At 34.4% G+C, this 60,948-nt stretch overlaps 5 protein-coding genes, 1 long non-coding RNA gene and 1 pseudogene across 6 annotated transcripts; 2 read left to right on the top strand and 5 right to left on the bottom strand.

The window, feature by feature from the left end:
- Nucleotides 1-901: 901 nt before the first annotated feature.
- On the bottom strand, nucleotides 902-1,930 carry LOC145964318 (uncharacterized). The gene is made up of 2 exons (XM_083086942.1): nucleotides 1,798-1,930; nucleotides 902-1,716 (listed from the first exon to the last, which is right to left on the bottom strand). The coding sequence occupies exons 1-2, from the start codon at nucleotides 1,902-1,904 to the stop codon at nucleotides 1,155-1,157; spliced, it is 669 nt and encodes a 222-aa protein (XP_082943068.1). The 5' UTR covers nucleotides 1,905-1,930; the 3' UTR covers nucleotides 902-1,154.
- A 3,448-nt stretch (nucleotides 1,931-5,378) lies between these two features.
- Nucleotides 5,379-6,005, bottom strand: LOC145964319 (uncharacterized). Its single transcript, XM_083086943.1, has one exon. The coding sequence runs from the start codon at nucleotides 6,003-6,005 to the stop codon at nucleotides 5,379-5,381; it is 627 nt and encodes a 208-aa protein (XP_082943069.1).
- A 1,057-nt stretch (nucleotides 6,006-7,062) lies between these two features.
- On the top strand, nucleotides 7,063-8,173 carry LOC145964316 (uncharacterized; annotated as a pseudogene).
- LOC145964314 (uncharacterized) lies at nucleotides 7,657-11,605 on the bottom strand. The gene has a single exon (XM_083086938.1). The coding sequence runs from the start codon at nucleotides 11,478-11,480 to the stop codon at nucleotides 10,086-10,088; it is 1,395 nt and encodes a 464-aa protein (XP_082943064.1). The 5' UTR covers nucleotides 11,481-11,605; the 3' UTR covers nucleotides 7,657-10,085.
- Nucleotides 11,606-12,628: 1,023 nt separating this feature from the next.
- Nucleotides 12,629-15,793, bottom strand: LOC145964315 (uncharacterized). The gene has a single exon (XM_083086939.1). The coding sequence runs from the start codon at nucleotides 13,850-13,852 to the stop codon at nucleotides 12,719-12,721; it is 1,134 nt and encodes a 377-aa protein (XP_082943065.1). The 5' UTR covers nucleotides 13,853-15,793; the 3' UTR covers nucleotides 12,629-12,718.
- Nucleotides 15,794-16,245: 452 nt separating this feature from the next.
- Nucleotides 16,246-17,913, bottom strand: LOC145964317 (putative cytochrome P450 6a21). The gene is made up of 4 exons (XM_083086941.1): nucleotides 17,823-17,913; nucleotides 17,386-17,479; nucleotides 17,102-17,232; nucleotides 16,246-16,860 (listed from the first exon to the last, which is right to left on the bottom strand). The coding sequence occupies exons 2-4, from the start codon at nucleotides 17,429-17,431 to the stop codon at nucleotides 16,327-16,329; spliced, it is 711 nt and encodes a 236-aa protein (XP_082943067.1). The 5' UTR covers nucleotides 17,432-17,479; nucleotides 17,823-17,913; the 3' UTR covers nucleotides 16,246-16,326.
- A 7,892-nt stretch (nucleotides 17,914-25,805) lies between these two features.
- On the top strand, nucleotides 25,806-27,868 carry LOC145964326 (uncharacterized). Its single transcript, XR_014436416.1, has 3 exons — nucleotides 25,806-26,046; nucleotides 26,883-27,127; nucleotides 27,759-27,868. It is a non-coding gene; the product is annotated as an uncharacterized LOC145964326 (long non-coding RNA).
- The last annotated feature ends 33,080 nt before the right edge of the window (nucleotides 27,869-60,948 follow it).

The raw sequence follows: 60,948 nt of genomic DNA, 5'->3' as shown, positions 1-60,948 counted from the left end.
GGGAAGCCGTTTCTGAAAACAGAAGAAAACATACGCATTTCATTAGTTTAAATTATTTTAATAATTTATTTTAAAATACTTTTGATATATAATAAATTAAGATACTTACAATGTTATCCATCATCTATTTTAATTTGTGCAAATAGGGCACATGTTGCAGGCCAATATTTGATTCAAAGATCTTCTGCACTCTTTGCATGACATATTTTCCAAATGTTCATAATATGTGCATCTATGTTCCCGAACAATACCAGCTTCTAAGAACAGGAATGATAATCTGTAGAAGCACTCGGTACAATATTTGGACTCATCTTTTACATAGTAGTAAGATATACAACATATCTTCGTGTGATCCAATGCCATTATTTCAGTCAAGTCTAAATTTCGATGTTTAGTGTGTATTAGTTCATCACTACTATCACTCTCATAATCACTGTCTGCTATGGGTTCTATTTCTATTTCCTCGTCTGATTCATAGAGATTATCATCTTCCATCTCTCTCCTCTCTCTCTCCTCTCTCTCTATCTCCATCCTCTCCGCCACAACTGGATCCATCCAATCGTAATCATCATCATCAGTATCGTCGTCGATGATAATTATGTTTTCTTCAGCCATTGCACAAAACCACCGAAACACAGAAGAGCAACGAAAGAAATGATACTCTAGTGCAGCAGACTACCGAAACACAGAAGAGCAACGAAAGAAATGATACTCTAGTGCAGCAGAGTCCTCTTCATTATATTTTTTTTTTAACATACACAATATAAATAGAAGTATTCTTTGGAGAATTGGGCGGATGGAAGTACGTAGATAACAACACATTTTTTGAAATATTTCGGGGTCCGACGTTTTCGAGCAATCTATGAATCATAGCGAGATAACAACACATTTTCAACCCTAGGTTCAGTTACAAAAGAATTTTTCTTTTGTGCCTCCAACAATCTCTGAATATCCCTCTCTCTTTCTCTCTTTATCCCTTTTATCTCTCTCTGTCATCTCTGTATTATCGCAAGTATACAATATTACCAGTTAACAAACAATATAAATAGAAATATTCTTTGAAGGATTGGGTGGATGGAAATGCGTGCGAAGAAATTACGTCATGATTTTGACTTAAAACTCTTTATTTATATTTTATATATTTTTCTTACGTACTATGGACTAAAAACTAAAGCTGCCAGTTCGCAATCGACGAGTTGATGCTTGTTGAAAGCAGCACTCGCGCGTATTACATTTGATATTTCTTTCGGATTTATTACAGTGGACGCGATATTGGAGAATTGCGTAAACTTGACATCAACTGTTTGGATAATTTTATCCAATCGATCAAAAGTTACATCTATGCAGTGATCGAGATCGAACATGCGATGTAACGTCGATTCGACCATCATCAAGCATACGTTTGAAGATTCGAGACTTATGAGTTTGACGTCGTTAATCGTACGAACTCTCACTGTTAGCGGTCCAACGCTTATGAAATTGAAGTCATCTTTAGAGTCGTTCCGAAGGAAATTTTGAATATTACGACGTTGCTCGTAGAGTCCCTTCCACGTTTCGAGAGATAATATCAGTTCCTTTCCTCGATGATCTCCTATGGCAATCTCCACGTAACTCGGTGGACCCACGTTGATACCAATGTCGAGGAATTTGAATCCCGTAGCTGTCAATGCGTATCGTCTACCTAGTATACGAACCGCACGACGTTCCAACGAAATGCTACAGAAAAATTAAAATTAAATAATAGTAATACAATTTGTAAAAATATAAAAATAGAAAGAAGTTAAACGAAAAACTTACTCGTCACATTTGTTCTCAAACGATCGAGTTTTATCACGACTCGATACGTAATTATTCACGCGTCTTCCGACGCCGCTGCCGCTGCTGCTTCTTTCGACGTAGTACATTTCTCTGGGAGTTATGAAAAGTGAACCACGAGAACGGTGTTAACGCGACACTGATCGTATAAGAAATAACCGAGTATGGATGACGCTCATCTTCCAAAAGTATAATGTGGTGGAGGGATTAATACTTCTAACGTTTTGAGTTTTAGGAGAAGGGGAGATAACGCTCAGACAAAAAATTCTTAGAAACGCATGGAAAGGTTTAGGGAGGGGAAATAAGAGATAAAACATATTAATGTTTACATATTTTATTTTCTTGCAATTCTTTCAGGCGTTGCGACCACCAGTTAAATATTTTAAATACATTTTGTAATGCACAATTCTTAACATGTTTTCCACATCGCATACTATTGGTAATATCTAATTTATTTAGAGAATCAATATCTTCATAGTCAGCATCTAAAGTTTCAATAATATAGCCGTTTCCCACATCGCCTAGTATATCGGTCAACCATTTTCGCTTTTCAAGTCCTTTAACGTACACGACAGACGATTCTTCTTCTTCTTCTTCGTGTATCATACCAACGATAGCTGTTGTAATTACACGCTGAGCCAAGCCATACGGAACGTTTCCGTCTTCCCATTGTAATCCGTGATGATTTCTAATCACCCATGAGACTTGACATCGCTCAGATTTTGTTAGCACGCTCCACGGTACAGGACTTGCGAAAAAATAATGCGAGAGAACATATCCCTTCCTCAGGACTGCCGCTTCTTTCACGACAAAATTTCTCCCGACAATAAATCCTTGCAGATCCACAAACGTTGGTATAGACATGACGAGATCTCTCTCTTTCTCTCTTCGATACGTCAGTCGAGAGGAATGGCAAACTCTAAAATCATCTCGCAGCACTTTGATTTATATCCTCCTCCTCCTCCTCCTCCTCCCCTCTCTTGTGTCGATGTTATCGCTTAGGTGATTTTGCGTACAACGTTGGTCAACGGATTGTACTGGATCACACGATCGTGTATGATGAGACAGTACGCAGTAGTATTCGCCGGTACGTTCTCCTTACATTCGAATTCCAATCTCACATCCACCGTTGCGCTCTTGACCGATTCGTTTTGTCGAGAACAATCGATAATCACGAACGGACCGAGTTCTTGAAACGTATAGACGGAGAGACTCGGCTCGAGATACTCGTATCCGTAATAGTTCTTGCAGAAGCGCGCGTACGTGTCGTACAGAATGGACCATCTGTTTTTATCGAAATCCAGGTTCATATCGTCGTACGGATAACATTCCGAGTTCAGATAGAGTTTCACATTGATCAATTTGCAGTCGTCGAATTGAGATACATTCTTAGACAAGGCATTCTTCCGGCCTGTTTGCAGGGCGAAGACAACGTAGCGTGGTTTCTCCAGCTGAGTCGAGGTCTTAATGGCCCACGAATGCTTCGTTGTAAGCTGCAATAGCGGATACTCGTACAGATCCCACGAGCGAAAACCCATGCTGAGATATCGTCCGCTTTCCAGAGCACGCAGCATCGACAGTTTTTCGATCTCGCTCAACAGCACGTGAGGCATTCGCCATTGTATCTTGAATATGGTCATCACAGGCTCCAGCGTTGAACTTCCAACCAGACAATTATTATCGTTGCGCGATCGTATTAAGATCAATTCGTGACGAGCGTTAATCACCACTCGTTTATAATCCTCGCAAAATCCCAATAACATGTGGAGCGGTACGCAAAAATTGAAATGACCATGCGAATAGGTCGGCGGCTCCCAGCCGGCGTTTTTCATAATCACAATTCTATCGGATGATACCGTTACATAGTTTTTGAGCGTAGTAGTTATTCCTACGTTTCTATTGCGATCAATCTCAACGCCATCGAGTTCGTATCGAATCTCATCGAACATGAATGCGACGCAATTATGTCCCAGTATCACATCACTTTCTCCTTCAACTGTTGTTCTGTTTTTCGTTAGTTGTCCCTCGATGTATAGGAAACTCTCGTACGGCAGCGTATACAGATCCTGTTGTTGTATGGGTATTCTTATCTCGTCACTGTGTCCGAACGTTGTATTGGCGAACGGGTTATACGTGTGAGTCTCGATCTTGACGATACGGTTGTCAAAGATCGGTTCATCACCGATGTTGAGAATGTCGGTCATCGTTCAGCTGTTTCGCACCGCAAATCCCAAAGATTGTAAAAACGCAACGTTCGATGCGCTGAGTTTCTTTTTCTTGGATGATTTGATATTAGCAAACGTCGACGTTGTTGTTGTTGTTGTTGTTGGTGGTGGTGTTGCTGGTCTCGTAAAGATTGCGTTATCTCTCACGTCTTTCGATCCGTTCAATACGAGCATCTCATACGTCGCATACGTACATGCAATCTTACGGTGATCTCTTCTCCTCGAAAATCGAGCAATCGTCCGTTCTGGTCGACAACGCGTAACGTTAAATCCGTAATGCTCCGCGCGATGATCGGCAGGTAAATGATCTGTGCAGGCGTTTCCGATATCTTATATCCCGGTGGTACCCTCGGTGAAAATTCATGTATCGTATGAACGAGTATGCCGTTGTTGTACGCACCCGCGGTCACGTTACACTCTATACGGATAATATTCACGTTGAGAATGTTAATCGGCAGGTTTGATTCGTACCATTTTCGCGGCTCGAGAATACGATTCGAGAATCCTAGCAGCGATCCAATGTTGACGGGTTTGGTAAAGTTTATTCTGTAGGCACATTTGATCTCGCTCCTCATTGTATTGTAATTAGCGCGGAGCACTATCGGATATTCATCATCATCTTCATAGTCATCGCCGTCAATGTGTTTCTCATCGCGATGTTTCCGTGAAATTGCATGTTTCAAAAATTCATGTATATTTTGCAACTCATACGATCCCTCGGGAATCGTAATTTCTTCGTCGTCTTTGCCAAAGTAAAATTTATTATTCGAGGAATTCACATTCGGTATCGTGTGATAAGTCTCAAAATCCGTTAGACCGAGCTCGTATTCGCCGTCGCTCAAATCTACGGTGGGAAAGAAGTTTGCCGTGAGAACGCTACTCTTCCCAGTCAACGTGAATGTCATAGACATGTCGACGAAACTGTTTAACGAATACTGAGTTAAATAGCGCAATATCTGTCTTTAAATTCACATGCATCGACCGTTCGAAGAAACTGCAAGCACAATTGTCCGCAGATGCTCTGATCGTAAGTTTGAACAGGTGTGTAATTGTACTGTATCTTCGTTACGTTTCGTCCGAGATATCGCACCAATTCATTCGGCGGTCGAAGATTGCCGAAACTGTCGAAATATATAGCGCGATTCCCCCTCTTTGCATACGCTACCCAATGAGTACCTGGTCCTTCGACGCTATCCAAATTTACGATGCCGCTCTCGTTTCGATATATACCACCGATCGGTAAAGAGTCGCGCATGAAAACACCTCTAAAATATGGAATGCGCATACGTTTTGCCAATTGTAGCAATTGTACGTTGGTAGTTGCGCCCTGCGGCATTTTTAGCGTCTCTTTGACGTTTTTTTTTTTCTCCTTGTTGAGGCTCCTCGTCCGTATTTGTAAGGAGCGAGATATAATCCGTGACCTTCCATGGCGCGATTGTGACGTAGCATCTCTTGCAACTGACGTTGCGCGGCTTTTCCGTCGTTCACCACTTTCGCTACACCAGCCGCTCCACCGATCAGGGATCCGAGCGCACCCAACATTGGTAGAATCGGCAATACACCGCCGCATTTCGCTACCGGAAGTATCCGTTTCTTCACCGTTCTTTTCTTCGTCTTCGTCTTCAGACCCATACCGAGCTTCGTCTTGGCTTTCATCGCTGCCCAGACAGTTGTGGCGGCGGCTCTCTCACCGAGAGTCGAATCTTTCGCAACGATGCGATTCCGCGCTTTCTCAGCGAGTATCCTATCCGCCGCGTGTCTCTCGGTGAGATCGTTGCTCCGAGAGTATGCTATATCGTGTTCGCGACACGCCGCGTCCAATGGGTTGACACCTCGATCGCCTCTGACTAATCGCTTTTGCAACCGCGTGCCTGGTCCGCAAAACTGATAGCCGGGAATATGGAATTCGATCGGAAGTGCGTTTATCGCGTGATTTAATAGGCCTCTACCTATTTTCGTTGACATTCGCCGCAATTCTTTATCAACGGCGCCGGACCGTCGATGTGCGTTTCCTGACACGGCTGATTGTAGTGTTCGTAACAGCGACGATACGTCTGAACCTCCGGATCCGCTTTTATGTGTTCCGGAAGTTTGTCCCACACGTAGTGGACGTAATCACCGCACGTTCTCAATAGAACTGCTTTCGACACAAATTGTAGCTGTTCGACGCTCAAATCGCGAATATCGGAAGGATTTGTTAGCAGGATGAACATTTTTTCTCTACTGAGCGACTCGTGATTTCGCGCACCTATAAATAGGCAGGCGTTCGATCCAATCAGCAGTGTTGAAAAAATGAGATTCGTACGACAACCTTTGACGATATGCGTGACAAATTGCGACGACAGATTACGATCAATGGAGGACAACGCGGAGATGCGCAGGCATGGTACGATGCTACCGACTACTATACGCGCGATCGTTTGCGGCCCCTCGAATTGTGGTAAAACCAACGTTCTGATAAGTCTACTGGAAAGTCCGCATGGTGTACGTTTCGAGAACGTGTACGTGTACTCGAAGTCGCTGCAACAGCCGAAATATCGATATCTGGAGAATTTGTTGACGCCGATTGACGAAATCGGTTATTTTACGTTCTCCAATAACAGTGACGTCATTCCACCGAGCGAGGCACGTCCAAACTCGATTTTCGTCTTCGATGACGTGGCGTGCGACAAGCAAAATACGATAAGAGAGTACTTCTCAATGGGTCGTCACTCGAACGTCGACTGCTTCTATCTCTGTCAGACGTACGCGAGAATACCAAAACATCTTATACGCGACAACGCGAACCTGCTGATCTTGTTTAAACAGGACGGTACCAACTTGAAACACGTGTACAACGATCACGTGAATACCGACATGTCGTACGGGGATTTCAGTGAATTATGTCGTACTTGTTGGCAACAAAAGTATGGATTCCTAGTGATAGATAAGGACAGCTCATTTACGAACGGGCGATACAGAAAAGGATTTAACGTGTTCGCGATACCGCAAAACGATTAGTCGCTGCCGACACACTCTGTCGACATGGCTGAAAACAATAATATTCGCGAGCGTGAAAAGATTGCGAGGGAGATTGAGAAAACGAGCGAATCGATCCGCAAGAAACATCGCGCTTTGAAGACCGGTAAGATCGACGACGATATCGCGGTCAAGACCCATTTTAGGCCTATTATCGAGCCACTACAAAAAATCGTCGACAACTCTAGCTTAATCGCGGTGAAAAACGAGCCGGAGAGTAACGCTGACGCTATAATTAAAACGTTACCCATCAAGCGGTACAAGGAGGAAGAGGAAGAGGAGGAGGAGGAGGAGGATACGACACCGAAAAAGAGACAACGATTGAAGGCGAATCGTTTATCGACACCGCATACATCGGATGAACCGCTGATAACCTCCACACCGTCCGCGACAACGAGAATCGTACAACCCACGATACCCGAATCACTCGCAATCGAAAATGTTTTCGAAACCACGGGCAACCCGCTCGAATCACCATCTGTTCGAAACATGTTACAAACGTTGGAAGGTCAAAAAATGTTACGAGAGCACTTCGGGCCACTGGCACAAAAGTACATGGGCGCTCTCCTTAGTGGCGATAAAAAAACCAGATCGATCACGTGTACGGTGTCTATTTCGACGAGAATGAAATGTGGCTCGGTAACAAACGATTCGACATCGGCGCAGATGACTCTATAATCATAGACAAAGTGAGGTACATTGGTACACCTGGATTATACGAGTTGATCTTCAAGAGAATTCCCGATGATGACATATACACTGAGGACGATATGCAAAAATATAAGAGCATATTAATGGCGACGAGTGCGCATAAACGTCAATATGATGCGCAAGGTCAATTAAAGAGCAACAGGGGATACAAGTATAAACACATAATTGCACCGTTGATGTCGATCGAATTGAAAAAGAAAAAATGCGGTACGGGAGTATTCATGCCTCGCGCGATGACGCTAACCGACAATAAGATCGATTACGTGCACTGGGACGATCCCAACGAGCTAGTGGATCGTCTACGATTGCTCGACGCTTCGCGCCGAGCTGGCCACAACGCTCACGACAACGAGATCCTGTCGATTATAGAGGAACTTCGCGAAGTCGGCCTTATTATAAATTAAACGGTGTCTCGACGAAACTAATCAGTCGATCGACGTCACTCGCATCGAGAAAAAAATGCCCATCAACAAATTTGGATTATTCGAACAGAGAAATGAAGCAATTAGAACTAGCGATCATTGGGGTAAATCGGTGACAAGTTACTTGCGTCAAAACGCTCTGTGTCGCGTCGCTACGTACTATGACGCGAGGTCGCGCAAGATTCGCCGTGTAGCGCAACCTGAGGCTGATACCGATGCAGTCAACAAACTGTACGTGGAACAATGCGTTAAAACGTTGAAGAATCAGCAGAAAGAATCAGACGAGAAGCTGACTGCGTTCGAGAAGGATGTGCGAGCTTTGCAGACTGCGATAAACGAGCTTCGGCGTGCGATTAACACTAATTCAGAAACGGCTATCAACCTGTAATGAGCGGCTGTAGTGAACGGTTTAGGAACGGCTATTGTACAATTATTAAACATCTACAAAGGTTTATCGAACGGGTTGGGAACGGCTATCGAACAGCTAGAACGGTTATCGAACAGCTATGAGCATCTACAAAGGTTTATCGAACGGGTTGGGAACGGCTATCGAACAGCTATGAATGGCTATCGAACGGCTATGAACGGCTATCGAACAGCTTTGAACGGCTATCGAACGGGCCAGGAACGTCTAGCAACGAATGATAAAACGCACGGTGATACTCGAGGCACACATCGTTTGATCGACGAATCGAAACAACGATGGATCGGCGATCGGGAATAACCGAGGAAGTGAAGAAACAACATAGTTTAGAGAAACGGCAGTTGGTGAACGAATTGCACGCGCCGGCGAGAAAAAATTTTCCCCGAAGACACGTCATAGTGCGGGGATACGATGACCTGTGGCAAGCTGACATTGTCGAGATGCGTCCGTACTCTCGTTTCAACAGAGGTTACCACTACATACTCACAGTCATAGATGCGTTGAGCAAGCACGCGTGGGCCATACCACTCAAGAGTAAAGGTGGAAGCGAGACAGCTGACGCTATCGCCGAGATAATTCGAGATAGCAAAAGATGTCCGAAAAACTTACAGACTGATATGGGGAAGGAATTTTATAACGCTGACGTGCAACGGCTCATGCGGAAACATGACATCAATCACTATTCTACATATTCGGTATTGAAGGCATCGATCGTTGAGCGATTCAATCGCACGCTGAAAAACGACATGTGGAAGATGTTTACGCTGAACGGATCTTACAAGTGGATCAGCGCGTTGCCGCGACTCGTATCGGATTACAACGCGCGCAAGCATCGAACAATCGGTATGCGACCCGTCGACGTTACTCCCGCGATCGCTGAAAGACTCTTGGCTACTGTGTACAACCATGTAAATATCGTGGGTCCGGCGAAATTCAAAGTAGGTGACTCGGTACGCGTTAGCAAGTACAAGACAGTTTTCGAGAAAGGTTACACGCCAAATTGGACAACCGAAGTGTTTAAAATTGCAAAAGTACAACATACTAATCCCGTAAGCTATCTACTGGAGGATTATCGCAAAAAATCTATTGCTGGAGCGTTCTACGAGTACGAGTTGCATCGCGCGAATTATCCGGACGTGTATCTCGTGGAGAAAATACTGCGTAGGAGGGGTAACGAGGTTTACGTGAAATGGTTGGGATTTGACAATTCGCACAATTCTTGGATACATAAGGACAATGTGATTTAATTCATACAAATTGTATTTATTTTTAAATTTAAGAAAAAATATGTACAACATATAAAAAATATACATGAAATATATAAAAATACAAAAATCTTTATTAATACATCCTTTCCAATAATCGTATATAATACAATATATGAAATACATATACATATGAGATACATATACAAAAATAATATCTGACATTATATCACATACTATATTACATTACATTATATATATTATATTATAAGGGTATCCTATAATGTCCCCATGGTAATGTGTCGGTCGAATCAGGTACGATATACCGCTTGTCATCGTACGGACTCAGAGCAATTTTCGTCTCGCGGACGGTATACACTTTGTGCAATTTCGATCTTATGCAAGATTGCTGTCGTGTCATTTCTATTTCGTCATTCAGACACCGCGTGTAATCGTCGAATGTTATCGTTCTCGCAACAACGTTACTTTTGACACCTTTAACCTTCTTCGTATCCTTTTTCCCGTCCACTCTCATCGCATACATTTTTGCTCTAAGCCCGACGAATTCGGTCATTATCGCGCCGTTATTTTCATCTTTCATTAAACCCGGTACTTTTTTATTCACGAGCGGTATACCGTACGCGTTATCAATTGGATAATCGCTCGTATCGAAACTAGCGATATCATGTTTCATATTTTCATAGACATCTTCGCACTCAATGTGGTATATAAGACTGTCTGTGTCGGTGTACATTACCCGGCATTTATCACGATATAGCGGTGACATGTACTCATGATGAAATTCGTACAAGCACGTTTTAGAAATGTCGAGTATGCACATGCCGACATAGATTGGTTTATAAAATTTCACTTCAAGTTTGCGTAATTCTATGGCAACCAAATTTTCCGAAAAGACGCTTCTACTATGAAAATTTGGTTTCGCTATCATTGCTTCTGCTCCGTATCGTCCGTCCCACTTTGTTAATAATTTTACATCGACACGATTACGCACATTTTCCATCGTCTTACCAAATACCGCGTTATTCATCAGTTTATATAAATTTTTTTCAAAATCATTTTTCGCGAGTGTTCTAAACTGTGTATTTAATTCGATATAACTGCGAAGCCACGGAGATTGTGTAAATTGTAATATGCGATGTATTTTTGTAACGCGAAGGTCGTGTCGCGTACATTGCTGTAGGTTACGGTAGTGTATCACGTAACGCTTCTTATCGTATAGCGTTGCGAGGAGTTTGTCTTGCCGCTTGCCGGGCGGCTTGTCGCGTGTCGGGCAAAACGGTAGGTCAATGTGCGTATCGTGAAGATGTTGCGGATACTCGAGATCGACTTCGAGGATATAACCCGTAGGCGAATCTAACGCGATCGATGCTACGTCAAAATTCGACACGTCGTCGACCCATCGAAAATCGGCATAGGGCAACGGTTGACACATTGCCCATCCGTACAAATTATTTACATCGAAATACATCAAGTACGACGATGGTTTCGATGGATCGTACGATTGTTGCATGTACTTGTTATTAGCGCGCGCGTATCTGTTGGAACACTGACTCAGACCACCGCGTATACCGCGTTCGATAAACATGACCATGTCGATGTCGGTAAGCAATTCGAATGTAATCTTTGTATGCTTTAACATGGCATCCCACGTGTATCCGGGAAGAGTATAATAATACGCGGGGTCGAGTCCGTAACTTTTGATGCAACTATCGCGAAAGTTTTCAAAAATATCGGCTAATAACAAGACGTCGATTTTCAGATACAAATCGCTATACTCGTCTAGCGTTCGAATGGAGAATCGCGTCCAGATGTTCTCGGCGTGCGCGTAATCGCTCTCGGATATAGTTTCACCGGTCAAAGAACTGTAAAACGATTCGCGCGGTGGTAAACACGTATCTTGCAACCTATCTACAGAGTCGACGTATTCGTACGGAAAGACGCCTTTCCGTGTTAATAAACTGAAATTTTCTGCAGATAAATTTTGAAATTCTGATTTTAAAATTTTGAATTTGTCTTTGTCTAGATAAGATGCCAATTTGTCGAGACTTGCCGTAAGAAATTTGTACGAATCGATAAAACTTAATTTTATATAATTTTTCCAATTGTCTTGTGCAACTTTAACAGTTTTTGTAAACGATATATATTTTTCCTTGGTTATTGGAAGTAATTCGATTTCCCCTTCGAACGCTGTGGCTATATCCTCGATAATGAAATGCGCGTCGTAACCTGATAAATTGTGGAAGACTATCGGAATATATAATGATTCTTTGTAATTTAGATTGCAATTTGAGTGCGCGGGACCCCTATATCGTCCGGTCAAATGACAATGATCGCGTACGCGTGTATCGTCTTCTTGCGTAAACGGTTTTTCGCAAATATGGCAATGCGTTGCGCTGTGAAATTTTTCCCACTCGTCCGATGTTAAATTTACCATGGAGACATTTGTAGTCATTAAAATAGTCTTTACACGTAACGCTAAATTTTTAAGTTCTTCGGCGAACCACGCGATACAATCAATACTGCGGCGAGAATGGTACGCGGATAACGAGTCGTCGAACGAACAATGCATATAATACGCTATACTAAATACCTTATGATGCTGATAATTTTTTTCTTCGTCAGTCTTTGTCAACGCACATTCCAAATCGGCATAGATCACAAATGGAAGCCGCTCTTTCCTCGTGTAGTTGTTGAACTCGAGCCACTTGTCCTTATCGCTCGGCAATCGGATAGCGCAGTCGTTTATTTTTCCGCAGTCTACCGTATGTGACTGCAACTTGTCCTCCGATCCGAAATAGTGCAAGCATCTGTAAAAGAATATTTAAATTAAAGATTTATGCAATGCATTATATTTTATAATTACATAAATTATTCAAATTATACATACCGATCACAGATATATCTTCGGCCGTTGTGTTTGCTCAGTTGCGAGCTCACGAGCCGGGATAAGTTCTTGATCCATGCGAAATGTCCGACGCTGTTACCGTCTTCCACATACAACAAGTTGACGTGTTTATCCCGTTTCTGCTCCGAAAGACGTATCGGGACAATGCTGTTTTCTTTCTCGATGCTGTACACGTTGATGGAGATATTGTTTATATGTTCAAACTTTTTTAGTTGGTTCAACGTCATCGGAAACTCAATATTTTGTACATTTAACACCGTCGTATAGTGGGGATATGAAGATTCCCGATTTGTGTCTCTTTCAGCGGGGTATAGAGCGGCCACCACTGCCCACGCGAAACACGCATTGTCTCTAGATTGTACATTAATTACAGCTCTCTTCATCATAATTTCTCGCGGCAATTTAATATAACATCCCGCGCGCATAGGATTATACTTATTTATATTTACAGTTAAATTCTGTATTCGCGACAATGCCCAGCCACTATCGCGTTCCTGAAAGTCTTCTAGCAATGCTAGAGTGGGCTCGATAACGCTGCGCTCGTACCACTCGTGTAAATCAGACGTGCGAAAGAGTTCACAGTTTCTCGTATTGATACTTTTATTCGCACGCTTATCACCCGACACAAATTCACCGTTGAATATAGTGTTCAATTTTACACTGTTGTATCTTCTTATAACGTCTTGCACTTGCTCGAGCACGATGTCTTTGGCGTCCTCGAGAAATTGACGAGGTTCGATATGGTTTGCGTTAATCACAGCACCGGTTAGAATACGGTTATCGAACGCGGTATCAATCTCGCGCCACACAAGTTCATTTTGATGCGCGCTACATCCGGCACCCGCGTTATTGTCGCCACTGTAATTACCACCACTGGGCATAAACTGTCTCTGCAATCGAGTCTTTGCACCTTCGAGTCGCGCGATTCGAGCAATCAGCGATTGTCGATTCCCGATCGATAATCGCGGTCGTTTGATCCGACTTTGCTCTTCCAGCGACTCGATGTACTCGTTGCATCGTTGTAGCCATGCAAAATATTCGCCCAAGGTGGCAATTTGGCGGGACCGCTCCACCAGGTCGCATTCAGTCTGCTCGACGTTTTCCATTTCTTCACAGAGTGCAAATTGGGCACATATTGCACGGAAATCTTATATACAACGGCTCGCTACAACTTGAACAGAATCGGCCATCCATCGCATCAAGTGTCTCAATTTTATGCTTTCGAACAGCATACATCATTTGGCTATCCACGCCTTGCAATGCAATCATACACGAAGGACATACAGCTAAAGCACCACCCGTGGAATAATAAAAGTATATGATACAAAATTTTGTACTACGTGCGTTTAAAGCATTAATTTCCGCAACAGACACTATTTTCTCTCTGAATTCCGTGGAGTTCTCACTGCAGTCACTAATGCAATCACTGTCAGATGACAACGCGTGATCTTCGTCTTCCATTTTTATATTATCACACAACACTGACAGAACATTACTTTCTGACAGAACACTATAATTTTTGACTATACTTTTGCTATACCGTCGTGTCGATGCGCTTTCAAATCACGTACTATGATCTGATGCGCTTCGATCCTTCTTATATTCAACCAACAAACTTTCAGAGATTGTTGAAGGCACAAAAGAAAAAAAATTTTGTAACTGAACCTAGGGTTGAAAATGTGTTGTTATCTCGCTATGATTCACAGATTGCTCGAAAACGTCGGACCCCGAAATATCTCAAAAATGTGTTGTTATCTACGTATTTCCATCCGCCCAATCCTTCAAAGAATACTTCTATTTATATTGTGTATGTTAAAAAAATATAATGAAGAGGACTCTGCTGCACTAGAGTATCATTTCTTTCGTTGCTCTTCTGTGTTTCGGTGGTCTGCTGCACTAGAGTATCATTTCTTTCGTTGCTCTTCTGTGTTTCGTTAGTCTTGTGCAATGGCTGAAGAAAACGTAATTATCATCGACGACGATACGGATGATGATTACGATTATTGGATGGATCCAGTTGTGGCGGAGCGGATGGAGATAGAGAGAGAGGAGAGAGAGAGGAGAGAGATGGAAGATGATGGATCTGATATAGAACCCTTGGCGAAGGACAGTGATTATGATAGTGACAATAGTGTCGATATTCTTGATGAACGGTTACAAAAGAAACAGCGAGATTTAAGCATATCTGAAATAATGACATACAATCAAGCAACAAAGATATGTTGCATTTCATATTACTACATGGAAAATGGATTAAAATTTTGTATCGAATGCTTTCTAGAAGCACCGGATCAGTATGAAGAAACTAGTGCTGTTCGAGAACATAGAACCATAGCTTATGTTCATTTGGAAAATATGTCATGCAAAGAGTGCAGAAGATCTTTGAATCAAATATTGGCCTGCAACATGTGCCCTATTTGCACAAATTAAAATAGATGATGGATAACATTGTAAGTATCTTAATTTATTATATATCAAAAGTATTTTAAAATAAATTATTAAAATAATTTAAACTAATGAAATGCGTATGTTTTCTTCTGTTTTCAGAAACGGCTTCCCCAACATAGCCCGACGGTCTATTTTATATATTATTATTATTATTTTTTTATATTGTATACTTTTTATTAAACACACATTTAAATAAATTATATATATATTTTTAATTGTAACAAAATCATGACGTAATTTTTCTTCGCACACATTTCCATCCACCCAATCCTTCAAAGAATACTTCTATTTATATTGTTTGTTAACTGGTAATATTGTATAATATCTCAAAAATGTGTTGTTATCTCGCTATGATTCACAGATTGCTCGAAAACGTCGGACCACGAAATATCTCAAAATATAAGTTTATGACTAATATTGTATACTTGCGATAATACAGAGAGAAAGAGAGATAAAAGGGATAAAGAGATAGATAGAGGGATAGAGGGATGGAGAGGGAGAGAGAGAGAGGGATAGAAATATAAAGGGATAAAGAGAGAGAGCGAGAGAGAGGGAGGAATAGAGAGAGACCCAAAATCTTTTTCATAGGAATACCGCCATTTTTGTTTATACGTGCGTCCCCCGCCCCGCAGCCCCCGCGCCATAGAAATTCCCTCCGTCCCACGTGACGTCATCCCCCCTCCATCCTGCGTGACGTCATTCCCCCGCGCCGCTGAGATCCCCTCGCCCCTCACCCCCCTGAGATCCCTGCGTTAGAATTCTCCTAGTGCTAACTACTTCTCATATATAAAATTGCCATTATGTCTTATATATTCTTCATCAATTTCCTCACGCAGCTTCTCTTGTATTTCTTGATTTAATGCTAACTCGTAAAGGGCATTACTCATAGCTGTTGATGATGTTTCAAAGCCAGCAGCAAAAAATACGAATGCTTGAGCAGTTATCAAGCTTTCAGTTAAATCCAAAATGTAATATTCTTTTATTAGGAATATTCTTTTTTTATTCGATAATTAAAAATTATAATTTATCTGTCTATTTAACAGTTTAAATATATATTTTATGAACTTTATTGATATTTCTTACACGTAAACTGATGTTTTGTATCTAAGAATCCATGATAAAAGACCAGTTATTACTTACCGATATTGCTTACTTTATCTGGATGTTTTTTTAAATCGCGCAATGTATCAATAAACTCGTGCCTAACAATATTATTCACATCTCTGTAATTCATAGTTTCTACGACAACATGTGTAAAAAATTTGGTGACTTTTCTTTGTGGTAAAACATAACTAAGTATATCGCAAAGCCACGGCAGGAATTGTTTCATTCTTCTTTGTACAATATTTGTCCAAGTTGGCGCAAAGACCAGTCTTCCCATTTTGCGAAATTCGCTGTCTTCGTCCGACAAAGCATTCATTTCGATGCCAAAGGCACAAGTACCTATTACATCGGTCGTATACTTGGCCATTAGTTCACGACATTCTATGGGCTCATTTTTGCTCGTTAATTTTTCTATGTATCGTTCAAATCGATCAGCGCACTGTGTTATTAAAGAGAACATTTCCTTTAATTTGCCAGATGTGAAAACGGGCGAAAGCCTTGTTCTTAATGGTCGCCATCTTTTAGGTTCTAAAGCGAAAAGGTGTTGCGACAGCGGATCTAACTGTAATAAATATAAAATTATAATCAAATTTTTTATAATCAAATTTTCCAATTCAAGAATACATTTTATTAAATTATGCAAGAACTTGCTCAAGACTATTGGAAACAAATCTTGTAATTGTCAATAATTTATCATATGGGAAACAGAAAAATGTATTATAATTATTGAAAAATACGTTCCGTTTTTATATAATTCGAATGTTATAATATAGTTTAAAATATACATATTTGTACGTTCGAACCTTTTCGTGAAAGGGAAATCCTCTATCGGCAAAATTCGTAAAATCTTTGATAAGAATATCCTTAATTAAATCTGGATCTTTTACGATAAGAATTGGTGTCCTGTTAGCAAATATTCCAACCATGGGTTCATCTTTGTAGTCGTATATTTCCATCAAAAAATCAGGTAAGGGTTTTTTCATAAGCATAATATCTTTAATATTACCGAATCCTGGTGTCGGTTGTGGACCGCGAATGCCACGTGATTTCCAAAAATCAAATTTCAATGTAAAGTAATAATACACACCGAGAAATGCAACGGCAATGCCGCAAAGTATTTCGAAAGATTCCATAACCTTGTAATTGAAATTTTTCTGATAAATTATCTTACACAATGTTAACTGAAACAGAGAAAAACAATATTCCGTCACAAGAAAAATAAAATATTAAACAGTATAACAAATTTAATGTATTTTTAATGAATTAAATGTTTATATAAACTTAATTTAAAATTAATAAATTACATCGAATTTCTTATCAAAATTCCGTGGGATTGTCGATGCTTATATTACAAAATGCTTAAAAATAAAAAAGCTAAATTAAAATAATTCTTTGAAATATGTTATTATTATTATTCGTACGCCAAATATGCTATGCGAGAATTTACAAATTTTCTATATCGCAAAATTCATTTTGAAACGAACGGCATCTAAATAAGTGATAATGGTAATAAATACGACGTACTTAAATGAAACAGCATTGGAACTCTGGCAGTTATAACAGCTCCATGTTATCTCAGCCAACTAACTTGTAACATTGGCTGCCACGATCCAAGTTCAGTTAATCTACAAAAGTATATGTGTGATGTATGATAATATCAATTATTATCATCACTACAAGGAAATGTGTAATCAACATTGTCAACACAAGGAGAATGAGTACATGAATTCGGGAATTATATTTGTAATATTCATGTCTCGCATTTATAATGCTCCACTTGTATTAATGATGAATTGCATATTAAAATAAAAATTGATAATGCAACATGATCAGATAATACTTTTTTAAATACATTATCATACATGAATGCTAATGTACACAAAATGCTCTATGACGCTGTACAATTTTAAATAATAATTAATCGTTTTTCACCTAAGATAGTTTGATAGCTATTGATTGTGTAAGACAAAAATTGGAATATAAAATTATATCAGATATATTGAATTAATAATTAACTATATCTTTTTAGTTAAATTAAAGATAGATATTTTATATTGATAAAATATATAAAAATGTGAATTGAAAAAATATGTAAATGTTACGTCCAGCCGACTCCACGATTCCTTCTTTTCACGAAGTTGCGACAACAAACGTTCGATTAGTGATAAGCAAAATCATTCATCAAATAGAGCCTCTCGCGCCTCATAATAATCTATATTTGTCATCTAATATCTATGAATAATCACGAAAAAACACGTAGGAAATGCTAACAATGACGCAACACCGATCCCTTTAACAAATAATTATCTGAAGATAAAAAAATATAGGCAGGGAAATAGAGAAATATATCGATGATATAACAACATAGATCTCCCTCTGTAAATAGAAATAGTAACATTTCGAAATTTATCAGGGAGGAAAATAAGAAATCGATGACGAATTTAGCTGTTCTAAATCGACAAATCTAATCAAGGAATCGTGGAGTCGGCTGGACGTAACATTTACATATTTTTTCAATTTACATATTTTTATATATTTTATCAATATAAAATATCTATCTTTAATTTAACTAAAAAGATATAGTTAATTATTAATTCAATATATCTGATATAATTTTATATTCCAATTTTTGTCTTACACAATCAATAGCTAAATAAATCTTACAAAAATTCGAAACCTTAGTAAGAAATGGACACCTGAACAAATTTTGTTAATTTAAAATCTAATCGAAGGATAAGATACGTACTGGAAAAGTAAACCGAATCGTGTATAAAAAGAGAAGCTCGCAAGGAGCATCGGTCACTTCAGATTAGTCAGTTCAATCGCTCACTTCAGATCAGTTAATTCAATCGATCACTTTAGATCAGTCAATTCAGTTCGTCATTGGTTTTTAACAGTCCATCCTCAGTTTGCGTGATGCGGACACACACTTTCGAACATCCCGTCACCAACGATGCTAAAGACCAGGAGTTTACTGAGAATCGCAACTCAATCACTACTAATGTCTTTTATTGCAAAACTGTAAGTCATGTAATGTATGTAACTGTTAATTTCAAATTACATATTTTTTCTTATAAATAACTATGTTTTTTTTTACACTAATTGATTCCTCACATTAATTTGTGCATAAAAATATCGAGATAAGATCGAAAAATGAATATTTTTACTAGATATTTTACGGTTTATGTAAAATTGAGAAATTATTTCAAGCCTTGTAACTCGAAAAGTACTCAATGAAGAGATACTTTATTATAATGTTTTGGAAAGCTCTCGAGATGAGCTACAAGAATAAATAATAAAAAATAGGGGGGTCCATTTAAAAAATTGAAGATGACCTTCACGTGATCTTCAGGTGACTCTTCAAGATCAAACTAATGGCACCTTATAGCATCTTATAGCCCCCTTAAAGTCAATTAACTTTTATTTAAAACATTTCTTTTTTCAACGCTTCGTTTTTAAGATATTTCGCATTATCAACTTAAATGGGGTCCACCCTGTATACAAAAATAATAATTTTAAATACATTTAATACAATTTAAATTTATATAGAATTTAATACAATTTAATACAATTAAAAAATATCACAATTGTATGTATACACACACACGCGGGGGGTGCAAGGGCGGCCTTCGCCCCCCACTCTCCCGCAACCACCCCGCCGGTAGGCAAGGTGGATTTACAACTTACAGCATATATCCATTGTGATTGAACTCTTCGCAATGCGTCCCCTACCGCCAGGGTAGCCCCAAGGGGGCTTTCGGCTCCCTTCTCGCATCTTTCCCGGCGGTAGGGGACGCATTGCGAAGATTCAATCACAATGGATATATGCTATAAGTTGTAAAGCGAGGTCCACCTTGCCTACCAGCGGGGTGGTTGCGGGAGGCGGAGCCGAAGACCCCCCTTGCACCCCCTGCGTGTGTGTGTGTGTGTACACATACATTTGTGATATTTTTTAATTGTATTAAATTGTAGAATTACTTAGAAAAGCCTCCTCTACAACATATTTAAATAGCCATAAAATCGATGAGGTTTGACCTTTTATATTTACCGAAAAGTCAATTGTTACATAATTTCACACAGATTTGTAACTTTCTATGCAAAGTGAAGTGTATCCCGCATCAAACACGGGTTGGGTTAGGTTATATCTTCTGAAAGTGGAGCCCCCCACAGAGAGGCGGAACATACTGTACCTACTCATGCACTTTCTAAGATGAAGCAAAATTTACTCTTAATGAAGGTCAAGATTAAATAAACTTTGCTTGGTGTCCAAAAATTCTGTGAACCTTATAAAACTTCTTTTGTTTATAACTTTTTAATAAACAACGAGCGACGCCTAAAACCTTTTGAATGTTACTCAGGGCAGTGATCTTGATAATATATGTCAAGGTCAAGTCATTTGGGGGTGGCTGTGTAAAGGTAAATATTTACCTTAATCATTATTTGGTAATTATGCACTTTACGGACGACATCACCGATTTCAATGATCTTGGCATATGTTGTCAAGCTCACTCTCCTGAGTAAGTATCAAAAAGTTTTAAGTGTCGCTCACTATTTATTAAAAAGTTATTAACGAAAAAAGTTTAATGAATATAATATGATTTTACGACAGCATGTACATTTAAGAAGATATATTTGATCGAATACATGTTCAATAGATAGAGAGAGATAGTAAACGTGACATTGCGTTCAACATACTATATTTGTTTACATCTTTTTCAAATCATCCACGGTTGTAGTCTTGTACAGTAAGCGATAACGATTCTCTCCTAGGCGGGGCAAGGGGAGCGTAGAACTGGCCAATCAGCCGGCAGCGCGGCAGTGACTGATTGGCCAGTTCTACGCTCCCCTTGCCTAGGAAAGAATCGTTGTCGCTTACTGTACTTCTGCTTAGTGTGTGGCAATTTTTCGGTGAATTTAAGAAGTTACATTAGACGTTTAAGAAGTTATATTTGATGGAATATATGTTTAATATATAGCGAAGATCATCATTAAATGTAGAGTAAACTTTGTTTTGTGTTGCAAAGTACGTGCTTAAAGACAGTGTTCCGCCCCCCCCCTATGAGGGGGCTCCACTTTCAGAAGATATAACCTAGCCCAAACCTATTTCTGATTTAAAATTAAAATTAGGTTTAAATCAGAATAGGTTTGGGTTAGGTTATATCTTCCAGAAGTGGAGCCTCCCTGTAGGAGGGGGAGGGCAGAATCCATTGTAACCACGCATGTACTTTGCAAGATAAAACGAAGTTCACATGGGTTTGCAACTTTTCACGCGAAGCAAGGTTCATCTCAAACCAAATTTTAGTTTTAAATCAGAAATAGGTTTACACTGAGAAAAAAATTTTGTAAAAACATTGAAAATTTTGTTGAATTAACTAAATCCGGCGGGCTGCCAACAGCATATACAGGCCGAATAATAAGATTACATAATTGTTTGAAATAATGAAAAGTAGTTAATTGAACTAAATATTATTTTAGATCAACTGAAATAGATATAGTGAGAATTAGAAATCTGTTTGGGCGAAGTAAATGAGTTGTTCTTCTGTGTATATGTTTCAATGTTTTGAGCGAATATATAATCCTTATGACAATATATCCATTAAAAACAGAATAATTTTTCGTCAAGTTAGCTAACTACTAAATTTTTATTTTAATGTCATTTCTCAAAAACTTGATCGATTTAATGTTCTCTGTATATAGATACATATATGATGGAATTAAAAACCTAACCGTTTGCTTAATTACATGGAGCTCTGGAGCTCCTGCAAAAGCTATAGGAGATGCGGCTATAATATCGCTCTTTAATCGATAAGCCGTGATTCGTGGGACCTGTGTCGCGGCCTTATATTACTGTCTTAGATGAATATCACTTTCGGGTTAGGCGTTTTTCTTTTCGCCATCTAGAGGCGAGGCGTGAAGCTCGTGGAAGTATATGAATATTATCGTATTTAATTCAATTAATTTTGGTCTTGAAATGATACAACAATGTCGAGAAAATTCAATACAATAATTGATTCAATTAACTAAATGTATAAATTGTATTTAATTGTTTTATGATTTCTCTCAAATCATTATTTCGTTACATCAAGTTCAGACTATTAGTTGTAATATATCTTGTATCTAACTGAAGATTTAGTTCATCGTAACATGCGAACAAGATTAATAAAATGGAATATTTGATTGTTTCAAACCATCAAAATTGTTTTTCCAAATTTTTTAGTTTAACAATATGTGCAGTTACTCAGATTTTGATTCAGTTCATTCAACATATCTTTTTAGTTCCAGTAACACATAATGGTGTTCATGCAACTATACCCATTCAACTAATTGATTCAAGTGTCTCAATCACTTATTTTGTTAATTAAAACACATTTTTTGTTATTTAGACAATTTTAGCATTGAATTAACAAAATAGAAGTCAACTAAAGTTATTTATTTAATTCAACAATTCCTTTTTCTCAGTGTAGGTTAGGTTATATCTTCTAAAAGTGGAGCCCCTCCGTAGAGGGGAGGAACACACTGTATCCACGCATGTACATTTCACCTTGACTCTTAAAACGTGCATAATGTCTAAAAATTCCACATAATTCGTAAAATTTTTAATAAATGACGAGCGACACTTAAAACCTTTTGATACTTACTCAGGAGAGTGAGCTTGACAACATATGTCAAGATCATTGAAATCGGTGAGGTCATCCGTAAAGTGCGCAATTACCAGAGTTGGAAACGTTACTTCAAAAAAGTAACGCGTTACCGTTACCGTTACTTTTCGTGAAAAGTAACTCGTTACCGTTACTCGTTACTAATTTTGAAAAGTAACTCGTTACCGTTACCGTTACTAAAAAAGTAACGATTCATTACTTTTTCGTTACTTTTTATAATACAAAAATTAAATTAATTTATTTTAAAATATAATTATTATTTTATAGTATTTATTATAATTAATTTTAAAATATAATTATTACTTTTATATATTCGATAATTATAAATTATTCCATCATTGATGTTCTTTATATTCAATTTTTCATTTATTAATTTAGAAATTTTAGATTTATGAATACAGAGAAAAACATCATGCATGTATATAATTTTCCAAAATATTTGCAAACTGTTTTGTAATAGGAATAGATTTTTCAATTACTAAGGGGATACTATCCAGAATTACAGAATTAAAGTAACGATAAAAGTAACAGTTAAATTCGTTACCGTTACTGTAAAAATGTAACGACTTTACCGTTACCGTTACAGACAGAAAAAAGTAACGATCGTTACCGAAAAAAAGTAACGGTAACGGTAACGACGTTACAAGTAACGCGTTACTTCCCAACTCTGGTAATTACCCATTATTTATTATCTTAGATGTATAACATCTTATTTTGGGATCAATTTTGTCAAGTCGTTCCTCACTGTTAGATAAACTTCAAGGAAAAAACATTTACATTTCCTGTATCGAAATGTAATGTAACTAATGCAATAAAGAAAAAAAATCAATCCTGGAAATGATTGGAAAGTGTGTAATTATTATAAAATTTTGGGATCTTATGATTTATATGACAAGAAACTCAAGAAACAGAGAAGTGTATTGATATCTCCACTTCAGATGACATTCAATTAGCTGCTTTAAATGAAGTCCGCACATTGCCTACCAAACGTCTTATAACGCCAAAAACATTTTATGGCGATTCTGATAATGACACGCATAGCAACGGTAAATTTTGAATGCTATTACAGTAAATATAGTAATGGAAAATATATTAAAATATATTAAAAAAATAATATAATATAAAATAATTAATAAATTTATATATATTAATAAGGCATAAATTTATTTACAAAATATAATTTTATTTTATATTATGTAGCAAGTACTTTCAAAAAATTTGAAATAACTCAACATCCCCCGTCAACTTATAAAGTACTTGAAAATCGAGCTATAAATGAAATTAAAAAAAAAACGAAATTCTATAGAATCAGTGCCGAATCCAGAGTCTAACATAAAGCATGTGAGTTCTTTAAAAATGTGGAAACCGCTTAAAGATATTTTATTTAAATGTAATGTGCATACATACACACACACACACACACATACACACACACACACACATGATATTAAGAATCATTTTTCAAAATCGATGAAACATTTTTAAATTTGCCAGAGATGTGCATATTGATACTTATTTACTTTTTTAAATACGAAAGATATCAATTCAGAGCATCTGTTTATACAGGGTATTTCAGAATTCGCGGATACGGACTCCACAGCATGATTGTTCTTATCAAAACAAACAACTTTCTCCTTTGGCAAAATTGCGTCTGAGTATTACTTTTTAAGTGAGAGCAACTTTAAGCTAACGAATAAGCGTCTTAGATTACGCTTGAATCAAGAGCGGCGTGCGCACGGCATGTGTAACACTTGAGCGTGTATGCTATTTTACCTTTATTTATCGAAATGGAAAATCTTGTTAAGTAAGTTGTATTGAAAATAACGATATTTAGATGCATAATTCTTGTAACACTTTAATGAAATGGTAAAATAGCATACACGCTCGAACGTCACACATGCCGTGCGTGCGCCGTTCCTGATTCAAGTGTAATCTAAGACGCTTATTCGTTAGCTTAAAGTTGCTCTCACTTAAAAAGTAATGCTCAAACGCAATTCTACCAAAGGAAAAGTTGTTTGTTTTGATACTAACAATCACGCTGTGGAGTCCGTATCCGCGAATTCTGAAACACCCTGTATATAGGATTTCTTCCTAAAATAATTCTCTTAATCTGTGTGTGTGTGTGTGTGTGTGTGTGTGTGTGTGTGTGTGTGTGTGTGTGTGTGTGTAACTGTGTATGTATATATAAGTGACTTTTAAGTAATTTCTAAAGAAAAAAGTTTAAGAAAATATGGCTTGGCTTATTGTTAAGAAAAAGTCCTAAAAACAGATATATAATAATATACATATATATGTATATATTATATGTATTTATTTATTTATTTATGTTGGGTTAACAGAGTAAAAAAACGTGAGTCTGTATGTAGAATATATATTTGAATATATATTGAATAAATCAGTAGAATACAAAAGAAAAGAATGTGAATGCACAGCGGCCATAATGCGACTGACTCTGGAGATGATCGCGCTCGATCTCACTCAATACACGTTTAGTCGACATTTATTGCACGCAGTCGTTACTTTTGATTGAACAGGATGTAGTAATCCTGATTTTGAAATAAAGCATTGCAAACCACTTTTATACAGTAACAATTTATTTATTTGTATTCTGTATTTATGTATATAAATAGATGTTTATTTTTAATCTTCCAGAAGAAGAAAACCTTATGCCTCGGCAAAAATAAGTCATTTATTAGTAATTTTCTCCATCTTTAAAGCGTCATCCATTTTCGATTAAAATTTTTCGTGAAAATAGTGAAGATGAAGAAACAGAAATGAATAGTAATGCCCTTGACTATAATTGAGAAAGTGATAATGATGAGGAAAATGAAGGGTTCGATTATGACAACAATCATAAAAGAATCAATAACAACGAAAATGAAGGATTCGAATCTGACAATGAAAAAATTGACAATGAGGAAAATGAAGACTTAAATAGAGATATATTTCACGGCATACATCATAGTTTATAAAGAAACTTCAATTACGAATTAGATAATCTTAGAATATATTTTTATTTGATATAGAAGCAGAGGTGAACGGTCTCCCAATTATAGAAGTGATTATTGAAGATGTGCATACAACTTTGTGTAAGTGATATTTTTCTTTAAATTTTAATAAGTTGTATTTGTAATATTGTGGTGTAATCTTTTATATATATACTTATTCTTCTATAAAATATTTGTATAATTTACTATTTATAAAGCTCTTTATAATTATTTTTAACATTAAAAATATATACAGGGTGTCCCATTTTAAAAGTTCCACCCTCATAACTTTTCAGGATCAACGTTTGAAGGAAAACGACTCGGACAAAAGTTGTAGGGAACAAAGGGGGCTATCTAATAGTGACCTTGGATTCGACATCGAATGTCATTTTCAAGGTCATTTGAAGGTCAACTTCCGTTTTCTAAATGGGAACCCCAATTTTTTATTACTTATTCTTGTAGCTTATCTCGAGAGCTTTCCAATACACTATAATAAAGTATTTCTTCATTCAGTACTTTTCGAGTTATGAGGTTTGAAATAATTTCTTAATTTTATATAAACCGTAAAATATCTAGTAAAATATTCATTTTTCGATTATCTTACCTTAATACTTTTATGTACAAAATAATGAGAGGAATCAATTGGTGTAAAGAAAACACATAGTTGTTTTGAAGAAAAAATATGTAATTTACAATTAACAATTCCATATTTTTTCTTAAAAACAACTGTATGTTTTCTTTACACCACTTGATTCCTTTGTTTTCCTTCAAACGTTGATCCTGAAAAGTTATGAGGGTGGAACTTTTAAAATGGGACACCCTGTACATTTTAACATTAAAAATATATAAAGTTCTACTAGTAATGATTGTATTATCAGTAGAATTTTATATATTTTAATAAAAGACTGATGAAATATGAATGACTTATTTTGTTTCAGATTCTTTATATGAAAAAGTGAACATTTTACACGAAGACTTTCAACAATTTAAAACAGAAATGAGACACGAAGCAAGTAGAAATAAACGAGAAATGGAAGAAATACTTATTATTCTTAAAGAAAAAATTCCAATAAACGAAGGAAATGAAAAAATAACGATGCCTGATTTTCCATTAACATCTGTCGAGGAATATATGCGATTCAATGAAACGTTGAGAAATGATGAAACAATTCGTAAATGCTTTGTAAGTACCTTTTGTATGTATATTCTGAAATAAAATGTTTTACATTCCACATTTTTTTTAAAAAAAGATTGTAAAGTTTCAAGAAAACTTGTAAAGTTCAAAATACTTTTTGGAAATCTCTCATAAATTTAAAATATATGAAATATTTTCTCGAAAATATTATGAGATATTATGAGAATTTTTTAAATAGCAATCACAAAAAATAAATGATAAATTTATATTAAAAAAATAAATAATTAAAAGTAAATAAGAAATAATGAATAATAATACAACGATAATTTTTGATAATTTTGTTGAGTGTATAATATAGATACATCTATACCGAAAATTATGGTTTTTTCACTGTTTTATAAATTTATAAAACTTAAGTACATATACACACACAACACTGCAACAAATACTATAATATAAATATAAATATAAATTTATAAATAATATAAAAATTTAAATAATAAGTTTATAAAGATTTCCAAAAAATATCTTTAATTTTTTGAAATTTTGTTCTTTTTACGTTATAAAATATACGAGATATTTCTGAGAATATAATAAATATTGAAAATAAAATATATTGGTGGTAACTTTGTATAAAAAATTATTTCCAATATACTTACATACTGTATTACATTTGAAGTAGAACATAAGCTGTCTGGGACTGGTACAAAAAATACTGTCGCAATCGAAAATTCTACTTTTGCACTATAATTGGTAATGTACTTTACAATAAAAGATTATCTAAATGTATTTTTCAACTTTTTTCTATTCGCGCTATTTTGTTATTTATATTATTTGCGAATGTAGATGTATAAAAATCTTATTGACATGTGAGATGTATGAAAATTATAACTTATTTTTAACGATTTTTTAAAATATTAATATTTTTATTTATATAAATAGACTAATTTTTTTAACTGTGTTTATTTGCTAATGTAAATATATATACATATATTATCTACACAGGCTGTGACTCATACAAAAGAAAAAACACCTGATTGCACCATCACATTGATTGTAAAACATATAAAGAACTGGTTGCAACATGCAGGTGATAAAATGCGTTATCTGATAAGAAAGATACAACAAGAAAGAGAAAGACACAAAATTAACATACACATATACAGGGTGTCCCATTTTAAATAAGGACCTCAAATATCTCCCGAATAATACGTTTTACAGAAAAATGTTTCAGACAAAAGTTATATGCTTTCGAGGGGACCATAAGATGGTACCATTGGTTTGACCTTGAAAAATCGCTTGAAGGTCACGTGAAGGTCACTTCAATTTTTTTAAATGGAACACTCTATATATTTTTGCACATTCTTGTAGCTCATCTCGAGAGCTTTCCAAAACACTATAATTAAGTTAGTTTTCATTAAGTACTTTCCGAGTTATGAGGCTTGAAATAATTTCTTAATTTTACATAAACCGTAAAATATCTTGTAAAATATTCATTTTTCGATTATCTTACCTTAATAGTTTTATGTACAAAATAATGAGAGGAATCAATTGGTGTAAAGAAAACGCATAGTTGTTTCTAAAAAAGAAATATATAATTGTTAATTGCAAATTACATATTTTTTCTTCGAAACAACTATGTGTTTTCTTTACACCAATTGATTCCTCTCATTATTTTGTACATAAAAGTATTAAGGTAAGATAATCGAAAAATGAATATTTTACAAGATATTTTACGGTTTATGTAAAATTAAGAAATTATTTCAAGAAATTATTTCCTCATAACTCGGAAAATACTTAATGAAAACTAACTTAATTATAGTGTTTTGGAAAGCTCTCGAGATGAGCTATAAGAATATGTAAAAATATATAGGGTGTTCCATTTAAAAAAATTGAAGTGACCTTCACGTGACCTTCAAATAACTCTTCAAGGTCAAACCAATGGTACCATCTTATGGCCTCCTCGAAACCATATAACTTTCTTTGTCTGAAACATTTTTCTGTAAAACGTATTATTCGGGAGATATTTGAGGTCGTTATTTAAAATGGGACACCCTGTATAAATATAAAATATTATCCTCTATGTGTATAAGTAATAATATAATATATTCTTTCTATAATAATATAATATATATTCTCTATAATAATATAATATAATCTCTAAATAAAATACATTTTCTATATGTATAAATATGAAATATATGCTTTGAAATGAAGATATCCAAGTATATATATTAATATACTGTTCTCTTGGCATTAACAAGTCTAGGAGTATGTCAGAATGGATAATACATTCATGTATAATTATACATTTTACAGGAGTGCCAGAGGGTTATAGTTTATAGTTTCAATCTACCTCTGCAGGAAACATTCTTTAAAGATGATGCTAATCATGATCCACAGTGGTTCGATGAGCAAATCATTGCAGGTTTCGTAATGGGTGGCATAAAGAAATAACAAAAAATGGAAGTGGATATTATGAAACGTATTATTCTTGTTATTTTTGAGATTCTTGAGCGAATTTGGGCTATATATAGTGCTTTGATAGATATGAAAATAGAATTTGGTGTGAATTCAGATGGTGCCAGTGATGCCAGAATGCCACAGATATCTATACTATAACTAGATCGCTAACTCCCATTGATTTTGTACATAAAATGTGTCCCCGAAAACCATGTAATATGGCGGTCGCGTATGCGTAATATTGATGGAAAACTAATATGGTGGACACTTGTAGTCAGCTAATATTTAAGTTTTCACCTTAAAACTTGTACTTTTTACATTATAAACTTTTAATTTTGTAATAAAATAAATATAAATATATATATAAATGTTATATACATATATTTTTAATCTTTATATATTTTTAATCTTCTATATATATTTTTAATCTTGATTTTAATTATATCATATACCTTTTAAATATATTTTGATATATTTTATCTTTAAAGGCTGTGATAAATTTTAATTAAAAACGAAGAACATTATATATTATTTAAAAATAACTTATATTCAACTGTAAGCTTATACACAAATTACATACTTATGTACATTGTACATAACGTCAACCAATCACAAACGTGACTGCTGTCCACCAACGTTACGCATGCGTGAGAATTTAGTACATAAATTTCGTGGATATGTATTTGACGCAAGTTAGTGGTCTAGTATATAGTATAGATGCCTGTGCAGAATGCCCACGCAAGGCTACCAGATTGCACACGCTGCGTCCAGCGGCGGCACGATTTGTATCCCCACCACTTTCGCGCACTAAGGCATAAGCTCATCCGTGTACGCTCGACGTTCGGTCATCTTCGGTTTACAGAGGAAGACGGATAGATTAGCTTTTGTCCCCTTCTCTCCTGAGAGGTCTATTGTATCTTATCTATCTCTCTGAATACAATAGCTATGTGATCCTCGAAATCTCGAGCTGGCGAGTTGGCGATGCAAGTTGCATCGTTGCAAGTATCGCAGCGATACTTATCACACATAATATTTTCCTATTGATTTTTTTTTATAAAAGTTTATATGTTGTTTAAAAAAGAGAATATAACATATACAAAAACAAATTTTACATATTTTTATCTAAATTTTTATCTAACATATTTTTATCTCAATTTTTATCTAAATTTCTCCACTCTTGGCCAATATGTACGCTTTTTTATTAAAAAAAAATTTCTTTAAAAAAATAATTGTAATAAAATAATATTTAAATTTATTTTAATAGAATTGTATTTTGTTATTATTATTTTGTATTAATGTATGACGTACATCTTGTTGCTCAACGGAAACCGCGAGAAAGTGGTGGTCTCTTCCGTTAAAAAGGAAATGTAAAAAATTTAACAAATGAACAATAATAAAAATAAAATTAAAATAAAATAATAAAATAATGATAAATAATAAATAAAAATAAAAAATAAAATTATAATAAAATAATAAAATATAATCAATTTTCTAATTGATAAAAGGTCAAAAGATTATTTCACATTTCCTTACATACATACATACATACATACATATATATATATATATATATATATATATATATATATGTGTGTGTGTGTATGTGTGTGTGTGTGTGTGTGTGTGTGTGTGTGTGTATGTGTGTGTGTGTGTGTGTGTGTATATATCTTTACACACTTATTTCTTAAGTGTATATAAAAATTTTTACACACTTAAAAATTTTTACACACTTATTTTTTAAGTGTATATAAAAATTTATTTTAAAATTATTTATCGCAGGAAGAGCCTGCTACGTCAGCATCCGCATGGACATTTAAATTGTTTTTATTAGCGGCATATAATTTATCCGCCGACATAAGAGATAAATGCTCTTCATTAATGAGCATATTTAAAGCTGTTTCTCCTCTAGTTTTTAATGCAGACTTAAACACACAAATAGCATTAACGGAAACCGTTGAAAAGCTATTACGTGTTTTCGTTTTTAAATTGTTCAAAAGAGAAAACATTCTCTCAGGATCGGCATTAGAATTCGGAAGCGTCCGAATAGTATTTATAATATTCGTTAAATTGGAATATTTAGAAACATTATTCGTGTGCCGACGTTGTAAAATTGCTTTTCACATATTGTCAAAATTTAATTTAGAAAAATTTTGTTTTTCTTCCACTGTCTGATGCTAATGCAATCCATTCTTTTTTTAAAGCATCTTCATCAAAACCGCCGAGAGTTTTAGCTACGAAAGAAACATCATCAAATGATGTTTGTCTATTATTATCGAATAAACTTACAGATGGTTGAAAAACTTGTAACTTTAATAAAAATTCATTATTTATAGGTAACCTTTTACAAATTTCTTCTGCAGCAGTCACATAAAATGTTAAACAGTTCTCTCGAACAATTTTAACTATGTTTATGTGATCTTTCAACGTTAATTCGTTCAGATATTCCTCACATTCTGATCCCAAAATAATTTCATTAATAGGTTTTTGATTTTCTTTTAATGAGAATATAATATTTGAAGAAAATGGTTTTAAATATTCTTCTTTTATAAAATTTCCACAGATTTGGAAAAGAAAGTTTTTAGATTTTGGCTGCAATAAATGGATTCTCGTTTCTGACGCTTGAAAGAATGCATTAAATGCGTTAAAAAAATTTAAAACATATTTTAAAAAAAGAAAATAAGCTTTTATCTCTATGTTGTTCATCATAGATAATAAATATTTTCCAGAATTTGTTTTTTCACTCGCAACCATTTCAGTAAGAAAATATTTAATTGTATCCCAAGATTCAAGAAGTCGTTCGATGCATAAATAATGAGAAAGCCAGCGTGTGCCACATAATTTTAATATTTTGTGATTTGTTTCTTGGAAACATTCACAAAATTCGCGAAAAATAGCTATTCGTTTTGGACTGCTATTTAAATATTTTGCAATTTTTTTTTTAAATTCATCGCAATATGCAGGCATTTTGGAACAAGCAGCATGCGCTGCTAATGCGGAGGAATGGCACGCGCATGAAAATGTTAAAACATGTGGGCATATCTCTTCCAATTTTTTTTTAAACGATAAATGTTTCCCTGTCATGACGGAAGCATTGTCGCATGATAGGGCAACAATATTTAAAAATGGTATCTGTAATTTCCACATTTCACTTTTAAATGCATTGAACAACTTTTCTGCGCTTGAATCTTTGGCATCAATATTTATTAATTTAACTAATTGCGAGCGAACATCTAATGTCTCCGGATTAACGTATCGGACAAAAAAAGTCATCCATTTATTATTAGTGAGATCAGATGTTTCATCGATAAATATCGAAAATTTTGTGTTTTGAATAATATTGACAACACAATTAGTCTCAACCGGGCATACAACGTTTGTAATAATATTTGTACATTTTGTTCGGCCCATACTCATACTATTCAACACATTAGGATCTTTTCCTATATGTTGGAAAAAATTAAGAATTTCTTTTGCCGTTTGATAAGGAATATTTTTCTCGGCAATTAATGCGGCATATCTGATTTCCGCTGATTTCTTACGCTCATCAAAAGATAAAAGTGATTCATTAATTTGTATATTTGAATCCTCATTCGAAACTCTTGTTTCAATATAATTTTTTTCTTTATTTATATGAACATTAGATTCTGCGTGACGATAGATTTGCCATAAACCGCCAACGATAGATTTATCACAAATCGAACAAAAAAATAAGCTTGCATCATGTAGCACTTCACGTAACCAACATTTAAATTGCTGAATTTCTAACCATTTTTGTTGAAATTTTGATTTACGCAATTTTTTTATTGGCGAATCAACATTATTATTATTATCAGTTAGCGTATTTACCTTAATATTATTTTTGTGACACGCAGAATCCGCATGTCTTGATAGTGTTGAATTGCATGAATAATTATTATTGCATATACTACAATAATAAAGACTATCGTCGGATGGTACTTTGCGTATCCAAGATTTATATCGATCATCACTAAGCCAAGCTTCTAAAAAATTTCGCTTACGTTTTTTGGTTAATTGATCACACATTTTGATTATCTATTCTTAACTTAATTTATTTTCTCGTCGGCACAATATCACCAATCTTTTGTCGATTGCTTTGAACTATCTTTTGACTGGGTCACGAACGTATTCGCAAGACAAGCACAGTCAACAGTCAACAATCAACAATTAGTCGATAACAGTCGACATGAGTCGAGAAAAAAACAATGTCAAACACATATAATATTTTAAATATATATTTGGATATACAGAGTGTCCCAGATCACCCGTACATCCCTTTTAAAATGAAAATAAATGGCTTTTATCAAAAATCGCGAACAATTTTTAAGTAAATCGGGTACGCTCTATCAAATGGTGATATTTTCAACTTCTGATTCCGACCGGAAATACGCCATCCGCATCGGAAGTCGAATTTTTTAGAGGTACATGGTACTTTTTATTACAGATTCGAATTGTACATGAAAAAATAAGAAACTTTTGTATCAAACGTTTTTTCTGAAACGTATTTTTTTTTTTAAATATGTTTTAAATTTTTTTAACGCATTTAATGCATTCTTTCAAGCGTCAGAAACGAGAATCCATTTATTGCAACCAAAATCTAAAAACTTTCTTTTCCAAATCTGTGGAAATTTTATAAAAGAAGAATATTTAAAACCATTTTCTTCAAATATTATATTCTCATTAAAAGAAAATCAAAAACCTATTAATGAAATTATTTTGGGATCAGAATGTGAGGAATATCTGAACGAATTAACGTTGAAAGATCACATAAACATAGTTAAAATTGTTCGAGAGAACTGTTTAACATTTTATGTGACTGCTGCAGAAGAAATTTGTAAAAGGTTACCTATAAATAATGAATTTTTATTAAAGTTACAAGTTTTTCAACCATCTGTAAGTTTATTCGATAATAATAGACAAACATCATTTGATGATGTTTCTTTCGTAGCTAAAACTCTCGGCGGTTTTGATGAAGATGCTTTAAAAAAAGAATGGATTGCATTAGCATCAGACAGTGGAAGAAAAACAAAATTTTTCTAAATTAAATTTTGACAATATGTGGAAAGCAATTTTACAACGTCGGCACACGAATAATGTTTCTAAATATTCCAATTTAACGAATATTATAAATACTATTCGGACGCTTCCGAATTCTAATGCCGATCCTGAGAGAATGTTTTCTCTTTTGAACAATTTAAAAACGAAAACACGTAATAGCTTTTCAACGGTTTCCGTTAATGCTATTTGTGTGTTTAAGTCTGCATTAAAAACTAGAGGAGAAACAGCTTTAAATATGCTCATTAATGAAGAGCATTTATCTCTTATGTCGGCGGATAAATTATATGCCGCTAATAAAAACAATTTAAATGTCCATGCGGATGCTGACGTAGCAGGCCCTTCCTGCGATAAATAATTTTAAAATAAATTTTTATATATATCACTTAAAAAATAAGTGTGTAAAGATATATATATATATATATATATATATATATATATATATATAAATATATATATATATATATGTATGTATGTATGGAAATGTGAAATAATATTTTGACCTTTTATCAATTAGAAAATTGATTATATTTTATTATTTTATTATAATTTTATTTTTTATTTATTATTTATCATTATTTTATTATTTTATTTTAATTTTATTTTTATTATTATTCATTTATTAAATTTTTTACATTTCCTTTTTAATGGTAGAGACCATCACCTTCTCGCGGTTTCCGTTGAGCAACAAGATGTACGTCATACATTAATACAAAATAATAATAAAAAATACAATTCTATTAAAATAAATTTAAATATTTTATTACAATTATTTTTTTAAAGAAATTTTTTTTAATAAAAAAGCGTACATATTGGCCGAGTGGAAAAATTTAGATAAAAATTGAGATAAAAATATGTTAGATAAAAATTTAGATAAAAATATGTAAAATTTGTTTTTGTATATGTTATATTCTCTTTTTTAAACAACATATAAACTTTTATAAAAAAGAAATCAATAGGGAAATATTATGTGTGATAATAAGTATCGCTGCGATACTTGCAACGATGCAACTTGCATCGCCAACTCGCCAGCTCGAGATTTCGAGGATCAGATAGCTATTGTATTCAGAGAGATAGGTAAGATACACTAGACCTCAGGAGAGAAGGGGATAGAAGCTAATCTATCCGTCTTCCTCTGTAAACCGAAGATGACCGAATGTCGAGCGTACACGGATGAGAGCTTATGCCTTAGTGTGCGAAAGTGGTGGGGATACAAATCGTGCCGCCGCTGGACGCAGCGTGTGCAATCTGGTAGCCTTGTGCCCACGCGAGCAACGAGCAACCGTAGTGGAGGGGATGACACGCGCAGGCGTAAACTGCGTACCGTGAGAGCCGGAGCCTCGGCTAGCTTTGGATAGTAGAGGACAGAGATATTGATTTTCTGTCTCCTTCTCACTTTCCACAGTCGGTGACGAGGCAATGCTTCTCGTTCTCGTTGCCCCTGGCCTCTCGCTTTATTTAATACGCGTAACAGCGTTAAAAGTTTTTACAGCCTTTTTGTATTATTACATTATATATTATGTATGCGTTATGTATTAAATATACGTATTTTATAATCGCTAATATATAATACATAATGCATACCAGAGTTGGGAAAGTTACTTTATAAAAGTAATTAGTTACAATTACAGTTTTTTTAGTAAAAAATGTAATTAGTTACAGTTACAAGTTACCGATTCTGAAAAGTAACGCGTTACAGTTACAGTTACTTAAAAAGTAACGAGTCGTTACTTTGTAGTTACTTCCTTGGAATGGAAATAAAAATATTAAATCTGCACGCAGTAATAAAAATTTAATGATAATCTTATAAGGTATTAATTTAATTCTTGCAAATTATAGGGAATTTTAGAATGGCATTTACTTTAAAGAGAGAAATATATATTTTATTTTAATTTAAAAACAGCTAAATAAAAACAAAAAATTTTATTTAATGTAAAAGAAAACTTATAAAAAATATAATTTTATTGTATTGCTCTTATAATTTCATTATTTTAAGATAGATAGTATATGTATATAATTAATCTTTACTTTTTTACTATATATTTTATATATGTGTATATATATACATCACGAATAATCCAAATTACATATATTTATTACTATATCTTTTTAGTTAGTTTTTTTAACATTTATAACATACATGAAATACTCTACACATATTATAATGATTAATACATATGTAACACATATCATGAAATACTAAGATATGTTAAATGATTCAATATGTTTAAAATTTTTATTAATAAAAAATGGGAGCATATGCATTGGATCATAAAGAATCGATAAAAGCGTTTATATGCAAGTGTAAGGCGGTCCAATACGATTTGCAAAGATTAAATAATAATATATACAGGGTGACCCATTTTAACTTAGGCAGCCAAATAACTCGAAAAATAAGCAAGACAGAGAAAAATGTTTTAGACAAAAGTTGTATGGTTTCGAGGGGGCCATAAGATGGTATCATTGGTTTGACCTTGAAGAGTCATTTGAAGGTCACGTGAAGGTCACTTCAATTTTTTTAAATGGAATACCGTATATATTTTTGTACATTCTTGTAGCATATTTCGAGAGCTTTCCAAAACACTATAATTAAGTACCTTTCCGTTAAGTACTTTTTGAGTTATGATGCTTGAAATAATTTCTTAATTTTACATAAACCGTAAAATATCTTGTAAAATATTCATTTTTCGATTATCTTACCTTAATACTTTTATGTACAAAATAATGAGAGGAATCAATTGGTGTAAAGAAAACACATAGTTGTTTTTAAGAAAAAATATGGAATTGTTAATTGCAAATTACATATTTTTTCTTCGAAACAACTATGTGTTTTCTTTACACCAATTGATTCCTCTCATTATTTTGTACATAAAACTATTAAGGTAAGATAATCGAAAAATGAATATTTTACAAGATATTTTACGGTTTATGTAAAATTAAGAAATTATTTCAAGCCTCATAACTCAAAAAGTACTTAATGAAAATGTACTTAATTATAGTGTTTTGGAAAGCTCTCGAGATGAGCTACAAGAATGTACAAAAACATATAGGATGTTCCATTTAAAAAAATTGAAGTGACCTTCACGTGACCTTCAAATGACTCTTCAAGGTCAAACCAATGATACCATCTTATGGCCCCCTCGAAACCATACAACTTTTGTCTAAAACATTTTTCTCTATCTTGCTTATTTTTCGAGTTATTTGGCTGCCTAAGTTAAAATGGGTCACCCTGTATATATATATATATATATATATATATATATATATATATAATATAAAGATATAAAATATATAATATATAAAGATTTAAAATATATACAGGGTGGCCCATTTTAATCCATCCAGTCGAATATCTCGAAAACCAAGCCCGGGAGAGAAAAATGTTTCAGACAAAAGTTGTTTGGTTTCGAGGGGGCCATAAGATGGTACCATTGGTTTGACCTTGGAGAGTCATTTGAAGGTCACCTCAATTTTTTTAAATGGCACCCCCTATTTTTTATTACATATTCTCGTAGCTGACCTCGAGAGCTTTCCAAAACACTATAATTAAGTACTTTTTCGTTAAGTACTTTTTGAGTTATGAGGCTTGAAATAATTTCTTAATTTTACATAAACCTTAAAATATCTTGTAAAATATTCATTTTTCGATTATCTTACCTTAATACTTTTACGTACAAAATAATAAGAGGAATCAACTGGTGTAAAGAAAACACATAGTTGTTTTGAAGAAAAAATATGTAATTGTTAATTGCAAATTACATTTTTTCTTTCGAAACAATTATGTGTTTTCTTTACACCAATTGATTCCTCTCATTATTTTGTACGTAAAAGTATTAAGGTGAGATAATCGAAAAATGAATATTTTACAAAATATTTTACGGTTTATGTAAAATTAAGAAATTATTTCAAGCCTCATAACTCAAAAAGTACTTAACGAAAAGGTACTTAATTATAGTGTTTTGGAAAGCTCTCGAGATAAGCTACAAGAATTTGCAATGACAAATAGTAGGTTCCATTTAAGAAATTGAGGGTGACCTTCATGTGACCTTCAAATAACTCTTCAAGGTCAAACCAATGATACCATCTTATGGCCCCCTCGAAACCAAACAACTTTTGTCTGAAACATTTTTCTCTCCCGGGCTTGGTTTTCGAGTTATTCTCCATTAAAAGTTAAAATGGTCCACCCTATATATATATATATATATATATATATACAGGGTGAGCCATTTTAATTAACGCACGCAATTATTTCGGAAACAAAGCATTTTAGAGAAAAATGTTTCAGACAAAAGTTTTATGGTTTCGAGGGGGCCATAAGATGGTATCATTGGTTTGACCTTGAAGAGTTATTTGAAGGTCACATGAAGGTCACCTTCAATTTCTTAAATGGAACCTACTATTTGTCATTACATATTCTTGTAGCTTATCTCGAGAGCTTTCCAAAACATTACAATTAAGTATCTTTTCGTTAAGTACTTTTTGAGTTATGAGGCTTGAAATAATTTCTTAATTTTACATAAACCGTAAAATATCTTGTAAAATATTCATTTTTCGATTATCTTATCTTAATACTTTTACGTACAAAATAATGAGAGGAATCAACTGGTGTAAAGAAAACACATAGTTGTTTTGAAGAAAAAATATATAATTTGCAATTAACAATTCCAAATTTTTTCTTAAAAACAACTATGTGTTTTCTTTACACCAATTGATTGCTCTCATTATTTTGTACCTAAAAGTATTAAGATAAGATAATCGAAAAATGAATATTTTACAAGATATTTTACGGTTTATGTAAAATTAAGAAATTATTTCAAGCCTCATAACTCAAAAAGTATTTAACGAAAAGGTACTTAATTATAGTGTTTTGGAAAGCTCTCGAGATAAGCTACAAGAATATGTAATGACAAATAGTAAGTTCCATTTAAGAAATTGAAGGTGACCTTCATGTGACCTTCAAATAACTCTTCAAGGTCAAACCAATGATACCATCTTATGGCCCCCTCGAAACCATAAAACTTTTGTCTGAAACATTTTTCTCTAAAATGCTTTGTTTCCGAAATAATTGCGTGCGTTATTTAAAATGGCTCACCCTGTATATACAGGGTGACCCATTTTAACTTAGGCAGCCAAATAACTCGAAAAATAAGCAAGATAGAGAAAAATGTTTTAGACAAAAGTTGTATGGTTTCGAGGGGGCCATAAGATGGTATCATTGGTTTGACCTTGAAGAGTCATTTGAAGGTCACGTGAAGGTCACTTCAATTTTTTTAAATGGAACATCCTATATATTTTTGTACATTCTTGTAGCTCATCTCGAGAGCTTTCCAAAACACTATAATTAAGTACATTTTCGTTAAGTACTTTTTGAGTTATGAGGCTTGAAATAATTTCTTAATTTTACATAAACCGTAAAATATCTTGTAAAATATTCATTTTTCGATTATCTTACCTTAATAGTTTTATGTACAAAATAATGAGAGGAATCAATTGGTGTAAAGAAAACACATAGTTGTTTCGAAGAAAAAATATGTAATTTGCAATTAACAATTCCATATTTTTTCTTAAAAACAACTATGTGTTTTCTTTACACCAATTGATTCCTCTCATTATTTTGTACATAAAAGTATTAAGATAAGATAATCGAAAAATGAATATTTTACAAGATATTTTACGGTTTATGTAAAATTAAGAAATTATTTCAAGCCTCATAACTCAAAAAGTATTTAACGAAAAGGTACTTAATTATAGTGTTTTGGAAAGCTCTCGAGATAAGCTACAAGAATATGTAATGACAAATAGTAAGTTCCATTTAAGAAATTGAAGGTGACCTTCATGTGACCTTCAAATAACTCTTCAATGTCAAACCAATGATACCATCTTATGGCGCCCTCGAAACCATAAAACTTTTGTCTGAAACATTTTTCTCTAAAATGCTTTGTTTCCGAAATAATTGCGTGCGTTAATTAAAATGGCTCACCCTGTATATACAGGGTGACCCATTTTAACTTAGGCAGCCAAATAACTCGAAAAATAAGCAAGATAGAGAAAAATGTTTTAGACAAAAGTTGTATGGTTTCGAGGGGGCCATAAGATGGTATCATTGGTTTGACCTTGAAGAGTCATTTGAAGGTCACGTGAAGGTCACTTCAATTTTTTTAAATGGAACATCCTATATATTTTTGTACATTCTTGTAGCTCATCTCGAGAGCTTTCCAAAACACTATAATTAAGTACATTTTCGTTAAGTACTTTTTGAGTTATGAGGCTTGAAATAATTTCTTAATTTTACATAAACCGTAAAATATCTTGTAAAATATTCATTTTTCGATTATCTTACCTTAATAGTTTTATGTACAAAATAATGAGAGGAATCAATTGGTGTAAAGAAAACACATAGTTGTTTCGAAGAAAAAATATGTAATTTGCAATTAACAATTCCATATTTTTTCTTAAAAACAACTATGTGTTTTCTTTACACCAATTGATTCCTCTCATTATTTTGTACATAAAAGTATTAAGATAAGATAATCGAAAAATGAATATTTTACAAGATATTTTACGGTTTATGTAAAATTAAGAAATTATTTCAAGCATCATAACTCAAAAAGTATTTAACGAAAAGGTACTTAATTATAGTGTTTTGGAAAGCTCTCGAGATAAGCTACAAGAATATGTAATGACAAATAGTAAGTTCCATTTAAGAAATTGAAGGTGACCTTCATGTGACCTTCAAATAACTCTTCAAGGTCAAACCAATGATACCATCTTATGGCCCCCTCGAAACCATAAAACTTTTGTCTGAAACATTTTTCTCTAAAATGCTTTGTTTCCGAAATAATTGCGTGCGTTAATTAAAATGGCTCACCCTGTATATACAGGGTGACCCATTTTAACTTAGGCAGCCAAATAACTCGAAAAATAAGCAAGATAGAGAAAAATGTTTTAGACAAAAGTTGTATGGTTTCGAGGGGGCCATAAGATGGTATCATTGGTTTGACCTTGAAGAGTCATTTGAAGGTCACGTGAAGGTCACTTCAATTAAAAATTTTTTTAAATGGAACATCCTATATATTTTTGTACATTCTTGTAGCTCATCTCGAGAGCTTTCCAAAACACTATAATTAAGTACATTTTCGTTAAGTACTTTTTGAGTTATGAGGCTTGAAATAATTTCTTAATTTTACATAAACCGTAAAATATCTTGTAAAATATTCATTTTTCGATTATCTTACCTTAATAGTTTTATGTACAAAATAATGAGAGGAATCAATTGGTGTAAAGAAAACACATAGTTGTTTCGAAGAAAAAATATGTAATTTGCAATTAACAATTCCATATTTTTTCTTTAAAACAACTATGTGTTTTCTTTACACCAATTGATTCCTCTCATTATTTTGTACATAAAAGTATTAAGATAAGATAATCGAAAAATGAATATTTTACAAGATATTTTACGGTTTATGTAAAATTAAGAAATTATTTCAAGCATCATAACTCAAAAAGTATTTAACGAAAAGGTACTTAATTATAGTGTTTTGGAAAGCTCTCGAGATAAGCTACAAGAATATGTAATGACAAATAGTAAGTTCCATTTAAGAAATTGAAGGTGACCTTCATGTGACCTTCAAATAACTCTTCAAGGTCAAATCAATGATACCATCTTATGGCCCCCTCGAAACCATAAAACTTTTGTCTGAAACATTTTTCTCTAAAATGCTTTGTTTCCGAAATAATTGCGTGCGTTAATTAAAATGGCTCACCCTGTATATAAGGGTGACTTATTTTAACTTAGGCAGCCAAATAACTCGAAAAATAAGCAAGATAGAGAAAAATGTTTTAGACAAAAGTTGTATGGTTTCGAGGGGGCCATAAGATGGTATCATTGGTTTGACCTTGAAGAGTCATTTGAAGGTCACGTGAAGGTCACTTCAATTTTTTTAAATGGAACATCCTATATATTTTTGTACATTCTTGTAGCTCATCTCGAGAGCTTTCCAAAACACTATAATTAAGTACATTTTCGTTAAGTACTTTTTGAGTTATGAGGCTTGAAATAATTTCTTAATTTTACATAAACCGTAAAATATCTTGTAAAATATTCATTTTTCGATTATCTTACCTTAATAGTTTTATGTACAAAATAATGAGAGGAATCAATTGGTGTAAAGAAAACACATAGTTGTTTCGAAGAAAAAATATGTAATTTGCAATTAACAATTCCATATTTTTTCTTAAAAACAACTATGTGTTTTCTTTACACCAATTGATTCCTCTCATTATTTTGTACATAAAAGTATTAAGATAAGATAATCGAAAAATGAATATTTTACAAGATATTTTACGGTTTATGTAAAATTAAGAAATTATTTCAAGCATCATAACTCAAAAAGTACTTAACGGAAAGGTACTTAATTATAGTGTTTTGGAAAGCTCTCGAAATATGCTACAAGAATGGACAAAAATATATAGGGTATTCCATTTAAAAAAATTGAAGTGACCTTCACGTGACCTTCAAATGACTCTTCAAGGTCAAACCAATGATACCATCTTATGGCACCCTCGAAACCATACAACTTTTGTCTAAAACATTTTTCTCTATCTTGCTTATTTTTCGTGTTATTTGGCTGCCTAAGTTAAAATGGGTCACCCTGTATACAGGGTGATCCAGAACAAACGTTTGTCTTTAAAAAAATAAATTGTCGAGTCTATTCTAAGACGATTTTCCCTTTACCAAAATTGTCTACGAGGCTTAGTTTTTAAATTATTAAATAAAATAGTTTGCGAATTACGGAACGAGTACAAGAGGTAGACAGGGACGGCGCAACTCACCGTCCGATACAGGCGATCATGTGGGGCGCTCGACGCGATCAGCTGATTGCTGCACACGATGAGTGTAACAATCAGTGTGTGTGTGTGTGTGTGTGTGTGGTGTATTTATGCACGCGTATCCACACATGCACCGTACTCTCTCTCTTTCTCTCTCTCTTTCTCTCTCACTCACTCACTCACTCACTTATTCTTACCTTAATAATGAGATTCTTCATACTGCTGATAAATAGCAGTGCCCAGTGTGTTGCACGATAATAATCGTCGTCGACGAGACGTCGTTTCTTCAACACGCAGTCTGACACATCGTCAAATAAGCGAAGTTTTTTCTTTCATCACTTTCGACACTTACAAATTTACTCGCGCACTTAATCACTCACGATTGATAAAAGGAGGAATTTACCAACGGTTACGGTACGAATTTAATAAACGGTTAATGCATTTAATTATTAATTACACACTCGATTAAAGAAACGCGTTAACAGAACGCGATACTCGATGCAAAGCGCGCGACGCGACGACCGACGACAAGCAGGTCAGGTTAGTACTAGCGCGTAATGCTACACGTTTATGTTTGGCAGCGCTAGAGGCGCTAGTACTAATCTGACCTGCTTGTCGTCGGTCGTCGCGTCGCGCGCTTTGCATCGAGTATCGCGTTCTGTTAACGGGTTTCTTTAATCGAGTGTGTAATTAATAATTAAATGCGTTAACCGTTTATTAAATTCGTACCGTAACCGTTGGTAAATTCCTCCTTTTATCAATCGTGATTGATTAAGTGCGCGAGTAAATTTGTAAGTGTCGAAAGTGATGAAAGAAAAAACTTCGCTTATTTGACGAAGTGTCAGACTGCGTGTTGAAGAAACGACGTCTCGTCGACGACGATTATTATCGTGCAACACACTGGGCACTGCTATTTATCAGCAGTATGAAGAATCTCATTATTAAGGTAAGAATAAGTGAGTGAGTGAGTGAGTGAGAGAGAAAGAGGGAGAGAGTGAGAGAGAGAAAGAGAGAGAGTACGGTGCATGTGTGGATACGCGTGCATAAATACACCACACACACACACACACACACACACACACTGATTGTTACACTCATCGTGTGCAGCAATCAGCTGATCGCGTCGAGCGCCCCACATGATCGCCTGTATCGGACGGTGAGTTGCGCCGTCCCTGTCTACCTCTTGTACTCGTTCCGTAATTCGCAAACTATTTTATTTAATAATTTAAAAACTAAGCCTCGTAGACAATTTTGGTAAAGGGAAAATCGTCTTAGAATAGACTCGACAATTTATTTTTTTAAAGACAAACGTTTGTTCTGGATCACCCTGTATATATATACAGGGTGATTCTAAATAACTTTATGTTTTTGCAAAAACATAATCTTGGCCGAATTCTAAGACGATTTTTCCTTTGGCAAAATTTCGTCCGAAGCTTAGTTTTTGAATTATTAAAGGAAGTAGTTAACGTAACGACGGGTCGAATACAAGAGGCAGGCAAGGGTGGCGCGATTCACCGTCAGACGCGGGTGCTTACGCGGGGCGCCTGCTGCGATGAGCTGGTCGCTATACACATACAGACACACATGCGAACACATACATTCTCTCTCTGTCTGTCTGTCTGTCTGTCTGTCTGTCTGTCTGTCTGTCTGTCTCTCTCTCTCTCTCTCTCTCTCTCTCTCTCTCTCTCTCTCTCTCTCTCTCTCTCTCTCTCTCTTATTCGCTCACTCACCTGTAATTTTTTTTTTTTACGAGAGAGGGGAAAATGCATTTTATGCATACCCACCGGTCGATCCAGTGAGTTATGTGGGACTCGAGTACCAAGTCGAATTACCAACTCGGTACTCCCTACCCACTAAAAACCCCTCTCTTTTCACGAATTTCCTTTGACACACTGTCCCTCTGACTTCCCGAGATCTGTTTTCACATAACGTCAAAAAATAGTCATTATTACCTTGTTCGATGACTTTTGATGTATTGCTGTAATTGCTTGAAGGAGAAATGAATTTTCCGATAGATCGTACGTTCTCAAATTTAACGTAGATATCACGTTGCAAAAGACAAGAAATCCACACTAAATTATTAACTGAAAGTTTTTCTTCTTTCATGAACTGTATTCTTTTATAAACTTTAACGTAATCACATTTATTTATTCACTCGATGAGACGAGAAATTTACTAATGACTCTATCACTAATCACTATTAATCACTGTCGAATAATAACTGTTGGCGATTAAAAATCACTCGATGAAAGAAACACGCGCGGACACGTTACTACACGACGTGACGACGCGACAATGCGACGATAATTACTCGGCGACTGAAAGTAGTTTTTTGTCATGGTAGGTTGCGGTAGGTTAAGGTACTACTGGCGCTATCGAACGCGATCATGTGTTCGATTGAAGAATGCGGTAAACATAATAAACATTTAACGTATTAATATTATTATTATCATGAATGTGTGTGATATCCATACATCGTATGATATCTATTTAAAAATTAATTAGATTAAATAAGTGTTTTTAAAATATTTATTACTTTTACTATTATCATATAAAATATTAATATTAAATATTTATTTAAGACAGACAAGATGTTTTTTACAAGCGTAATATCTTTAATAAATTTATTATTGAGATGAGGGGCCAGCTATGTCAGTATCTGCAGCATGTATCCTTAAAATACTTTTATTTTTCTTAGCAGCGGGAGCATATAATTTGTCCGCTGACATAAGAGATAAATGCTTTTTGTCAATTTTCATTCTTATAGCTGTTTCGCCCTTCGTTTTTAATGCCGATTTAAATACACAAATAGCATTAACAATAATTGACGAAAACTTGTTACGGTTTTTCGTTTTTAAATTATTTAAAAAAGAAAACATTCTTTCTGGATCGGCATTTGAATTTGGAAGAGATCTTATAGTACTTATAACATTTGTTAAATTAGGATATTTAGTAAAATTATTGTGTCGATTTTGTAAAATTTTTTTCCACATGCTGTCGAAATTTAATTTAGAAAAGCTTTGTTTTTCTTCCATTGTAAAATCTAATGGTAAAGCAATCCATTCTTTTTTTAAACCATTTTCATCAAAACCGCCAATAGTTTTAGCTATAAAAGAAACATCATTGAATGATGTTTCTCTATTATTATCAAATAAAGTTATGTATGGTCGAAAAACTTGTAACTTTGATAAGAACATGTTATTTATAGGTAATCTTTTACGAATTTCTTCCGCAGCAGTCACATAAAATGTTAAACAGTTCTCTTGAATAATTCTAACTATGTTTATGTGACCTTTCAGCGTTAATTCGTTTAGATATTCTTCACATTCTGTTCCCAAAATAATTTCATTGATAGTTTTTTGATTTTCTTTTAGTGAGAATATAATATTTGTAGAAAATGGTTTTAAATATTCTTCTTTTAAAAAATTTCGACAGATTTGGAAAAGAAAGTTTCTAGATTTTGGATGTAATAAATGAATCCTTGTTTCTAATGCTTGAAAGAATGCATTAAATGCATTAAAGAAATTTAAAACGTATTTTAAAAACAGGAAATAAGCTTTCATCTCGTTGTCCATCATAGACAATAGATATTCTCCAGAATTTGTTTTTTCACTTACAACCATTTCAGTAAGAAAGTATTTAATTGTATCTCAAGATTCAAGAAGCCTTTCGATGCATAAATAGTGCGAAAGCCAGCGTGTATCACATAATTTCAATATTTTGCGATTTGTTTCTTGGAAACACTCACAAAATTCCCGAAAAATAGCTGTACGTTTTGGACTGCTATTGAGATAAGTAGTAAGTAATTTTATAGTAATAAATAGTATAAGTAATTTTTTTTAGAAATTCCTCGCAATATGCAGGCATTTTAGAACAAGCAGCATGCGCTGCTAATGCAGAAGAATGGCATGGGCATGAAAATGTTAATAAATGTGGACATATTTCTTCCAATTTTTTTTTAAACGATAAATGTGTTCCTGTCATAACAGATGCATTATCGCATGATAAGGCTACGATATTTAAAAACGGTATCTGTAATTTCCACATTTCACATTTAAATGCCTCAAACAACTTTTCTGCGCTTGAATCTTTATCGTCATCAATATCGATTAATTTAACTAATTGTGAGTGAATATCTAATGTCTCTGGATCAACGTATCGAACAAGAAAAGTCATCCATTTATTATTTGTTACATCAGATGTTTCGTCAATAAAAATTGTAAATTTTGTATTTTGAAGCTTATTGACGACACGATCTGTTTCGACCGGCCACAAAACATTTGTAATAATGTTTTTACATTTTGTTCGGCTCATGCTCATGCTTTTTAACACATTAGGATCTTCTCCTATATGTTGAAAAAAACTGAGGATTTCTTTTGCAGTTTGATGCGAAATATTTTTATCAGCAATTAATGCAGCATACCGAATTTCTGCTATTTTCTTTCGATCTTCAAACGACAAAAGTGAATCATCTACTACGTTTACATTTTCGTTCGTATTCTTTGTTTCTGTTTTAATTTTACATATTTCTATATGTGCTTTGGATTCTGCGTGACGATAAATTTTCGACAAATCAGCAACCATGGATTTATCACAAAATGAACAAAAAAATAAATTTACGTCATGTGACACTTTGCGTAGCCATGGCTTAAATAATTCAATATCTAACCATTGTTCTTTAAATTTACATTTTTCTGATGTTTTTTTATCTGAATTGTTATTATCAGTATTTAAAGATGAAGTATTTTCTTTAATATTATTTTTATGACTCACAGAATTCGCATGTCTCAAAACATGTGTATTACACGAAATATTTTTATTACATATTGTACAATGATACAAGCTCTCATCAAAAGATACTTTGCGTATCCAACATTTAATTCGCTCATCATTGAGCCAATACTCTGAAAAGCTTCGCTTAGATTTTTTTTTAATTCATCGCACATTTTTATGAAATAAAAAATAGGCAGAAACAAAGAATTAAAGAAGAGTGAATAAAAGAAGATAAAGAGTCAAAAGGATAAAGATATATAGAAATTTTAAATAATAACTCACAATCGGGATCGTGATAGTCTCTTGAACACCAAGGTTTCACAAGGCACGTATATAAACAAATGAACAAATGCCGAGTGTGCCTCATTCTCAGTACACGAAAGGAGGGCGATAAACGGATTTGAACTGAACGTCAACATAATGGCTCGTAAGTAAATCATTATATATTTGTACACGGTAAAAAACATTTTGTATTTCTGTAGATTTTTCTTGTGTAGAAATTTTTGTGTTAAATTTTTAACATACTCTCATGTTAATGTAACATATTGTCGTTGTGTTATTTTGACTTTTCTGCATTGAGTTAATATTCACCGTTTCTAAGAGTTAAAACAACACAATAACGTTCAAATGTTACATTTTTGTGTTAAATTTTACATATTACTTGTGTTATTTATTTACATATTTGCCTTCTGTTAAATTAACATTAAAATTAGAGTGAATAAATTGGGACATGTTAAATTTAACACAAAATGTTTTACTGTATAAAAAAATACTAAGAAACTCATCTTTTTAATTTTTCTAAATTTTAGAGGAAATCAATGCAGAAATGGGCGCGCTCGCTCTCCAAGAGCCAAATATGCAGCAGCTGATGCAACAATTGATGCATCAGCAGCTGCAATTATACATGCAGCAACAGCAGCAGCAACAACAGCAGCAGCCGCCATAGCCGCTGCAGCCATCGCAACCGGCGCAGCAGCAAAATAGTATATTATTTTTTTACATATTTAAACTATATTTTATCAAATTATATATATATATATACAGGGTGAGCCATTTTAATTAAGGCACGCAATTATTTCGGAAACAAAGCATTTTAGAGAAAAATGTTTCAGACAAAAGTTGTTTGGTTTCGAGGGGGCCATAAGATGGTATCATTGGTTTGACCTTGAAGAGTTATTTGAAGGTCACCTTCAATTTCTTAAATGGAACCTACTATTTGTCATTGCATATTCTTGTAGCTTATCTCGATAGCTTTCCAAAACACTAATTAAATACCTTTTCGTTAAGTACTTTTTGAGTTATGAGGCTTGAAATAATTTCTTAATTTTACATAAACCGTAAAATATCTTGTAAAATATTCATTTTTCGATTATCTTACCTTAATACTTTTACGTACAAAATAATGAGAGGAATCAACTGGTGTAAAAAAAAACACATAGTTGTTTTGAAGAAAAAATATGTAATTTGCAATTAACAATTCCATATTTTTTCTTAAAAACAACTATGTGTTTTCTTTACACCAATTGATTCCTCTCATTATTTTGTACATAAAAGTATTAAGGTAAGATAATCGAAAAATGAATATTTTACAAGATATTTTACGGTTTATGTAAAATTAAGAAATTATTTCAAGCCTCATAACTCAAAAAGTACTTAACCAAAAAGTACTTAATTATAGTATTTTGGAAAGCTCTCGAGATAAGCTACAAGAATATGTAATGACAAATAGTAGGTTCCATTTAAGAAATTGAAGGTGACCTTCATGTGACCTTCAAATAACTCTTCAAGGTCAAACCAATGATACCATCTTATGGCCCCCTCGAAACCATAAAACTTTTGTCTGAAACATTTTTCTCTAAAATGCTTTGTTTCTGAAATAATTCCGTGCGTTAATTAAAATGGCTCACCCTGTATATATATATATATATATATATGCATTATTATAATTTATTAATTTTTTTCAGAAAATAATCCAAAAAAAAGAGGAGACGGCCGGTCCCATGCCCGGTGGTATGCCCGGCGGAACCAGGGCACCAGGGGCATCAGGGGCGGATGGGGCGTCGCCCGAAATAATGGAGGCATGGGAGGCGGACGAAGCCGAAGAGGCGGCCGAGGCCGAGGAGGCCCGACCATTATTAAAAATTACTATTATTATTAAATTATAAATTATATTAAATATTTTCATAATTATTAAATAACTAACAAAAAATAATTCAGGGAGTATTTATTTTTACTTTCCCATACTTTCTTCCTTCATCCTTTTTTCCTCCTAAAATATATTATAAAACAATGTGGTATAATAGGGCTTCAGGCGAAGGTCCACATAAAAAACCTAACGCGCCATTGGTGATACCTCATGGGTGGTGTGGAAAGTCGGCACTCATTATTTTTCTTAATTTCATATTTTAAATATATAAAAAAATTAATTATATTTAATATATTACAAAACGAGTGTGTATGTGTGTATATATATATGTAATATATACATTATAAATATATTATACGTTTATGTATGTACATATTTATATATATTTGTAACAAAAATATAAAACATAAAGAAAAGCTGTGAGAGAGAAACATATTGAGATATCGAAGAGCGAGCAGCGTCCCGCGTCGCGCGTCGCCCGTCGCTTTCGTTGCCTGCTTGGTAAGAAAGAGACAGAAAACTGTATTCTGTCCTCTTCTTCTATCCGAAGCTCGCCGAAGCGCCGAGCTCACACGTACGCTTACGCTCACATCTCCGTTACCCTCTCCACTACGCGTGACATGTTGCTTGCGGAGAAGATCTTGCATCCCTGCTGCTGCCCAACCTGGAGGGGCCGGACGGCCGTGTCCGCAAGCTTTATGTGGACTCGGTCGGATCGGTGGCCCTCTACGGGGCACCGATCTGGGCGGGTGCTGTCTCGGGGTCCAACAAGATCAGGGGAGTACTACGGGGGGCGCACCGCCCCATAATTTTAAGGGTCGCGCGTGCATACCGCACGGTCGCATATGCGGCGGTGGCGGTGCTGGCGGGGTCGCCTCCCCTGAAGCTCCTGGCCCAGGCCCGGGCCGAGTTGTACTGGGGGATTAGGGGGCTCCGGGGGAGGGGAATTGTGGTGGGGCCGGGGGCCAAGAGGGCCATCAGGCTGAGGGCGGCAGACTCGGTCCTCGTGGATTGGCAGCGGCAATTGGCCGGGCCAGCCCGCGAGAACCAAAGAGTTGTGAGAGCCATCCTCCCGGTCTTCGGGAGGTGGATGAGGAGGGCCTGGGGGCGGATCACCTTCCGGGTGGCGCAGGTGGCGATCGGGCACGGGTGTTTCGGTCACTACCTGTGCCGCATCGGGAGGGAACCAATCCCCAGGTGCCACCACTGCGAGGAGGACCGGGACATGGCGCAGCATACTCTCGAAGCCTGCTCGGCTTGGGAGGTGCAGCGCCGTGCCTTGGTCGCAGTGGTGGGAGCTGACCTCTCCCTCGGCGCCGTCATTGAGGCGATGCTGAGGGGGGAGGAGGAGTGGCGGGCAGTGGCCTCCTTTTGCGAGGAGGTCATGCGGAACAAGGAGGAGGCGGAGAGGGATCGGCGGATGATGCCCGCCCCAATGGCAGCACGAGGAAGAGCAGCGGCCAGGAAGACTCGGCGGGGGAGGAGAAGGCTGATTGGGCCTCCGGCCCCACCGCTGGACAGGGACTGAATGGGGGGAGGGACCTTGTTGAGACCCACTCCCCCCTTCACTGCAGGCTTGGCGGATAGGTGGGAGTGAGAGGGAGGTTCCGGGGCTGTGAGGGCCTCCTTATGGCCCTCCTCGGTGCCCCCCCTCCCTTCCCCCCACCACGGCTTAAGAAGAGGCCCCGTTCAGGTTCTTTCGCCGCGGCGAGGGGGGCCCCGGTGTGGAGCGGGGAGATCTCCCACCGGGACAGAACCCTATTGGACGGAGCCGGGAGGCGGGCGGGTGTCCTCCCTTCCGGCTACAACGAGGGATTGCGGTGGGAGAGTCGCGGAAGAATGCCTGTGGCGTACCCGTGGTTCCCCCGTGACACCGCGGTGGAGGACACCCGCAGGGGTTTTAGCCGGTAGGAGTCCGGCATAACCCTCTCTCTCTCCCCGGGGAGGAGGGGTATCCATGAGGATTTCCCCTGCGTATAAAAAAAAAATGTATGTGTTCGCATGTGTGTCTGTATGTGTATAGCGACCAGCTGATCGCAGCAGGCGCCCCGCGTAAGCACCCGCGTCTGACGGTGAATCGCGCCACCCTTGCCTGCCTCTTGTATTCGACCCGTCATACGTTAACTACTTCCTTTAATAATTCAAAAACTAAGCTTCGGACGAAATTTTGCCAAAGGAAAAATCGTCTTAGAATTCGGCCAAGATTATGTTTTTGCAAAAACATAAAGTTATTTAGAATCACCCTGTATATATAAAGTAACTATTAAAGTAATTATTAAATTAGTTACTAGTTACCGAAAATATGTAATTGAATTAAGTTGCAGTTACAAATTGAAAAAAAGGAACGAGTTAAGTTAGAGTTACCGAAAAAAGTAACTATAATTGTACTGTTAACTTCGTTACAAGTAACGAGTTACTTCCCAACCCTGATGCATACATAATATACAATATATATAATACATAATAATTAATGAATGTGCAGATTGCGTCGTGCACGTTGCGATATATCGAAGCCGCAAACATAACAATATATTTGCAATAATAACGACAACAAACGTATACTGACCATTTATACGTTTGCATGGTGACAATAATATAAAAATAATATAAATGAATCGTGACTTTCCTCACCACCCATGGGGTATCAAAGGCGCGTTAGGTTTTTTATTTTAGAGTGTGGATCTTCGCCCGGAGCCTATTGTACCACACTTCAAATAATATTATATTGCACTAATATATCAACATATAATTATCTATATTACATTTATGCAGAAGTTATGTTTTCTAAAAAGATATTTTTTATACATTAATATTTTTTAACTCCGATGTCAATTAGCAACAAGAAATTTTTTAATATTTTGCAAGTTTGGTGTCAGTTAGCAACAAGAAATTTTTTAATATTTTGCAAGTTTGGTGACAATTAGCGACAAGAAATTTTTTAATATTTTGCAAGTTTGGTGTCAATTAGCGACAAGAAATTTTTTAATATTTTGCAAGTTTGGTGTCAATTAGCGACAAGAATTTTTTTAATATTTTGCATGTTTGGTGTCAATTAGCGACAAAAAATTTTTTATTATTTATGAAGTATTTGTTCTCCTTTATTAATATTGCATTGTAAACGATTAACCGACATTTTCATCTGCTGCATATAAAGTTAAACTACTTTTTTGTTAAGGATAAGCTGCATATAATTTAATAGATAACATTCGAGATAAATGTTGTTTGCTTATTGTCATGCTTATAGCTGTTTCCCCTCTAGTTTTCAGTGCTGATTTTATTACACAAATAGCATTAACAATGGTTGAAGAAAGTTTATTGGGTTTTTCTATTTTAGATCAGTTAAAATTTAAAACATTCTCTCTGGATCTGCATTTGAATTAGAAAGTGATCAAGCAGCAGAACATTTCTTAAAATGAGATATTTATAAGTATTATTTGACAACTGGCACTGTAAGATTTTTTTCCACATATTAAATTTTAATTTCGATAGATTTTCTTTCTCTTTTTGAGATAAATCTGTTCGTAACGCAAGCCACTCTTTTCTGAAGGATTCTTCATCGAAACCACCAAAATATTTAGCAATAAAAGAAACATGCTGAAACGATGTTTCTCTATTATTATCGAATAAAGATATAGATGGATCAGAAACTTGTAATTTTATCAAAAAATTATGTGTAATAAGCAATCTTTTACGTATTTCCTGTGCAACAGTTATATAAAATTGTAAACAATTCTGTCGAATTGGTTACAACTGCTTCTATATGATCTTCTATTATTAAATTATTAAGATATGCTTCACATTGTCATCTAATAAAAATTTCATTTATATTTTTCTAAATTTGTTTCTGCGAAAATCCATATTTGTGGCTATGTTTTGTAGATATTCTTTTTTAACAAAATTTTGACAGACTTGGGAGAGAAAATTAACTGATTTAAACTGCAATAAATGAATTCTCGTTTCTGTTGATTGGAAATATGCATTGAATATATTAAAAAAATTTAAAATATATTTCAGAAAAAGAAAATAAGTTTTTATTTCTATATTATACATCATAGACATAAGATATTCTCCAGATTTTGTTTTATCGCTCACAACCATTTCTTGTAGAAAATTTTTAATTGTATCCACGATTCAAAAAGCCTTTCGACACATGTGTGGTGAGATAGCCAGCGCGTTTCACTTCATTTTAAAATTTTGCGATTACTTTCTTGAAAGTAATCACAAAATTTTTGAAAAACGTTTGGGACTGCTATTAATATAATTAGCTATTTTTTTTTAAATTCATCACAAAATGTTAGTATTTTCGCACATGCAGCGTGCGCAGCTAACGCAGCTGAATGACATGGGCACGGAAATGTTAATACATGTTGGCACATCTCTTCTAATTTGGTTTTAAATGATAAATGTTTCCCTATCATTACAGGTGCATTGTCGCATGACAGGGCAACAATATTTAAAAAGGGAATTTGTAATTTCCACATTTTAGACTTAAATGCATGGAATAACTTTTTAGCGCTACAATCTTTCGCATCAATATTAATTAATTTGACTAGTTGTGAGCGAATATCTAATGTCTCGGGATCAATGTATCGAACGAAAAATGTCATCCACTTTTCATTGCAAATATCTGATGTTTCATCAATAAAAATGGAGAATTTTGTGTTTTGAAGCTTATTAGCGACATTTTCAACAGGATACAAAACATTAGAAATTATATTTCTACATTTCGTTCGACCCATGCTCATTTTTTTTAACATATTAGGATCTTGTCCTATGTGTGAAAAAAACAAAATTTCTTGTGCTGTTTGATGAGATGTAATAATATCTGTAATAATTTGTAACTGTAACTCTTATGCGTCTTTATTAATCTTTGTTTCTTTTTTACATCCTACTCTCTCCCAACTCTCACCCGTGGCGCCATCTATCTATCTTTATTACACCTTCCCCTTCCTGAAGAAGTCACATAAATAAAATAAAATCTTCCTTGAGAAACAAAACATAATATCTTCTTTTAGAACTAATAATAATAATACATTACAAAATTATATAAACGCATCTAATATAATATGTATATAATCATTGAATTTGGACGGCACCTTTCTCGCTCTAATTGGTTTTTCATTCTCCTTCAGAGAGTCATCTTTAACATTATTATTATTACTTATATCTATAGTATTATCTTGAGTGTTGTTACTGTGATTATCACTATCTTGATTGATACTGGTTTCTGGTAACTCATTGTCCAATTCTGTGTTCGTTTTATGTTTTATTACTGACTTTCTGAGATGATTGCTGTTTCTTCTTAAAATATTTGATCCAGTATCAATCAAGTATGAACGAGGAGACTTATGTTTATTTGCTATTATCGCCGGTTGCCATTGCTTTTTGTTCCTATAGATTATCTTATCTCCTTTCTTAAAATCATTTCGAGGTCTTGCATTTCTATCATAATAACTTTTTGTTACCTTATTTTTACTTTCCAATTCTTCTCGAAACTTTTTTCTTTTGAAATTTACTTTTTCCACAATAGGTAATTTAGTTTTTAACTTTCTTAAATATAATAATTCAGCGGGTTCAGGCCAGTTATGGGTGTGTTGCGATATTCCATCAGCGCTACATTCAGATCTTCAGACTTCTTCAGGATATTTTTTTTGCTGTTTGCACAAATCTTTCAGCGAGTCCGTTGGATCTCGGGTATCTTGGACTACTTGTTTTAAATTCAAAGTCATATTCTTTTGCGAAACGTTTACATTCATAAGAAGAGTATGGCATATTATCAGCTATTACAATATCCGGAATACCAAAAGTTGCAAATACTTTTTTGAATGAGTCTATAATGTCATAACTTTGTTTACTTTGAAGTTTTATTATTTCTAGCCATTTTGTTAAGTAGTCAACAATTACTAAGTATGATTTTCCTTTAAATTCGAGTATATCTGAAGCTATTTTTTGAAATGGCAACTTTGGTATTTCGTGTGTTATTAAAGGTTCCTTAATGTTAGCATATCTATACTTTTCGCATACTTTACAATTTTGTATCATATTTTTTATATCTATCGTCATCCTAGGCCAAAATAGAATTTCACGAGCTCTATCGCTTGTACGGTTTACCCCAAAATGTCCTTCATGTAATAGTTTTAACATTTTTTCACGCAATATCTTTGGTACTACTACTCTATCATTGTAAAATATAATCTCTTTATATATATGAATATCATTTCTAATCTGATAATATACCTTTAACTCTCCTTCATACTTTTTGTTTTTCCATCCACTCATACAATATTCACGCACTTTGTTTAAAATTGCATCTTTCTTAGTCTGCACCCTAAACTCTTCCTTTCTTTCTTCGCTCATTCTTAGATGTTTTTCAATAGAGTGTATTATTTCATTCATGTCCCTATCTACTTCCTCTATTTCATTACTATAATTTCGAGACAAACAATCAGCTACATATAAATATTTACCAGGAGAATATTCTAATTTTATGTCATATTTTAACAATTTTAATCTTAATCTTTGTAATCTTGGTGAATGTACCTCACATATGCGCTTATTTAATACACTTACATTCGGCTTGTGATCTATTATAATTTTTATCTGATTGCCATATATATAATTGTGAAACTTTTGAGTTGCATATACGATACTAAGCATTTCTTTTTCTATTACCGCATATTTCTTTTTTATTTCATTAAGTCCCCTAGACGCATATGCTACAGGCCTGCCCTCCTGCATTAAACAACATCCAATACCATTTAAAGAAGCATCTGTTTGTATTGTGATCTGTTTTTTAGGATCAAAACTCATTAATATAGTATTTTTATTTATCTCATTTTTAATAATAATTAATGCTTTGTTATGTACTTCCAACCACTGAAACTCTATATTTTTCTTTAAAAGATCACACAGGGGGCTTGCAATTTCACCTAATTTTGGTATAAACTTTCTTACATAGTTAACTAATCCTAACAATCTTTGTAACTCTCTTTTATTTTCAGGTGCTTTCAACTCATTTATTGCTTTTAATTTATCCTTATCTATACGCATTCCCTCTTTATTGAATATGTGTCCCATATACTTTACTTCATTTTTTCTGTACTTTAGTTTTTCTTTATTAAACTTAACACCCTTTTCCCTAGCTCTGTTTATAACTTTCTGTAATATTTTATCATGTTCTTCTTTGCTATTAGCAGTTATTAGTAAATCATCAAAATAGATTATTACATTTTCTATATCTCCAAAATTCTTTTGATTTATTTTTTGAAAAATTTCTGGTGCAGTTTTAATGCCAAAGGGTAGTCTTAAAAATTTATAACATCCAAATGGAGTAGAGAATATCGTGAGTTTACTCGACTTATTATCTAATTTAACTTGATAGAACCCCTCCTTGAAGTTTAATACTGAAAAATATTGTTTTCCGCTAAGTTTACTAGTTATTTCTTCAAAGCTAGGAATTTCAAAAAACTCTCTCAATACACTTATTTAATTCTTGTGGGTCTAGACATAATCGTAATGTTTTATTTGACTTTTCTATAATAACTAATGAGTTGACCCACTCACTAGCACCATCAACTCTAGCAATTATTTTTTGTTTTTCTAACTGTTCGAGTTTTGATTTTAATCTATTCTTGATTATCAATGGGACACGCCTACATGGTCTAGCAACAGGAATGCTATCTTTTTTTAACGTTATTGTACAAGTATCTTCAAATGCACCTAAACCTGTAAATATATCAATATTTGACTGTATGAACTTCTCTTTATCATTAATTGTATTAATATTATTAATTTGTTTAATATATCCTAGTTTTTGGATGCTTGGCAAATCAAGTATGGACTTTACATTTAAGTCAACAATATAGAATTCTAACATTTTGTTCTTAATCCTATTTTTACATTTTAGCTTAATCTTTCCTATCGGCCTAATTATTGTTCCTCCATATGCCTGTAATAGTGTACGTGTTCGTTGTATCTGTTGATCTCCATCCGGTGCTATTGATTTATATACCTTGAACGGTATTATGTTAACCTCAGATCCTGTGTCTATCTTGAATTTCACTGCTTTTCCATTGATTTCCACAGATTCTTTCCAAATGGATTTGCTCGATTTTGATAGTTCCCCAACTTTACTGATGCTGCTTACATAATAATCTTCATCTTCAGAATAACTCTCCTCATCTTTTGTTACGTCTTTCACCTTTCTCAACTTGGCTTTACAAACATTGCTGAAGTGATTCATTCTTCCGCACTTGTAACATGTCTTTCCATATGCTACACATTCTCTATATCCATGGACTTTATCACATTTGCTGCATTTAAACTGTTTTTTGTTTCTTTCTTCTGTTTATTTTTTTATTTTCTTCTTTTTGTTTATTTTGCTTCTTTTTTCTGATGAAATCAACCGTAGCTTCTTCTTTACTCCTTACGTTCTGTAGCTGCTTCTTGATAGCTTCACAATTTTTGCATATCTCTATTGCATTCTCCAATGTGATATTTTGTATGTTCAATAGTTTTTCTTGTACTCTTAAGTCATTTATACCTAGAATTATTCTATCCATCAGTATTGTATCTTCTTGGTTAGCGTACTCACATGATTGTACTAGTTTTTTGAGATCTCCAAAGAATTTATCAAAAGGTTCATCCACTTGTTGATTGCGACTGTTAAACACAAATCTTTCATATGTTCTGTTTTTCCGTGGGGCACAATACTTTTTAAATTCATTTACCACATCAGCATAAATGTTTTTCTGTGCATCAGTTAACCTAAATGTATTATATATTTCTATGCCTTCACTTCCTATAGTGTTTAACAATAATGCGATTTTAATTGTGTCTGCTTTTTTATCCTTTTCAGTAGCAATCAAATATAGTTCAAAATTCTGATAAAATTTCTTGAAATTTTCATCGAGGTTTCCGTCAGCTCTCATGGGTTCCGGTAACCTTCCAACTCCTTCCATTGTCTGTTTTAATATACTTTAACTGTCTGGTTTTATTTTGCGTTTTCACTGTTCTTCCACGACTGCGCCATGTAATAATATCTATAATAATTTGTAACTGTAACTCTTATGCGTCTTTATTAACCTTTGTTTCTTTTTTACATCCTACTCTCTCCCAACTCTCACCCGTGGCGCCATCTATCTATCTTTATTACATGAGGTATGTTTTTTTCTGCAATTAAAACGGCATATTGTATTTCCGCTGCTTTTTTACGTTCATCAAACGGCAAAAGGGAATCGTCTATCATATCTATATCTATATTCTTTGTTTCTGTTTTATTTTTTTTAGACATGTTTATATGTGATTTGGATTCTGCGTGACGATAAATATGTGATAAATCACCAACCATAGATTTATCACAAAAAGTGCAAAAAAATGAACTTTTATTATGCGGCACGTAACCACGGTTTAAATAATTCGATTTCCATCCATTGTGGTTGAAATGTAGATTTTTTTGTATATATTTTTATGTGAATTTTCATTATTATCATTTAAAGACAAAGTATTTTCCTGAATATTTTTTTTGTGGGACGCAGAATCCGCATGCCTCAAAACATGTGTGTAACAAGAAATATTTTTATTACATATGGTGCAATGATACAACCCACACAGCAATATGACTTCTAAAAGAACTCTTAAAGAGTTCTCACGTAAGATTTAGACATCCGAATGTATCTTCTGAAAGAAGACTTAATGACTTCAGAAAGTAATCTAATGCGCCACTTTAAGAAATAAGTAAGACTTCTTCAAAAAGATGTCTTAAAGACTTCTTTTTTCTGATTTCTTAAAGACGACAATAAGAACGCTTTTTTTGAGAATTGATGTTTCGGAAATGATATTATTATTTCAATACATATGTATTAAAAAAAGTTTCTTGAAAAAATTCTTGAAGAAATACGTCACATCTATCAGGTTTGTTATATCCATGATATATTCCAACGACAAACGGTTGAGCAACTTTAAGGAATATTTCAGCCAGTATAGGATATAACTGACTTTTAGACCTTTTTGATATTGGTAATCCATCGATATGTACGTTTATGTGGATATTTTCAGAGATTTCACTGACGCCAACTGATTTTAATTGATCAATTAATCCTCTTTGTAAACCGTAATGGAAATATTTTCCAGGTAGAACGGAACGAATCACAGTACTTCTAGATGTATTGAGCAAAGTTCGTGGATCTTGCGGAAGTTCTTTTAACTGCTGAACTGATTGGACATTATTACGAAGAATCTTTAATAGAGCTCCTGCTGCTGTATGAGTTACATTATAATGGCAAATCCATTGTGCCATCTGTTCTTTCAAGTCAATTGTTTTCTTACTTTGTGGAATATCATACAATTCATCATTATCTGTTAAAGTATTATTTTCTGTTGAAGTTTCTTCATTAACATCTGATTCCACTGAGCTGACTACATCATTATTACAATCATCACTTTCACTTGTGGTAACTGCTTGTAAATTATTTAATAATTTCACATTATCCGCATATTCTCCATCAGTTTTTGATTTTATCACTTCCTTCACAGTTATTTTTTCAGCCTCACAACTTGAACTACCAGGCATCTCCAATAAAGAGTC

This window comes from Camponotus vicinus, unplaced genomic scaffold (genome assembly GCF_025532165.1).
Source record: "Camponotus vicinus isolate PSW18456_S1 unplaced genomic scaffold, iyCamVici1.0 SCAF_13, whole genome shotgun sequence".
Classification (NCBI taxonomy): domain Eukaryota; kingdom Metazoa; phylum Arthropoda; class Insecta; order Hymenoptera; family Formicidae; genus Camponotus; species Camponotus vicinus.
The sequence above is the reverse complement of the archived record's forward strand: the minus strand, read 5'-3'. Positions and strand labels throughout refer to the sequence as shown.

Excerpts from the sequence above, each read along its gene's own strand:
- LOC145964318 (XM_083086942.1), bottom strand. The coding sequence starts at position 1,904 with ATGTACTACGTCGAAAGAAGCAGCAGCGGCAGCGGCGTCGGAAGACGC. Across the intron at positions 1,717-1,797 it reads TTTGAGAACAAATGTGACGA|CATTTCGTTGGAACGTCGTG; the intron begins GTAAGTTTTTCG and ends ATTTTTCTGTAG.
- LOC145964319 (XM_083086943.1), bottom strand. The coding sequence starts at position 6,005 with ATGTCAACGAAAATAGGTAGAGGCCTATTAAATCACGCGATAAACGCA.
- LOC145964314 (XM_083086938.1), bottom strand. The coding sequence starts at position 11,480 with ATGTTAAAGCATACAAAGATTACATTCGAATTGCTTACCGACATCGAC.
- LOC145964315 (XM_083086939.1), bottom strand. The coding sequence starts at position 13,852 with ATGGAAAACGTCGAGCAGACTGAATGCGACCTGGTGGAGCGGTCCCGC.
- LOC145964317 (XM_083086941.1), bottom strand. The coding sequence starts at position 17,431 with ATGGAATCTTTCGAAATACTTTGCGGCATTGCCGTTGCATTTCTCG. Across the intron at positions 17,233-17,385 it reads CATTGCCGTTGCATTTCTCG|ATGAACCCATGGTTGGAATA; the intron begins GTGTGTATTATT and ends ACGACTACAAAG. Across the intron at positions 16,861-17,101 it reads GATTTCCCTTTCACGAAAAG|TTAGATCCGCTGTCGCAACA; the intron begins GTTCGAACGTAC and ends TATTTATTACAG.